At 35.9% G+C, this 72089-nt stretch overlaps 3 protein-coding genes across 3 annotated transcripts; 1 reads left to right on the top strand and 2 right to left on the bottom strand.

Moving 5' to 3' along the window:
* Positions 1–1982: 1982 nt before the first annotated feature.
* LOC117314790 (beta-1,3-galactosyltransferase brn-like) lies at positions 1983–9880 on the bottom strand. The gene is made up of 2 exons (XM_033868894.1): positions 9778–9880; positions 1983–4501 (listed from the first exon to the last, which is right to left on the bottom strand). Exon 2 carries the CDS (start codon positions 4363–4365, stop codon positions 3073–3075), a length of 1293 nt encoding a protein of 430 aa, XP_033724785.1. The 5' UTR covers positions 4366–4501; positions 9778–9880; the 3' UTR covers positions 1983–3072.
* Positions 9881–17013: 7133 nt separating this feature from the next.
* LOC117344896 (ATPase family AAA domain-containing protein 3-B-like) lies at positions 17014–32926 on the top strand. The gene is given in 16 exon segments (XM_033907767.1): positions 17014–17296; positions 19120–19196; positions 19785–19946; positions 20654–20723; positions 21306–21471; positions 22191–22260; positions 22704–22859; positions 23416–23472; positions 24034–24159; positions 25106–25230; positions 27342–27393; positions 28059–28129; positions 28360–28381; positions 28383–28528; positions 29140–29248; positions 29606–32926. Coding segments are annotated over 16 exon segments (1842 nt in total). The 5' UTR covers positions 17014–17070; the 3' UTR covers positions 29813–32926.
* Positions 32927–33947: 1021 nt separating this feature from the next.
* On the bottom strand, positions 33948–64277 carry LOC117344895 (alpha-1D adrenergic receptor-like). Its single transcript, XM_033907766.1, has 2 exons — positions 62918–64277; positions 33948–36946 (listed from the first exon to the last, which is right to left on the bottom strand). The coding sequence occupies exons 1-2, from the start codon at positions 63363–63365 to the stop codon at positions 36039–36041; spliced, it is 1356 nt and encodes a 451-aa protein (XP_033763657.1). The 5' UTR covers positions 63366–64277; the 3' UTR covers positions 33948–36038.
* Positions 64278–72089: the final 7812 nt, after the last annotated feature.

The raw sequence follows: 72089 nt of genomic DNA, 5'->3' as shown, positions 1-72089 counted from the left end.
CATTCTCGCGTTTTCGCTCTTTCGCATTCTTGCGTTTTCGCCCCATCGCCGTCGCGTTTTCGCATTCTTGCGTTTTCGACCTAAGGTCGAGAGTACGAGAATGCGAGATTTGAAACTTGGCCTTAACGACCCACCATACAATACGTATTGTGCAGGAACTGGTATTAATTATCTTACTTGTTGACGAAAACAACAAAATCTAGTGCTAATCAATTAAAACATAAGTCAAAAATATCTACAAGAGAAAGTGTTCCTTAATGAGAATAAAAAATGATTGATATCCTATAAGAAATAGCAGATAACTCAATACCCTAATATATTTACACTTGCAAAGTTTTGTCACTATATAACAATATCAGACCGATTTGTTTACCTTTCTTGCATGGAAACATTGACCTTTGAACTTGCGTATGAAAATATGACAGGGTACGGGAACTACTTTCGCCAAGCACATGGCTTTGTTTACATTTACAATGTAAACAATAATTTTAATTTTAGACTGACTAGATGGATATGTTTTATGTTACAACAATAGTATATGGTACATTATAATGTGGATTTATTGTATCTCTGGTCGGCCTATTGTCAATGAGTTCATACATTAGGAATGTATGACCTATTTCCCAATGAACTCGTTAGTGGCAGTTCATCAATAAACTGCGTCAACAATATAAAGATAATTTAAATAATAAATTCCTTTTGAATTCTAAAATAAACTGGAGTTCTCTCCCTTTACTTTAACTAGTGGATACCAATGCAGAATAATACATGTAACTATATTTTTTTATTGTAATATTTTGGAATGAAAATTAAATAGGCTTAGTCTGATGTCTAGTCCATTGATATATTTAAAGTCAATAACAGTTTATTGAAGTAATAATAATTGTAGGTAGAAACTGGTTAAATCTGATTTCTAAACAATTAACAATTAAATGTTACAATTATAATGACATTAATTTGTTTAATAAAATTCAAATTAAAAACCAGTTTGTTCAGACTTCCTTTTCCAACGTACGTAAAAATAGAGAGATTTGGCATCAGAAACTATACGAAATCCCCTCGGTCCCCAATACACCAAAAAAAAAACAAACAAAAAAACAAAACAAAAATTAAAAAAAAAAAAAAAAAAACAACAACAACAACAAAAAAAAAAAAAAAAGCAAAAAACAAAAAAACAAAAACAAAACAAAACAAAAAAATTGTGAAACTGTCGAAACGCAATGCCATTAAGAAAAGCACTGCATGATATTATAACAATGAATGATAGTTGTAAGTAAAAAGGACTTTAAAGTAACACAACTATTTGATGATTATGAAGGTGGTAGGGCGAGGACGACGAAAATCTATTGATAGGAAAAGTGACCATAATTTTGCTATCAAGTAAATGGAACCTGAAATCATGCAACAGATGATGGTTGTGAATACGTGAATGAAAGTTCAGAATAATCAGGCCGTTAATGAATTCAGCTCATCATGGAGGACTTCCAAAACATATTTATAGAGACGACAGCATTGAAGTTTTAGAACAATGGGATAAGTAGTAAAGGCGATAAAGCGAGGACGTCGAAAATCAACTTAGTGATAGTGGCCTCTTTTTGACCCCAGGTGCTTGAAACGCAAGCTCGTACAAATGATGGTTATGTGTAAATATGTAAAGTTTCAGAACAATTTGATCATTGATGAAGTTGGTATTGCGGGGACGCGAGTAATAATAACGAAACATATTTCAATCATTTCACGGTGTCGAAAATGACACTAGCAGAATTTTTGTCACTAATGAAACTTTGGAAGGATTGAGAAACATTATTTGATGCAGCAAAAATGGATTTTATGTAACATGAAACACAAAGTCCTCAACGATTCTGTTATTTTTTCAGCAGGCTGTATCTCTGGCTTATTTACTTATGGGATGTCAGAATGATTTATGTCATTCTCAAACTGAATATGATTGTTAATTTAATCAACAGAAATAAAGCGCTGTCCACAATAATATAAAACCTTTTTATTCACGTCACATATTCGAATCGCCGACGAATAAGCAGGTATGATGTTCCTGAGTTAAAAGCACAAAGTAAACATTTCTGAAATAAATCTTTTCGTGTGCACCTGTCTGAGTAACCTTCGCTCATTACATCTAATAGAGTTACTTTCCTTAAGCACTTAGTTTCGTCATCCCATCATGTCAAGGCGCTTTTTGTTTTATATAAAATGCAGCCCCTGGTCACATGATTATACTCAATAATAGGACTAAGGCCCTCTGACAGAATAACCAATATTTTTGTTGATAGAAAAAACATATATATATATATTCTATTAAATCACTCGTGTGTGACGGCCTGCTTTTGTCACGTGTTGCTCGTTACAATTTTCATTCTAAAAACACGCCAGTAAATAATCGGAGATCAAGCCGCAAGTAAACCTCGAGAGCTTCTCGAAGTCTCGTCTTTTGTTTCATCTGTATTAATGAAAGAAAGAATGATATGGTGACGAAGACGAGTGAACTCGACCTCATTCGTAGTGGCAGCGTCATAGAATGAGCAGTACTTGTGTTGGTGTATTGATGTAAAAGGTTTCCGTTAATGAGATAAAATATCAAGACATTCTTTCCACTTGTTGAAGTTTTCATGTCGCAAGCGCCATTTTTCAACAAGACAATGAAATGGTTATGGCAAGGCCTACCAGCGGGTAATTAAATCAAAACATAATGTCCCCATTTGTATTAATCCAAACGCTCGTCCATGGGGATATCATGGGGGAAATGATTCGACGCCTCGAATGTCTCCAGTCAAAGTGTTGTATTTTGGACAATATCCGCATTTACCAGTAGAATACTCAACATAGCGCTATACATGGGTTATCCTACCTGTGCGGTAATGCAGGCTAAATGAGGATATACTACCAAGGTGATATTATAAATGTCACCATGATTCCTGGAAGGTGATATTTTAAATTCATTTCTACTAAAGGTTTTGACCGATATTTAAGACAATAAACACCACTTAATTGTATCTGGTTTTGCACGTTAATAGAATCCACTGGTCATTGCACATTCCACAAATATTACTGTCTAATTTAATGAGGGTTGTTATGTGCATTGGAAGCCATGAAACGTTTCTTCCTGATGTTCCGTCTGTATTTACTTTTGTGTTTTATGTAGTGGAGTGAAGAAAACGTGACGTATTTAGTCTTTGGCCGGGGTTTCGTGAGAAAATCCATTGCCTGTTTGAAGGAACTCTTCAGCTTGAAGTTGTGGTATGCAAAGCGCGAAGGGTCATCCAATAGGCGACGAGTTAACATATCGAACTTGTCTACATGTTGCGGTGCTATCCCTAACTTTTTTGCCACTATTCCGAGGTAACAGTCATCTATACCTATATACCGGATATACGGAAACGAAAACACGAATCGCCTTGCGATATCCGATGATAACATAAAGGCACCTCCGGACAAGTATGGTGGCCAGTGCTTAAATGGGTAATCTTCGCGACTAACATACCACTTTTTTGTAATTTCCCGGACAACTGGTGCGTTCACATTGATGTACCCCACCATATAGGAGGAATTTGGGGGCAGTTCCTTGATATATTGTAATAGATTACGTAGGACCAGGTAGTGGTCGTCATCAATAAATAGCAAATGATTTGCTTGGTCACAATACTCAACAGCCCAGTTAAATGTCATAATAGTTTTATATGTGTTATTCATGTAAGCATCCAAGAATGACTCCTGTACAATATCGCCGTAATCATAGGCTTCCTGGTCAACAAGGCTCTGTTTGCTGGCATTGTATCCGAGCATGAAGACTACATTGATGTTCCTATATCTAGTAACGTTTCCCCAGGTAGAACGAATAGCGTTACGCAAATGGATGTTCACCACAGCAGACTTGACCAAAATAATCAATGAAATATTGTTTTCTGGTTGCAATTTGCACCTTTGTAAATGTAAATAACTGAAATTATGTGGGTTTATCGCCTCCACTGGATGACTCAATCTCCCAGTAGTCCTGAATTCATTATACATACTTTGGAGGTCGATATCCAACGGGTAAGAGAAATTGGAATATGGTAAATATGGCACGGTACTCTTTTTGTTGGATTGGTTTGGCGATAAATCTTTATGGCTGGGCTCCGGTACTTTTTCTCTAGTTTTCTCAATTACAACTGGTACATTTAGGTCGGGAGTAACAGTGGTAAGAATCTCTTTGAATGATACAGTTTCGTCCACCACCACTTTTTGCACGCGTATCGATTGCAATGAATCAATTCGCTTCACACTTGCGTCTTTCAGTATAGTGCGTATACACCAAAGTTCGAACACGATAAAAGCAGAGAAGAGATACTGTAGTTTGAAACATCTTTTCATGGTTGGTTGTCTTACTGTTGGTGATATATAAATACAGCTGATCACCTTAGGTATCCAGGATGAGGTTAGCAGCCACTATCCACGTTTACTACACCGCCTGGTATGTTCTTTGGGTTGGTCTTCTTTGTAAGTCTTCCTATGAAACACGCAATAAATAAATATATAATAAACTCGTTGCATAAAAGGTTGGGTAAAAATAATACTTAAAAAACGCAAGCATGCTTTAGAACATAATTCATAGGAGGTAAGATGGGGTGGAGGAGGGAAAGTTGAAAAAAAATTTCTCCGCCAGTGAACATAAACAAAGAAGTCACGTGATCCTGTCGACGGCCGAACTAAAGTACGGCAAGGATAAGACGTCAAATCCGGAAAATAGAAATTCCGGGACAAAACTATAATGAACAAAAAACAGATAGTATAATAAAAATATATACCACCGGTGCGTAAAATATATATCACAGGTGCGGTAAAATACATATCACAGGTGAGGGAAAATACATACCACAGGTGCGTAAAATATATATAACAGGTGAGGGAAAATACATACCACAGGTGAGGGAAAATTCATACCACAGGTGAGGTAAAATATATATCACAGGTGAGGTAAAATGTATATCACAGGTGAGGTAAAATGTATATCACAGGTGAAGTAAATATATATCACAGGTGAAGTAAATATATATCACAGGTGAGGTAAATATATCACAGGTGATCATGAAGTAAACTATATATCACAGGTGAGGTAAAATGTATATCACATGTGAGATAAAGTATATATCACAGGTGAGGTAAAATATATATCACAGGTGATCATGGGGTAAAATACATACCACAGGTAAGGTAAAATACATACCACAGGTGAGGTAAAATGTATATCACAGGTGAGGGAAAATACATATCACAGGTGAGGTAAAATGTATATCACAGTTGAGGTAAATATATCACAGGTGATCATGAAGTAAACTATATATCACAGGTGAGGTAAATATATACCACAGGTGAGGTAAAACATATATCGCAGGTGAGATAAAGTATATATCACAGGTGAGGTAAAATATATATCACAGGTGATCATGGGGTAAAATATATACCACAGGTAAGGTAAAATATATATCACAGGTGGGGTAAATTATATATCAAAGGTGAGGTAAAATACATATCACAGGTGAGGTAAAATATATATCACAGGTGAGGTAGAATGTATATCACAGGTGAGGTAGAATGTATATTACAGGTGAAGTAAATATATCCCACAGGTGCATAGCTGACACTGCACTGCATGATCTACCTTTAAATGTATGAGTTACGAAGGTCATTTAAATGTATTTATGACTGACGTCATTTAAATGTATTAGTGACGGACGTCATTTAAATGTATTAGTGACGGACGTCATTTAAATGTATTTATGACTGACGTCATTTAAATGTATTTATGACTGACGTCATTTTAAATGTATTAGTGACGGACGTCATTTAAATGTATAAGTGACGGACGTCATTTAAATGTATAAGTGACGGACGTCATTTAAATGTATTAGTGACGGACGTCATTTAAATGTATTAGTGACGGACGTCATTTAAATATATTAGTGACGGACGTCATTTAAATGTATTAGTGACGAATGTCATTTAAATGTATTAGTGACGAATGTCATTTAAATGTATTAGTGACGAATGTCATTTAAATCTATTAGTGACTGACGTCATTTAAATGTATTAGTGACGAATGTCATTTAAATGTATTAGTGACGAGTGTCATTTAAATGTATTAGTGACGAATGTCATTTAAATGTATTAGTGACGCACGTCATTTAAATGTATAAGTGACGGACTTCATTCAAAATTTTAGAGACGGAAGTAATTCAAATGTATAAGTGACGGACGTCATTTATATGTGTCAGTGACGGACGTCATTTAAATGTATTAGCAACGGACGTCATTTAAATGTATTAGTGACGAATGTCATTTAAACGTGTCAGTGACGGAAGTCATTCAAATATATTAGTGACTGACGTAATTTAAATGTATTAGTGACGGACGTCATTTATATGTGTCAGGGACGGACGTCATTTAAATGTGTTAGTGACGGACGTCATATAAATGTATTAGCGACGCACGTCATTTAAATGTATTAGTGACGGACTTCATTCAAAATTTTAGTGACGAATGTCATTTAAATGTGTCAGTGACGGAAGTCATTCAAATATATTAGTGACTGACGTAATTCAAATGTATTAGTGACTGACGTCATTTAAATGTATTAGTGACGGACGTCATTTAAATGTATAAGTGACGGAAGTCATTTAAATGTATCAGTGACGAATGTCATTTAAATGTATCAGTGACGCAAGTTATTTAAAGATATTAGTGACGGACGTCACTTAAATGTATAACTGACGCACGTCCTTTAAATGTATTAGTGACGCACGTCATTTAAATGTATTAGTAAGGGACGTCATTTAAATAAATGAGTGATGGAAGTCATTTGAATGTTTTAGTGACGGACGTCATTTAAATATATAAGTGACGGACGTCATTCAAATGTATGAGTGACGGACGTCATTTAAATGTATGAGTGACGGACTTCATTTAAATGTATTAGAGACGGACGTCAATTAAATGTATTAGTGATGGACGTCATTTAAATGTGTCAGTGACGGAGATCATTTAAAAGTATTAGTGACGGACGTCATTAAAATGTATTAGTGACGGATGTCATTTAAATGTATTAGTGACAGACGTCATGTAAATGTATTAGTGACGGACTTCATTTAAATGTATCAGTGACTTTCGTCATTTAAATGTATCAGTGACGAATGTCATTTAAATGTATCAGTGACGCAGGTTATTTAAAGACGTCATTTATTCCCCGAAAACTCGAAATTCAAAAAACCTTCAGTGTCGTCTTTTCGTCTTTTCGCCCCGAAACAACGAAATTTAACAAACCTTAGCTCTCGTCTTTTCGTCTTTTCGCTCCGAAAACACGAAATTTAACAAACCTTAATTCTCGTCTTTTCGGGGCGAAAAGACGAGAATTAAGGTTTGTTAAATTTCGTGTTTTCGGGACGAAAAGACGAGAATTAAGGTTTGTTAAATTTCGTGTTTTCGGGACGAAATTGAGGTTGCTAATTAGCGTGCAGTAATTTCGTCTTTTTGCGTATGACTTGTCGTCTTTTCGGGGCGAAAAGACGACAGAACGAGAAATTAGATATTTCATTTTCGTCTTTTAAGACGAAATAACGAAATGGCACAAATTAGCCATCGTAAGAAAACGCTCAAATTGCTTTGATCAGTCCTTTCGAAATGGCGCCGTCAAGTTGACGTGGAATAACGTCACAAAGAGATGACGTCGTTATGATTCCCACATTCTTTGACACTTTTAATTTCTCGATGTTTTTAATTTTATTTTAAAATTATGAAATGCAATGAAAAGAAAATTGAATGGTTTCCTGTTAAATATATCATATATGTCACTCGTATGACAGAATGCTTCGCACTCGTGAAAATATCGATATTTTGTCATACTCGTGAAATATATACTACATGTACATTATAATAATTATGTATTAAACGGAAACCATTCATTAGCCTCTATATATTAGTGACGGACGTCATTTATATGTACATGTATTAGTAACGGACGTCATTTATATGTACATGTATTAGTGACGGACGTCATTTATATGTACATGTATTAGTGACGGACGTCATTTATATGTACATGTATTAGTGAAGGACGTCATTTATATGTACATGTATTAGTGACGGACGTCATTTATATGTACATGTATTAGTGACGGACGTCATTTATATGTACATGTATTAGTGAAGGACGTCATTTATATGTACATGTATTAGTGACGGACGTCATTTATATATATTAGTGACGGACGTCACTTAAATGACTTGCCAACTCTAATGTGATTCCTAACAGATTGTTTGATCCGTTGTTATATCGTCCGACCACAAACATTTTTTCGGACTCTATCCAGCATGGTTTAGAGTGATATGTGATTAAGATCACTGTTACCATTGAACCATCTAATAAGATAAACGGGCTTGTTGAAAGTGGTTTTCCTAATTTTTGACCATGATTGATGATGATGTAATATTATAACTAAGAAATATGACGATAGTGTGCGATTTTCAGCGACCACAAATCCTTCCCCTGTTAGATTTGTCCTTATCCTGCTTTTTAACATATAGGTTATGGAACCAGCGTCCAAAATAATCAAATCCTTTATGCTAGATTTTATTTTTTTCGTCCCTTGATGATAGAAAATCTCTATAAACCAAAAGCGCTGTTGAGTACAGTTAATTAATTTTCGAACACATATCGTTGGTATTCTCATTTCGATATGCTGCGTTGCACTTTCTGGTTTTCAAATAATAAAAAAAATAGATTAGGTCGATGGTATATCTTATAACTTTCGAGCACAGTACATATATAAAAACCTTTATTAGTTTACCAGTTTTAAGGTTTTTCAGTCAAGAAGGATTTCCTAGCTTTCTCTATACAAATGGATAGTTCTTCTTAAACATTTGACATGTACGTTATATTTCATTGCAATATTAATACCTGTGCTACCTGTTACAAAATCATCTTTTATGTATTATTAAGGTGACATGTGCGATCAAAATAACGGCATAATAACCGCTGTATGGTCTGGCCATCCTTAACCATCGTCGCTATTATTTAGTTAAATTGTAACATCGCAGACATAGTGGAGTAGCCTTGTTTCTGTTATATAAGAAGGTCTCTTGTACTATATCTATATTGGTATCCACTATATTACACTAAGATTATATTCACACTGCCCATTGCGTGGCACGTTGTGAAGTGATAGGGCTGGGAGCTTTTTAAGATCCTTATTTAGATTACATTGAGATTAATTTACGCCGAAGGTGAAATATACGTGGTGTTATCGTACACAAATAATGTCTATAAATATACATGATAATTGTTGGACTTGTCCATCTACCCAGGTTCATAACTATCACAGCCAAATTAAGATATTTTTTAAAGGGCCCTCGGTGTTTTCATATCATTGTATTCCCCAGCAGTGCCTTGTGTGAAATGATAGAAATCATAGCTATTCATCACTACGTGTATATCACAACAACCAACGCACAATATATATAATATTTTATATGTACATTTCTCAAGTAGCTCATGGATTTAACAGACAAACTATTATCACAACTGATTTAGAATAATGAAGTGTGTGTTTAAGAAAAATCAGTTCCGTTCACAAATTGAAATAAAGCAGCGGTGAAAGTTTTGTGAATTTGTAGGTAGAAAGGAAGCTCGCCAAAACATACTTAATGACAAAAAGAATCAAAGAGTTATACTCATAGCATATATATATATATATATACATACATGTATATATCATTTCTGGTAAAACTTACCTTTATCTAATTATTGAATTTCCTTCACATCTGTCACTTGTAATACAGTTGTGTATAATAACTAATTTCAAGTCAAAGGTCCTCCAAAGGTTTGATCTTGTGTCACTAGTGAACAACAGGTTATGTACACTAACCAAGTGTGACGAAGCTAGTAGGCGTAGTTCCTATTATGGACACGGACACTTCCGGTAGAACTCACTTCAGGCTTCGACTGTTGACAATGACAATGGCAATATTGTATTGTCATAAACATATAAAGTGTAGAGAATGATATACATGCAAAATTGTACAGGACATATGCTACAATACATCGATACATTTGTTAAGCAAGAGATGATCTTAAATATTGTTGAGTCGTATACTTATTTCTTTAATTAATTTCACAAGTGATTTCAATCCATCGTCTACTAAAAAGTAAAAATGTATTAAATTTGAATGTACTTGGTCTTTCATAATAGTATCTAGATATATATTTTTTCTGTTTAATGCTATTTGTTGTTCGTTACAATTGAATAAATAATGGAACTCGTCTCCTATTTCATTCAGGTTACACAGACTACAGATTCTATTTTCTCTTGGGATGTTATTCCATCTTCCGTATTCTATTGGTAATTTAATGTTACAAGTTCGAAATTTACAATAGGAATTAGCTCGCGTAGGAGGGAGGTCAAGTAGATAACTATTTTTCTAAAATTAAATCATGTTTATAAATTTTGCAATTGGTCCCTTTCGGAGAATTAAAAACATCATTTTTCCAATTACAAATGAACATGTTTTTTAGGGTATGAAAAACAATATTTTTTAAGCAACGTATACTAGTAAATTCATGTTTTTCAAAACATCTAATAAATCACATTCTTCAAATATATTGATATAGTTTGACCATTGTGTATTATAATGTCTTAATATTTGGAAAAAAATTGTTACTCAATTTATTATAATTAATTTTTCTTTGTTTTCATGGTAAATACTCAAATGTGATTGGTCGAAAAATTCTTTTCATTCTTCTATGAAAGAAATTCCGAGAATGGCGCGAAAAATGTGACGTCACAATACGACAATTGACGTTGCGTATTGATTTGAGAAAAAGAATCCCATATAAACCAGTACAATTGTACATAAAACATGTTTTAAATTAGAAAATCATTTTCAAAAATTAATTATAAGCGTTGATGTCATTTTGTTTTAGTTTCATCGGGGTATGAAACAAATTTTGTTTGCAAACTTCTGTAAGAATCCGCTACGCGGATTCATACAGTTTGCAAACAAAATTTGTTTCATACCCCGATGAAACTAAAAAAAATGACACCAATGCTAAAATGAGTTGAATCTATCATTTTGGCCCAAAATCCAATCATACGAACTTTTATATGTATACTGAATGGAAACCTTCCCAGTTCTCCATATATCATAAAGTTTGGTGTGGATGTTTTCAATTTGAGGATGTGTTTACAGAATTTCATATGTACTCGTTCTAAGAGTTTCGTGTCACAAAACCCCCAAACCTCACAACCATATAATATAATCGGTTTGATTGCTTTATCAGAAATATTCATTTTACAATCGATGGACAGATTATGAACTGCTGAACAACTCTTTGAGTGTATTGAAAGCTTTACTATGGTGGCATGGATCTGCCATCACATAACGAGATAATTTTGTCAACATAGCGAGATAAATATACCTTATAGCGAGATAATAAAACGACATAGCGAGATAAAACAACCGACATAGCGAGATAATTTAATGCGTTTACGAAGTCGCTATCTCGACATCTCGCCGCATTAGATGCTACTACTGACATGGACTTTTTTTCTTGTCAACGTCACTTGACCCCCATTCGGAAGTTCTAACATGCTTAGTTTACCTGTTTGTTGTAGGTATTGGGCCGTTCAGCTTCCCTGTCCAAGCCTCGTGTGCACTGGCGCGCTGAACTTCCGAATGGGGGTCACGTGACGTTGACAAGAAAAAATCCATGTCAGTAGTAGTATCTAATACGGCGAGATGTCGAGATAGCGACTTCGTAAACGCATTAAATTATCTCGCTATGTCGGTTGTTTTATCTCGCTATGTCGGTTGTTTTATCTCGCTATGTCGTTTTATTATCTCGCTACATGGTATATTTATCTCGCTATGTTGACAAAATTATCTCGTTATGTGATGGCAGATCCATGCGACAATACTTTATTTCATCATTCATCCATAGAGTAATGTTGATCCAGTGAACAACCAGATGATACAAAAAGTATGATAAAAATTATGTTACATATCTTATATACTTTATGAGATATCTTTATAATGAATGATATATCGTATATACTTTTCTTTATAAGATATCTCATATATTATATAAGATATATCTTATAAGATGTCTTAAGAAAATTAATTGAAATATCTTATGAAGTTTAGAAGTTTTATACTACACCACACAACTCATTGAAGATATAAGATATCGTATAAAGAAAAGTTCATGAGATAGCGTATACATGAGATAGCGTGTGGTTGTTAACGACTAACCAGTAACCAGTAGTTTACTTCCATTGTACATGTTGGTTATGGCTTTATGATATTATTCACCTACAGTATTCCGTATCACTGGGGACCGCGGCGGCCGAGTGGTTAAGGTGTCTCTGCTCTGTTTTCGAAAGTAGGTCCTGATAATGCTAGCTCACTTAATTATGAAAGCCTTATTATTCTGGGTTTTAGCAGAGACCTATCCCTAGTATATAATTATGAAAGCCTTATTATTCTGGGTTTTAGTAAGAAATGGAAATATGTGATTTTGTTAACTGCATTTATAAGCGTAGGAATATGATGATGCTCAGTGAAGGAAATGTTCCAAAGTTGTGATTTTTTTTTTAATTTACCGTGAAAAAAAATCATTACTTATATTTCTACATATTATCGCAATCAGGATAACATGAAGCTTTTTAAGAAATATTTTGTAAACGATAATAGAATGGTGTCTGTCGATTTTGATGGTGTTATTGTCAGTTTTTGAGTTTGTAATACGTGTATATGTCACCTGCCTTTATTCATGTTGAAAGCTTAATATATCTGTGATATTTTAATTATGTCTTTCGTATTACGCATTTTCTCTTTGTTTGAACTGTGAGGAACCTGAGGCCCTTTTTCTGGGATATCAAAATTGTATTTTTAAGATAAAAAATGGTGTCTCGACACTTTATCACTAGCCCTCCATCTATGGGTTGCGAGTTCGAAACCTACGTGGGGCAGTTGCCAGGTACTGACCGTAGGTCGGTGGTTTTTCTCCGGGTACTCCGGCTTTCCTCCTCCTCCAAAGCCTGACACGTCCTTAAATGACTCTGACTGTTGATAGGACGTTAAACAAAACAGACCAAATTAAACTTATCACTATTTATGTACTAATTTGTTCGAGAGTAATGCAAGGTCCGCACCTACTGCCATATTACGCTTCAATCAATTTAAAATTACATTAGTTGGATGTTCTATCATTATATCAGTTGTATATTATTTAATTATATAAGTTGTATATTATTTAATTACATTAGTTATATATTATTTAATTATATTAGTTGTATGCTATTTACTTACATTAGCTGTATGTTATATAATTACATATTTGAATGTTCTTGAATTACATTAATTGAATGTTCTATAATTACATCAATTGTATGTTATATAATTACACTAGATGTATTTTATATTATTACATTATTTGAATGTTCTTGAATTACATTAATTGAATGTTCTTGAATTACATTAATTGTATGTTATATAATTACAATAGATGTATGTTATATTATTACATTATTTGAATGTTCTTGAATTACATTAATTGTATGTTATATAATTACAATAGTTGTGTGTTCTATTATTACATTGATTGCATACTATATTGAATGTTCTATAATTACATTAATTATATGTTATATAATTACATTATTTGAATGTTCTATAATTACATTAATTGTATGTTATATAATTGCATCAATTGTATGTTATATAATTACAATAAATGTATGTTATATAATTACATTGCATGAATGTTCTATAATTATACAATTGTATATTAATTGTATGTTCTATTATTACAATTTATTATATTATATGATTATATTAATTGAATAGCTGCATTAATTGTGTGTTTGATTACTTAAATTGTATATTCTGTAATTGCATAAATTGAATGTTCTATGATTACGTTAATTGTATGCTCTATTATTACATTATTTGTTTGTTCTATAATTACATTAATTGAATGTTCTATAATTACACTAATTGTATGTTCTATGATTACATTAATTGCATACTATATTGAATGTTCTATAATTACATCAATTGTATGTTCTATAATTACAATAGATGTTTTAGTTTAAACATATTTTATTGACATATAATAATGACAAAGGGATTAGTCAGCAAGTTTTTCCAACTTATAGACGACTTCTCCCATAATAATAACAAAATAATTAACAATAACATAGTCACATGATGGCATATACAAATATTCAGAAATTCGATAAAGAAACGAAAATATAATGAGAGAGAGAGAGAGGGGGGGGGGGGGGGGCAGGAAGGAGGAGGAGATAGGTACATTTAAAGTTAAATGACTGCATCGGGAAAGATCATGACATATAAATGTTTGGAATGAATTCAAATATACTTAATCGATTAGAAGTAAAAACATTTTTATATTATATGGATAAATGGAGCATTTTGGATAAAGTTTTTTTTATTATAGGAAAATAGTATGAAAAGAAGGGGGGGGGGGGGGGGGGGATAGGAAGTGATGATTAGTCGAATCTTCCCGACCTACTCAAGAAGTTTTGCACAACTTTGGCGATTTTTATATTGTCAGTTGAGGAGATATTCGTGTCACCATTGCAAAGTATATTTACATTAACAGGACCGTACCAGGTTAAATCAGCAATAAGAGTTCCTCTTAAGTTGTTGTACAGGGGACAGTTAAGGAAAAAATGATGGGAATCTTCACAGGGATGTCCACATTGACAAGCCGGTGAATCAACGAGATTGGCTCTAAAAAGATCATAGCTTAGTGCACTTGCTCGATTTCTTATTCTGTTGTGTAGAATATTTAGTTTTCGAGGACCATAACTGATAAAATGCTTGTCATATATATTGTTTACTGTCATAGATTTTTTTAGATTAGATTTGAAGGAACTTAAAGTAGGCGAGTTTCTGATAGTGTTATGTAAGTCATTCCAAAGTTTTGAAGTAGAAGGAAAGAAGGAGTTTTTTGATAGTTGTAGACGAAAGTGTTGTTCCCTAAATAAATCTGCATTTCGTAAATTATAAGGAGCTATGTTGCCAATATACATTGGTAGTAGGTCGATAAGAAAAGTAGGTGCCAGATTATTTACTATAGAATAGAATAAGGAAAGTTTCCGAGCATCTCTTCTCTTCGAAAGTGGTAACCAACCGGTTTCCAGATATAAGAACTCTTTTTTTGTGAATATGGGCAGCCCTGTGACTATTCAATAGATGTGTGTTATATAATTATATTGCATAAATGTTCTATAATTACATTAATTGAATGTTTTATGATTACATTAATTGAATGTTCTATGATTACACTAATTGTATGTTATGTAATTACATTATTTGTTTGTTCTATAATTACATTAATTGTATGTTATATAATTACAATTATTGTTTGTTCTTTGGTTATATGAATTGTATGTTCCATGATAACATTAATTGTATGTTATTTTATTACATTTCATTAGTTACATGCTCTCTTATCAAGTAAGATGAATGTTATATAACTAAAATAAGTGCATGCATGTTCTATAATAACTTTAGTTGTATGTTATAAATTACATTAGTTGCATGTTCTATTATTACTTTGCTTTCGTTTTCTACATTGTATAATTATGTATACATTAATGGTATGTTCTATAATTACGTATACATTAATGGTATGTTCTATAATTACTTTGTATAATTACGTATACATTAATGGTATGTTCTATAATTACGTATACATTAATGGTATGTTCTATAATTACATTGTATAATTACGTATACATTAATGGTATGTTCTATAATTACGTATACATTAATGGTATGTTCTATAATTACATTGTATAATTACGTATACATTAATGGTATGTTCTATAATTACGTATACATTAATGGTATGTTCTATAATTACTTTGTATAATTACGTATACATTAATGGTATGTTCTATAATTACTTTGTATAATTACGTATACATCAATGGTATGTTCTATAATTACATTGTATAATTACGTATACATTAATGGTATGTTCTATAATTACGTATACATTAATATGGTATGTTCTATAATTACGTATACATTAATATGGTATGTTCTATAATTTCTTTGTTCGTACGTTCTATGTTATAATGACCCATATTCATTGAGCAACGTTAATCCAATATTTTAACAAATACTATAAGACATCATAATTGTTATAAAAGATGCCTTACAAAAGATATCTAACATGTTTATGAGATATCTTATGCATGCATGTCTTTTAAAAAATATTGTATGATATAACCAGAGACCTATATACAGTAGTATATAGGTGTCTGTATATAGGTCTCTGATAAAACATTTCTTATAAAACATACCAGATATAATAAATTCAAATTTCATTTCCCGCTCTCCAATAATTATATTTACACTGACTCCTCGGTGCCTACTGCCTGGACAACACGATTTGAAGGCTCGAGAATTGCCAAAGAATGATCAGTGCATTTCATATAGTTCATATAGAATACATATCATATACCGGGCTGCTAAGAATTAACTGTTAGCAGAGACCTATATACTATAGGTCTCTGCTGTTAGACGACATTTTCAGTGTTTAAAATGAGATCATGTATTTTAATTTGCATGTATTGCCCTCTTATTATCTTAGTTCGAAGTACAAATTAAGTTTTGAATTCCACGAGCTTTTCATGTTTGACTTTGCATCTTTTAGCACATATTACCTATATCCACGTACCATTGTACGTAAGAGCAAAGTCCTAAGTTACAAGAGTTAGCTCCCGTTGAACCGTAACTTATTCTTTCTAACGCATAATGTATCTATATTTCGTTGCAAATATCTGTGATGTTTCGATAATTATTACATGAATTGTGTATAACAACACGCCGTTGTTTGTTTTCTTTTAAGAGTTTTAACGTGTCATCGGTTGGTTGCTTAAAATACCATTGCAGCTTTTAGCTCAAAACCGGAAGTGATTATGCGCAGAACCGGGTAAAAACTACACGTGTGTTTGACATCAAGGTTGCAGAGCCGAGGTTGAAAACAAAATGTCGTGGTTGTTTGGCACAGGGAAACCGACTACGCCAGGGACGGGTGGCATGCCCCCAGCCAACCTAGGCGCAGGCGGCATGCCCCCGGATAAACCAGGAGCTGGTGGCGCCACCCCAATCGGACAGTCACCTCATGGGACAGGAGGAAAGATGGAGAAATACTCCTTCGATTCGACTGCCCTAGAAAGGGCAGCAAAGGCTGCAAAAGAACTGGAAAAATCGGGTGAGGGTGCACAGGAGAGTTTGACATAAATATGACTATTGCCTAAACCTAAATAAAGTTAAAAAGTAGTTTGTGCATTGAAAAATTTATACCATTGATTTTTTGCAAAATCTGAATATTTATATTTAGAAATAAACTTTCTGATGCAATATTTTCAAGTTAATTCAAATTTGTGCTAGCTTAACCCACAACCCACCAATTTGTGATCGAATATATTGACTTACTCGGTAGTCAGAACACTATCAACATATATGATAAGTTCTTGGGAAGTACAAGTGAAGTTTTAGTGTACATGTTGTTCCCATTAGTTTCCCTAATCAAATCTCAACAGAGACACTAACCACAACTATATTTGATTGACTTTGGCATTAGTGTGAAAGAATAAGGTCATTTATGCTGATGTCGCACTGATAAGAACTATAGATTAGGCCACGCAAACTAAGATTTTGGTGCAAACACAATTAAGTCAGGCATGACATAACACCTACATTGTACCTTACATACATGGATAAATCAGATATTTATATACCCTAAAACACCCATTTTGTCCAAAATCAGTCTTCCATTCCTTCTGTACAGACCCTTACTTTACGCTCTAAAAAGGTAGACAGCTATATACATGATGACATTTTTTTTCATTACAGTATATCTCCTTTCTACTCTTGTCCATTCTCGCTGGACAAGAGCAGCCAAAATGCAATTTTGCCTATGACTTTATTATGTAGTACACAAAGCAATCACTTCCAGATTTCTCGAAAAAAATCCTTTCATTTACTTTCACATCAGTTGGCTTCTTTCCTGCTGTAAACAAAAATTCAATCTTTCAAACAAAGGCCAACAACCAATAAAAATGATCTGACAAATATTAATGATTGACAATGATTTACTCACATGAGAAAGTTACGATTGTTGAGACATTGTATACTGACCCATAGATCTAACAAGACATTTGTACAGACATCCATCTTTGATTGGCCATTGGTCCGCTAATAGTAAGAAAGGAGTCAAAAGCTGCTATGGAACGTCTGGAATTTTTATATATCGTAAATCACTTTTCTGAATATCACTTACCATGCAATCTATGAAGCTAGATGTGCAGTTAAAAGCATTTGATTCTTTATCCTGTTACTGTTAGACTAATAAAACAATTTGGGTCCTATATATATGATGGAAATTAGTGCACAAAAACAATTTCATATCATTAAAATATAGTTGCACTAAACCACTTAATTCCCACTTTGGCATCTCTAGAGAGTGGCCAACGTTAACCCTGTATATTATTGACAATATAAAAAATGTTTATTATTCGTCCAAATACATTTACAGTACTTTGTCCTGTTTCTGTCCCACTCCACTTTCTGCTGATCAAAAATTCCTTTAGAGATTACTACATCATTGTGTAGAGTATGCAAATCAAAGCACTAGATACTGTAGGAAAATTATTAAACAAATCATGATTTTTACTAGTGATTCAATTTTCAACGACATCTGTATCTTTAGAATTGGATCAGTATGGTTTATTTTTATAAAGATTTTCATTAAACCCACTATATTACAGAACCCTTTGGAAATGATTTAACATTACAACCATGACAAAAGTCTTTTTTGCAAAACCTTTAGCTATTCAAATATATACTTTTTTATTTTACAACAATTTAACACATTACATGTAGTTACAAGGTTTATCAAATTTAGATAATATATTAATCATCACTTTTGTTGCCTTGGTACATGCACCACCGGTACCAAAGCTGTGGAATAATTAATATGGGATGCAATTTTAAAAGGTGGTTATGTTACCATTGTTTCGTTTCTTTTATCAGCACATGCCAAAGATGCATTACAATTATCCAAGATGCAGGAAGAAACAAAACAAATAGAACAACAAAGGAAAATGAAGGTAATGTAAAAATCATATGCTCCAGTTAACTTCTAAATAATGAGGTTGAAATAAATGTAGTGGTTCAGATTTTAAGCAAGAAACAAAAATTCCAATGGAGAAAATTAAATTCAAAAGAAATCTGAATTCCTATAGGCATTGGCTGCTGTTAAGTTTTAGTTGAAAAAAAAATCACTTCAGTACAGAATCTTGCAGGTTTAATTTGAATTCTATTTCTGAGTTCAATGTTTTTTTTGACAGTATACAATGTTTTCTATTAAAATACGTGTTGGACTATGATGCTATTGATTATATTAAAACAGCTTTAAATATTGAAAATATTTCATACAGTTATCTAAAAAAAATGCATGTGTTTGATGTATAGTACTAGTATTGTGCAGTACAATATAAAGAGTTGTCAATTTATTTGTGTCAAATCCTAGTTAATTAAAACATAAAATGTCAGTTGTAGTTCGTTGCCAATTCAATAGAGTTAAACCTACATTTTTCATTTCTGTGGTGCTCACTTGACAGCAAAGAACTGGTTTTATTAATTCTTTATGTATGGCTTAGAACTGAAATAGTTACACAATGTACTTCATATTGCAGGAATCTGAAGCTTACAGGGAACAGTTAAAGATTGAATTTGCACGTACATCAGAAGAGGAGAAGAGGAAGTCGATGGCAGAACAAAGCAAATATCATAAATCTAAAGCGGAATATGAAGACAGATTGGCACGGCAACGCTACTCCGACCAGCTGGCCCAACAGGTTTGTCAATCAAACATTCTCAATAGAAATTATTTACTTGACAGTTGAAACAATACTGTTAATAGGGAAACAAATTAACCTGCTACTAACAATTTCTTTCAAGCTTTTTGAGAGGTTTTGTTGACCACTGTCCATCTTGTTTACTGGTCGATGCTAAGTGGTATGGTTACATCACTTTAGGGAGTGAATATCATTTTTAGTATCTTCATCCTTTATTTTAAAGAACTTTTTTTTGCTACATGTTGTCATTAGTCAAGCAGGTAATCGTTAGTGTCGAACCCTGGAAAAATAGGTTAATTGGGTAAGATTTTTTTCAGAAGTAACTGCAAATTTTGGAAATTTGGCTTCAATATGAAATATTAGTTCAATTGGGAATTGGGCCGATTATAGCGGCCCCAAGAAACCTATGGAAAAAGCCCCGATTTATAAGTTCAACAAAATTCTGGTAAAGAATCAAAACTTGTATAAGAATACCTCTGAAGGGATTTAGCTTCAGGGTATCAAGGTCATGTCTTTCACTAATAAAACCATTTCAAACTAAGAACACTGGTTTTCATAGAAGTGTAGGAGTCTGTTTCATACAGTATAATTTATGTTTCCATTTATAAAATTGCAGAATTAAGCGTTGTTAATGAGGTGACTATCTATAAATTGTCAATATTAAATTATTAAGTGTAAAGTGTAACAGATATTTCATTGTTTGACAGGCAAGACAAGAAGAAGACATGCGAGCAAAGAATGAGGCGTCAATAGCTAAACAAGAACAATTGAAAAAATGTAAGAGGACATATTCCCTCACCATACAATAACAATTATGACAAGTCCCATATTCATAGATCAATGAATATTCTGGTAAAGACAGTGTTTTATAGAATGTTACTGGTAAGGCTTATGTTGAGGTGTAACTTCTTGTAACTTTCTCCTAAAAGTAAGATAGAATTTCTAATGAGACTCATATTGACTGTAAAGTTTACACTGGCAGTGCATATCAGAATTTTATGTTTTGATCAAGGCCTCTGATTGATTGAAATTTCAATATTGTCTGATTTTTTTTTAGAAATTTGGTATAAATAAGTATAACACTACGAAAACACATGTGATAATATTACTTTATTTACAACTGTAAGGGTCATTTGGGGGAAATCTGTAATGGTTCCCATTAATAGGTATTAATTGTTTTAACTGTTCTCACAATGTACCGATTCTGCTGAATCATGTTTGCTCTGACAGCAGTTTCTTTATATTATTTTCTACAACCAGTATTTATCATTGTGCTATACTTCTGTATTTGTGTGACAATAAATACCTGGTAACTTTACTGTAGTTTTAAGAGATGCATCAACCATGGTTTTCTTTTAGCCACAATGGATTATGAATATGATCTGCGACGCAAAAATGACATGGCACGTGTAGAGGCCGAAATAAAAGGGAAAGCTAAAGCAGATCGACAGAACCATGACCTCATCAAGGAACAATTACGAATCAAAGGCCAGGAACATCGACAGACTGTACTAGAATCTATTAAGTAAGTCATTCCCAATATACCATATTGTCAACGGCAGACTCAGGGATTTTAGAATAGAACAGAATTGTAGTGTACCCGAATTCATGACCTCAAAAAATAACCAAGGGCAAAAAACTACATGTGTAACATGTTCCTACTTCAGAAAGTACAATATGTAAATGAAATTGATATTTTATGGGTCAAATTTTACTGCTGTTCCATTAAAATCAAACACACAAAACAGAAAACTGTCACAGATTGGTTAAGACGTTTACAGTAATTGTCCTGTACTAATGATAATATAATGCTGATGTTTGGCATTAAAATTCTTTTGGGTGCAAAATTTGCATTCATTTTTTTTTAATTTTTATTTGGTGGGGGTTCAATCATCAAAGTTGTGCATTGTACAGTTAAGAATTCAAATTTCCTTTGTTTGTATTCCCTTTGGGGTGGGGACTTTGGTAGAAAATCATCATCCACATGACTGTATTGTCAAAATTTGAATTATTATTGTTTGGTCAAATTTTCACCTCTTGTTTTGGCCTTCATTTTAGTGTTTGACTTCATTTCAGGGATAGTGGAAGCGTTGGCATTCATGTTTCTCAAACACATTCCTAATTAACATTATGTAAAAACAGTGCACATCAGAATAAACCACAGTACTAAAATCTTAATGATTATTAGTATTACGACACAGATCAATGGATTTAGTGTAATTATGTTTCTGTTGTTATTTGTAGAACTGCTGGCTCTGTGTTGGGAGCTGGTTTCCAGGCCTTCATCTCTGACTGGGATAAAGTCACAGCTATGGTAAATCTATATCAAATTCAACAAAAACATTGAAATAAGTAATTCATTAAATGGTATTTATTCAGTTCTTTTTTTTTTGTATCCATGTTGAGGCCAAAGTGCGAAAAAATAACAAGAAAGCTTTGAATTAGTGGCTTTTACCAAATAATGACTTTAAGTTTCTTTAGGACACTCATCAAACATATGACGATGTTGGTCATTGACATGTTAGTTTGTCATGTAATATTGTCATTTCTGAATCTTGATTATTGCAACAAACTTTAAATCAGAAAGCAGATTGGAAACAATGTTAGTGTACAGGCATTTTGGCTAAATCATCAAGGACGAAAGAAACAGAGAAGATATAATTGGTTTGTTTGACCTTCCATGATAAGCTTTTTAATCAAAATATGAGTATATATTATTATGTTAAATTGTTATTATACTGAATGGCTTTACTTCAGGCTGCCGGTTTGACGATGGTGGCTGCCGGTGTCTACTCCGCTAAGCATGGTATTGGAGTAACAGCCCGCTTTGTCGAGGCCAGGCTTGGAAAGCCCTCATTGGTCAGGGAAACATCACGACTCACAGTTACAGAAGCCTTGCGTCACCCAATAAAGGTATTTAAATAAGATCTGTAACAGTTATCTCCCTTGAATCAGAAAGTCTCATGTGAAAGCCAGCTTTCTCAGCTTCTGTATCCTTTTGTTCCTTCTTCTGAACCAGAAAGTTGGTTAAGAGGAAAGATTTATATGCATATAGTGTATATGTTCACTTCATTGGAAAATTATCAAAAAAAATGGGTAGAAATATGATGAACTTTCCTTTGTGTTTGTAAGAATTAATAAATTTATCATTTTCACTGCCTCTTTGGCAAAATTTGCTGCCATTCAACCATTATTTCTTGATGGGAATTTTTTTATTCAAAGGGGAAATAATCCTTGGTGAAAATACCCTACTTGGGTTATAGAATAGGGTCTAGAAGTAACCCAGATTATTGGCTTCTAATTCTGAAAAAAACCTGAAAAGTTCAGAATACAAAGTTGAAAGAAGTGTTTTTAAGGAATTTAAAACACATTTCTGTTGTGGATTACATTCAAGGTACTGTATACATGTAGTTCAATTGAGATTAGATAATGAGAAAATTATGTTTGACATTTACTTTTTATATTACAGACAGCCAAGCGTGTGTATGCCAAACCAGATGATGCCCTCAAAGGCATTATCCTAAAGGTATGTTATCCGCTCCAAATCACAAAATGATTGTTTTAATTATATATATGTTGCATAATTTGCCCTTATAATTACACGTGTTAATGCCTCATGTATAGTTTTAAACTTTTAACTGAATATTCAAAACTTGGAGGACTTGTTGATGGAATCGGTGAAAGAAGCATTTGTGATACAGAACTCCTTGCTACCAATTATTATTAACTTTATTAATATTTAAGAAATAATTAACGATGATTCGTGTATTGTTGCAGGATATACAACGAGGACGAGGATATTTTGCAATTTTAATTAATAACTCAGGCCTGCGGCCTTCGTTATTAATTTAATTGCAAAATATCCTCGTCCTCGTTGTATATCCTGCAACAATACACGAGTCAAAGTTGATTATTTCTATTCTACCATGTACTGTTTAGTTCTGAGATCGACCTCTTTCTAACAGAAAAACAGCAAAGAAACCCCGGGAAAACAATCAAAACTGGCGTTGCATAGCAAACATGGTAGAATATGATATACTGATATAAAATGTATTAAAGATTAACATTTTGATTTTTGGGTTTTCAGCCAGAACTTGAAGAGAGACTACGAGATATTGCCATAGCTACCAAACACACAAAGCAAAATAAGGGATTTTATAGGAATCTTCTAATGCATGGTCCTCCTGGTACAGGAAAAACTATGTTTGCAAAGGTATGGCTGAGTAAAGATGATTGGTTCTGATATGAGCTTTAGACGTATTTCCTGATTCATTGAGTAAATGACTGTGTACATTATCTGTTTCAATATAAAAGACCTTAGATGAATCTCTGATTTCCTAAAATTTGATGTATTAATTCCCTTTATCTCATGTAGTGCATTGTTAGTTATGACACTGATTGAAGGAAAAAAGATTGGCCAGTACTATGAGTAGGTGGCCTTGATCTCTGATTCTGGTGTCTAATGTCTATAATTGTTATTTCGCAGACAATTCTTGATTTCATATGTTTCTATCCATGAACAAGTTCACTTTGATCCCAAGTTTTATAGTTTTTATTTGCCATATTTCCTTTGTCATTTGGTAGATCATTAAGTCAAACAAAACATTCTTTTCAGAACCTAGACTGACCCTTGCCTCTAGAATATTTGAATTGTAGATAGAATAATAATAATCAATAATAATAATGAATAGAATTTGTTCTGATTGTAGAATTTCAAACTAGGAGAAAATAATGTAGTATTATAAATCAGCTGGACAATTCTTAACAAAATCTTAGGGGATAGTGGCCAGTCAAAACAGAACCTAATATTTTGTGCCTACCGTAAACTCTTTATGGAAAATTTGAAAGAAGCTTTTTTTGATCACTCTCCTATAGGTCTTGTATAAACTGTACCAATATAAGTAATGGGAAACTTGTCTATTTTTTTTGTCCTTTTTGATTACTTATGTATCAAAGTTCCTAACATTTTGACGACAGGTAAGATTTACCATCTGTCAAACCAATTTTCTGTCAAATATATAAACTGTATTCCACTAAAACCATGGTACAAGATCTGTCAAATTTACAATTTTATGTACTTGGTATAACCTAGGTATGAGACATAATCATGATTTGAAAAACTGTACGCTGTTTTAAATAACGACAAATCAATATTGTAGAGCCTTGCTAAGCACTCTGGGATGGATTATGCGATAATGACTGGAGGTGATGTGGCACCTATGGGAAAGGACGGAGTGACGGCCATGCACAAAACGTTTGACTGGGCCAGCACGAGTAAGAGAGGGTATGTTTATTGTGTTCACATGGTGTGGTCATTACTCTGTGTCATACCACCATCTTATATAATTTATACTGGTCAATACACATGCACTTCATCATAACTGACCAAACCGCTACAGTGAAACCTGACTTTACTGACCACGACCACTGACTTTACCGACCACTGACTTTACCGACCACTGACTTTACCGACCACTGATTTTACCGACCACTGACTTTACTGACCACTGAATTTACCGACCACACTGACTTTACCGACCACTGACTTTACCGACCACTGACTTTACAGACCACTGACTTTACCAACAACTGACTTTACCGACCACTGACTTTACCGACCACTGACTTTACCAACCACTGACTTTACCGACAACTGACTATCCCGACCACTGACTTTTCCGACCACTGACTTTACGGACCACTGCCTTAACCGACCACTGACTTTACCGACCACTGACTTTACCGACCACTGACTTTACCAACCTCTGCCTTACTAACATCCTGTAATATCCGACCATATTTACATAAACTGAGTCATGCTCAAATGTTATTACCAACACAATGACCCTGGCTGTAAATAGGATGTTAAACAAAATAAGCCAACCAACCAAATTATAACCCAACACTGACTTTACCAGCACATATCAAACACATTGTCGTAGTCCCACACTGTGTCAGTAAAGTAAAGTCACAGGGGCCTCGATATGTGCTTATGACCCAGAATAAAAATTAAAAGATTTTGACCAGTGTGGTTAACAAATTCTGGTTAAGTACATAAACATATTCTAAAGGAAATATTCACCAAAATATATGCAAATATATACCAAAACTTGATATAAAATCAGTGTGTGCAGAACTTTTCTTAAGATTACAAATCTATATACACCTTTACTATTTCTTTCCTTGTCTTAGCAAAATTTCTTGTTATTTTATCTGCCAGACAATTGGACACAATATGGCACTCACTGAAATCCTCAGATGTTTGTAATAGCATAGGCACTATCAGAGTAAATGATTTTCATTTGTAATTTCCTATTCATCTTCTGGGAATCTTGAAATAATCATTCTGAAGTACATACTGTTTGATCACTAGATGTAATTGATACAGTACCTCAGGTAGAGATGGAGTTTCATTGTGCCGTCCGGAAAGCCAGTGATCTGTGGCGCAGGGGTCGACATTAACTTTCTTCTGCACTTGTCCCTTTGGACAAGTAACATATATATTCACTTGTCCGAATGGAATTATCACCTGTCCCACTTGAAAATTTTCAATTAAGTTAAATGATGTTTTTCAATGTCTGTATGTCATGCAGTAAAATGATACCATTGCAATGACAACTATATTACTGATATTTATTGGTGTTTTGTCCAAGTTTCATAATATAATGAAGAAAAAAAATGCTACTGACTGCCTATTTTTCGATTTACAGAAACTAAACTAGTCTTATAAGAATAGAAATAAACTGACTAAAACATGAACATAATTGTAGAAATGCAATAGTGCATAAATATCTGAAATACTATATTTGCTAAATCCTGCAATAAATAGCGAGCCTGCATCTGTTGCCACTTTAGTCCTTCAAATCAACTTGCAATTTCCTTATACGCTTTTATTCATATACCTTTTTTTTAATTTGCATATTCAATTCAAAGACACCAATGAGACTGATTGAATATTTTTGAAAAACACAGAAAGTTTAGTTATCATCTGCATTGTGTTCCAAATTAAACTGTTTTCGTTATGAACAAGTCACTTCCAATGTACACTATCCATTTTTTCGTTTCTTTTTTATCATAAGTATAAGGTGAAGTCTTGTGAATGTTGATTTCAGAATATAAATAAACAACATGAAGAAAATATTTGTTACTTGTCCCGTCAGACAAGTGTTTTGATACTTTCACTTGTCCGACAGCAATTTAGTCTGGTACCGGACAAGCGGACAATTAGCCTTAATGTCGACCCCTGGTGGCGGCACCAGTTACAAATCAGAACTCTTTTCTCTATGTCACATTCATTGGCCAAATATTTACTGGGGATCTTGGCAGGTTATCGTGCTTCTATGTCCAGAAACAGGTTTCACACTTTGACCTAACAATCTTACATTCTGTTTTCAGGTTACTACTATTTGTAGATGAGGCAGATGCATTTTTACGAAAAAGAAGCAAGGTAAGTTCTCTCCAGTGAAGTAATAGTATTGATGTTTCTCTTTTTTTACTCTGCAGAGGATGCATTTGAACCAAAATAAATTGTCTTCGCCAATAGACATTACCAGATTCACACATGATTAAGGATATGTCATTGCTTCATAGAGAAGAGCATTGATTGAAAGTACAATTCAAATAACGTTTCTTGATTTATATAGCAAAAGAAATCTAAAATGCATATGTTCATTTAATTTTGAATTGGTTGTGTCGTTTATTAATTTCATCTCAAAATTACATGAATACCTGTGTTTGATCCTCCATATTCTGTCAATGTACTCATTGAATAGTCTATAGGGGTAATGTTATCATAGCATTTCGCGCTGGAAGCATTCTTCTAAATTATGATTGCACTAACTGTAGTCAATCTACATTGGTTTCTATAGCAATCATTGCTGGTACACTAAATCATCATTACGCTAATCTGTTTTAAACTGGAGGCACTTTAATTTTAGTGCTTGTAATCAAATACATAATACAGTAATTTATGGAAGTTATGCATCAAGTGGCTAGATTCTTCTGTCACAAAATTACTAGGGAAGCTTTGTAATTAAATTTCCAAGACAGTGACATCTCAATCCTTCTCTTTTGGCCACATTCTGTATATTTAACTGTTTTGTAATGTTGTAGGAGCATATAAGTGAAGATTTGCGGGCCACTCTCAACGCGTTTCTGTATAGAACAGGGGAACAGTCAACCAAGTGAGTATGCTTCTGTTTAGTATCTAAGGGGACGGTAAGTTTAAATATATAACATTTCACTGTAATAAAATGAGGTCAAATGCTGATTATTTTGCCATGTACTGGTGAAGTCAGAAACATGTTTCAGAGACACAAAAGTAATAACATTTTTGAGGAATAAGAAGACAAAAAAAGGCGTTACCATATTATTTTTTGGATATTTCCATAAACAGTACCATGTGATATTTCAGATTTATGTTAGTACTAGCAAGTAATCAACCCTGAGCAGTTTGATTGGGCCATAAATGACAGACTCGACGAAATGGTAGAATTTCTGTCTCCATCTCTGGGAGAAAGAGAGCGTCTGGTGCGACGCTATTTTGACCTGTACTGTCTAGTACCAGCCACAGAGAAAAGAGGGTAGGTACCTGTTTGTAGTCCACAAAATTTTAGGTTTCCTTATTCATAAGAAAGTTTGAAAAGCAAAGCAAATAAAAACAAATAGTAAACTTTGATAAATGACAGTCAAACCTGCCTTAGTGACCACCTGCATCAAGTGGCTCTCTGTCATTTGTGACAATGATTTCCCCTCCTAAAGCTATTTAATGTTACTTAACCTGGATTAAGAGACCACCTGTCATATGTGACTTTTTAAATTGCCTCCCTTGGAAGGTCACATATAAGGGCTATTTCATTAAAATATCTACCAGACCCCAGGAATCCAAAATAAATCACTTTTATACATGGTTGGATTACTTTCCTATAAGTTCTAGTAATTAATTCAATAACTTCTATTGTGGTACCCCTTAACATAACCTGGAGTCCTGGGGTGGGGTAGATATTTTACTGGAATAGCCCTAACAGGTTTGACTGTACATTACAGAAGTATAAGTGAACAGAGGTCTGTAGATATTGAAGATACCATTCACTTGATTCAGCATTTCCAAAAGTTAATTGTAAAATTGCAGCCTTGTTTGAAAGAGTTATAACAATTTGAAATGAATATGAATTGAACTTACTTGATTTTTCAGGAGATTGAGACTAGATGAATTTGACTATGGCGAGAAGTGTTTAGAAATAGCTAGAATGACCGAGGGTTTATCAGGAAGAGAAATATCAAAACTAGCTGTGGCATGGCAGGTAGGTCACACCTAGCTGTTGGTTGAAATTCAATTAATCCAGAATAATCTTCAGGTTTAAACTCTAAAATAATTTAATCCATTACCCCTATGTATACTGGCAGATAAAAGCTCATACAAACTTAAACATAAGATTTCCAAATTATCTGTTTACGTGTTGTACCTGTGAAAATAGCAGATTGTTGATATCACATACGTGTACTGAAATTAATTCATGTTCATATTATACAGAAGGCTTCTGTGAAACTATTACGATCTTCTGAGGTGTTTCTGTATTCCAGCAGATTGTTGCATGTAAACATCCCGGCTTTAACAGAATACAATTTTGTAAAATGTTGTTGTTTTGACATCTACACAGGCTACTGCCTATGCCTCAGAGACTGGGGTACTGACTGAAGCTATGATGGAGGATTGCGTCATGAACAGTGTCAGACAGCATGCCAAGAAAGTAGTCTGGCAAGAGGAAAGTGCTGCCACAGAAATGAGGGAGATTGGGAAATCATACTCCTCAGAGAAAGACGCTTCCACTGGTGTTTCCAGCATCAAGAAGGATCCGTCTAGTTAACACTGAGGAGCTTTAGGATGTTTTAATTAGTAGAAAAAAACAGTCAGGGACTCGGAAGCAAGACTCTTGAAGCAAGACTCTTGAAGCTTTCACTATGAGATGAGTGTGTGACTTGGATAAGGACGCAGTTGTGTGGTGTTGTAGTTATTTCTGTGTTTGACAAGTAATACTGCCAAGAAAATACTATTATTATTTCAGAAATATATTTTTTTCTGAAATTATGTTCCAAATGACATATTTGTGTTATATTTGATTTTATGTATGAAATAATCAGGACTACTTTAAATAGTTTGTAAATGTTTAATATGAGATATTTAATCCACAGTGTATTCCCCATTCAGGTTTACACTGAAATAGATATCATTTGTGATATATATAATTAACATTCGAGTTTATGGAAGGATAAAATGATTAATATGAAACTTACTTGAACAAAAGATTTTATCTAAATTTTAGTCAGATTTTTTCTTTTTTTCTTTTTTTTTTTTTTGGGAGAGAATATATCAATACAATATAATTCAGCGTGATTTTGTAAAAATCAATGTATATACAGTAGATGTAATTATCAAAATCCAACTGCCATTGCAAATACTTTGATATATATTTGTGTCCCTGTGTAAAGCGATTTCCATGAGGTGGAAGTTGTCACTTTGAAAATAAGTAGAATGAACTTGTCGCAGAGAGAATTTGTTTTAATGGAAAGAATGAGTTGATAACTTGGGTCCAGTATTGATGTAGGATAGATGGATTGTATGTAAGATAATAGTTTAAGTTGTGATATGTTAAATGTGTGTTCAAATGAATTTAGTGTGTGTTTTTATTGCAGAATTATTAGAAAGTACACCTTGACATGGTTAAGAGAAATACTTAACAGATTACAGTAAAACTTATGGTTTAAGAGGAAGTGTGTAAAATTATTTTTTTTCTTGCACTTCTTTCTGATTATCTTACGTTGAATTTCGAATATTCAACTGGCAATTGCAACGTATTTGTTAAATATGGTTTCGTTATATGGAATAGATGACAATTTTAAGCATCAATCAAACTACATTGTATTAAAGATATATGTATTTTTAGGTCACCTGACACCCCAAAGGGTCAGATGACCTATAGTCATCATGCTTCCCCCGCCGTCTCCCGCAGTGCGCCGTCCATGAACTTTTCACATTTCAAACTTCCTTTCAAATTCCAGTGGTAGGAATGAGCTGAAACTTGCCGAGAATGATGATCCTGAGGAGTTCTTGACCAAGAGCTGTTATTTTTCAAGTCAGTCCAAAATCAAGATGGCCGCCATGGTAGTCATATTGAAAAAAAAAAACACTTTTTAATTTTCTTCTCTAGTTCCACTGGTGCCATTGAGTTTGATATTGGCGTAGATGTTAAGGAAGGGGAGCCAACTAAGTGTTGTTATTTTTAAGCCTTGTAAAAACTTAAACATGGTAGCCACAGTGGCCATTTTGTGAACAATACCTATTTCAGACTTCTTCCAAACTTATACCAGTGGGATTCAACTTAGAATTGGCTACAATGATCATTAGATTGTAATTGTCCTGTCCAAGTGTTGTTGTTATTTTTCTGGTTGGTCCAAAATTCAAGATGACCACTATGGCCAACACTACCACTTTACTTGCTAGTGAGTATGTATACTACAATAGTACAAGGGTCTGTCAAATGACCGTTAGCTTTAACATTGAAGTGGGACTTTAATTAACATTTAAAATACAATCTATAATTAATGCATGCTAAAATAAGACAATAAGCATATCAATTCAACCCCTCAAACTGTTTAATGTGCGAAAATGAAATGATCCATTACACAATTGATGTTAGTGAATTATTATTTATTGTATTCATTTTAAAAATGAAACTGTTTCAAGATAACCGCAAAAAGTTATTGTTTAAAGTTAACAGCCAAAAGTAAGGGCATTTTCTCTGAGTTTGCTCTGAGTTTGTAGAAAACATGATGTTGTTTTCTTATGCAGTAAGAGCAATGCTACTGATCAAGGGACATAACTCATCAAATCATAAATCCAATCCCGGAACAATCCACAGGGGAGCTAGTACCGGTATTTGTATCTACTGTTTTGCGCTTAAGGTCTTAAAAATCACTTGTGTCTGTAATTAAAGATAATGTCGAAATAACAAAACAAACACCAATATAGACAGGTAGGTAGGTTGCATTCTTTATTTGCTATAAATATTGTACAGTGAATTGTCAAATTTGATTGTATCAGCAATGGTTTCTTGTGGCATATATAAAGAACGCCATCTATATCATCAAATTTGTTAACAGATCACACACAAGTTTGTATGCAGATTGTTGTTACATGTACATTGAATCGCTGGTGTCTGCAACATTACATCAAGAAATCTGTTATTGCATTCTTGTGTTCACAAAAAAGATAGTGAAAAATGTGTTTATTGGGAAACATTCTATTTAATTCCTGAAAATTTGATGAACAACCACAGAGGACAAAACAACAATCAGGACGGATAAGTAAAATATACAGCTGTAGCATTGTTGATGATGCTGAAAAATTGCCAGTCGGTAATTAATTTCAGCCAACATACAATGTACAATGTGTTGTGACACAAATTGTAATTATAGAGTTTTAACTGTTCATGTTGTAAATTACTTAAATGTATTACGCTGTGTGCTGTTGAACATTGAACTGTATGCAGTGCAACCTGGGGCTTAATGGAATCGGCTATGTGAATAACAAATTAAAAAAAAACTATTGTACTGTATGGTACAAAAAATTATGCTTCATTTGATGAAAATTTGTCAAAAACATTGAATACATTGCATGGTGACGTCACTTCTCACACCATACTTAACTGAGGGGGTATACAAATCTGGGTTATTATATATTGAGCTTTTTTTCTTGAACAATAAATGAAAGTAATTACGAATAAAAGCCTTTAACTGTATATTTAATGTAAGTTGATTACAGCTTTATATGAATTGATCTATGTACAAATGAATGTATGTGAAACATGTGAACATGAATGTTATAAATGTGAATGAGAAAAAAATGACTTTTGCTGTTATTTCTGAGTATTTCGAGGGAAATTTTGCATCAGTTGTATATACAGTTAAATTGATTTTATTAGCTTCATTGACAGATCTTTTTAATTATATATATATATACTGTAGTCTCGGATCTAACCCTACAGGGCTGTATACCACTACAATTTCCGGTAAAAGGAGGATCACACAATGTAAACACCTTATGTAATAACACATGTGTATAGAACCATTCTACAGTTCTGTAGACCTATATGTTATATGTAGCAAATTTACATTGGGGAATTTGAAGACTATTTAACACAATTTGATTACCTGTGCATGGGACATCTATTAACTACTGTAATTCTAATACAAAATAATGCTTATAAAGTCATACTACATGCAAACAAACTGGTGCGTCAGTTTTTAAATGTTATTTTTAAAACATATATCTTGAGGGACCTGTAAATGTTAATACAGGCCTTGGAAGTCTGAAAATAATATAAAATCACCAGGTCCGTCTTTATTTCATAAACGAACAACACCGTGCAACTGGTCCAACCGTTTGAACCACGAAAACGGCCTGGGTTTGTTTGATACTAATATCCACTGGATTCCTTGCATTGTAAAAATATATTTACATAAAGTTTCTTATAAAACAGTATTGAATGAATTGTTTAATCATGGCCCGACCAATACATTACAAACCAGTAACTACAACACGAACACAAAGCTACGTATAAATAGATTGTAAACTGGAGATACACATGATGGACAGTAGTGGGGTGTTTAGCTGTATCTTGTACATCGATCCAGGATCACAGGTGCCACTGATCATGAGCAATCATTTCCCAGTGGGTTTGATGGTAGACCAGCCAGCAGGGAAGTAAATAGTTACCGTCACCTGTGGTAGAGAAATTAGTCTAATTTGATCACTCTAAAGTCTTCTGTCTATGCAGAAAATCGTTGGTCATTTGCAGACTTGAAATTCATATTCTCAGTTCCACAAGGAACCTCCACACATTCACAATTAACGAGCAGTTTCCATTGAATGATTGTGCAATGATGTGAAACTGGTTTTAACATTCTGACGAGTCTTGATTTTTTTGGGGGAGGGGGAGGGGGGGGGGGGGGGGGGGGTCGTACAAAATCATAACCTTCAATATGACGAAAAGCATTAAGTACTAGCCCTGGTACTAGTGAACCAGAGATGTTTTATTTGTAAAAGAAGGTATTTCAAGTCTTTCTATATCAAAGTCTTCGAATAGATGCGAGTATTTAATTGCAATATACTGTACAAACAACAAAACGAAAGTGAAAAATTAAAGAGCAACTTTGACAATTATTCTTAATCTCGATAATTGCTACTTTCAACAGATCCGGGAGAGAGTTACAAATACATATGCTAAGCAATTAACTGAGAAAATGAAGGCTGGAAAAGATGGTCTTTCAACTTGAAAAAAGACTAGAATATGTTGAACTGATATTAACATATTAGATCTCCTATCAACTTCACACATTACCGCTCACACCTGTGTACACGTCATACTGCATATTTGCTAACTCTTACACGTGTTCATACACTACTTACCGTGGTTTATCTCCCCTGAATACTTATCACAATTCAGTGAATTCACACTTACCCGTCTTGCTACTACTGTACGTAGTTAACCTACTATAAAATTTTACACAGGGACTTGACACGAATTTAGATACTGTAATACAGATGTACATGTAAATTATATGGACTGCTGTTTGGGAATTAGTGACTAGTCCCCGTGAACTCTTACACATGTCCATACACTATGTGATTTACTCTCTGAATGTTTTTTTTTTTTCAATCATAAACCATATTTTTCTCCATTTCTCCAATACAATTGTTTAAAGATAAATTTGTAGGTGTATGGGAACGTTATCCAATTAACAGAGTTATTTCCCTTGATATACAGTAATTGCTGATGTGTGAACTCCTGTCTCCTAGACCTTACAATGATTCATGGCCGTTATCGCAGATTATGCTTTATAACTCACTTATTATAGAAGTATAGATCTCCGATTACATTATTTTTATCATTATATTTACATAACAGTCCACTAACTACTTGCTGCCTCCGATTAGTAACACCGGTCATACATGAATTGATATTCTTTGATTAAATTTAATTCTTTGTCCCCTTTTTTGTGGAATAGCAGGATTATCTCCCATTGAATAAATGCACAATCCCAGCTATCGATGGGGAGGAAGCAACACAACATGAAAAAAAAAAAAACAATGAAAAATATACCAACAACGATTGTCAATAGCAACGCTAATCGATGGGAATGTTAATTGCAGTAAGTCTTCAGATTCAAATTTCAATTTGGATATTTTAGAAAAGGGCCATTTTGTGTCTCATGATTTCAATGATTTCATGCTTTATCTTGCGATTCCCTGTCATTTCAGGTATCAAGGTTTCAATTAATAAGTTAATGTATATACTGTTGTCTTCCTTAATTATAACTGATTGCATTAAAAACTTTGCTTTTCTCACTGTCAACATATTTGTCAACACATACGGTACCCGAGTTGTCATTCCTTACGGTCATTTCCTCGTATTAGGGTAAAGAATGGCAATTCTGGGGAAGTATTGAGTTATCTCCCTTTGCTGATGCGCTGGTTTTGTTTGGTTTATTTTGATTAACGTTCTATTAACTGCCATGGCTTTTTAAGGACGTGCTATGGTTGAACACCTTTCTGTACGACATCGAATCATTATCAGTATATAAACTGGCATCAGTTTCATTTTTCTAATTGATATTAGACTTGTAATTTTTGCTCCTCTACGATACTCTGCGACACACTGTTCTTGTATTACAATGCATGATAGAGGAGCGGAAATGACAAGGCTAATGTTAATTAGATTTCGGTTTCAACAACGTTCCTTAACTTAAGGAAAATTCCTTAACTTTAAACATTTTCACCGGAAAACATTAAACAATTTAAGGGTGAAATCTTAGTCAAGGAACCTTCCTTAGATACTGTAATGCATTCCAATGGAAAATTTTAAGTTGAAGAATTTCCACAGATAAGATACGTTGATGAACCTGGCCGCTGATGCTGGATTAAATCATCCAGTAGTTCTTAAAACATCTTGTGTTCTCTTCCTTGGAAATCTAAACCTTTCCGGCGATAAATGCTTGACGTAAAATGTGCGTCTCCATATTAATTCTTTGCCGTCACTTTCTACACCAGCAAAATATTTTCCTAAAGCCGTCTCCAAACTTTTTGTTCATGACACCGTAAATGACAGGATTGCAAGCACTGTTGAAATACCCGATAAGCAGAGTGGTCATATGCAACCCCCTAGGGACGCCTGTCGGAACAAACATTGACAGCACCATACTTATACAGTATGGGAACCAGCAGCAGAAAAACGTCACAACAACTACAGCTAGTGCGGTGGCCAGACGAATCTCCTCAGCGCGAGCTTTTCCGTGCTTACTTTTTCGGTGAATTCGAAATATCTTGTGTTTTTTGACAGATTTTCCACTTGATTTCGTCACACTCACATCGTATTTATTATTACTAGTAGACATGGTTTCGTAAGTTAATTTAGACTCGTCTTCTGGCAGATAAACTGTGATTAATTCGGATGTATTTATTTTGTCTAAGGAAATACCTGTGCTGGAAATAGCTGAAGTGTTTGAACTTGCGACAGACGTTTTACTTTTTGTCAACTGGGCTTTTTCGTGCGAGGTGGATGTTGATTCTTCCTCCACCGGTATTTTTGGTACAACAAGGCTATTTGGAACATTTAAGTAATTATTTTTGGATTGTTCTGCTGGTTCCGTGTTACCCTCAGAGGATCTCTCTGGAATAGTTTGGCAGCTGGTTGGTCCATTAGATGACTTTGGAACTTGTGGTGCCAATTTTCTCTTGCTAGCTCTGACGGTGCGGAATATCAAGATGTTGCAGACCGTCATAACACCAAACGGAACCCCAAAACAGCAACTGATCATGAAGAAGGCGTACGACGGTTCCACGGTCCAATCGCAGAAGCAAAAAGACTGTACTTTTATGAAGTCATACGTTGACCATCCGAACAGTGGAGGGAGAGATATCGTCACAGAAAGAGTTACACAGGCTGAAACACAACAAAAGTGGATTTTATATTTATATAACAGTTTATGTATGATGCTATCCTAATGAGAAAAAAAGTATTAATAAAAATATTCGATTTCGGATTTAGAGCGATCGAGAGAGATTCGGGCTCCCCATTTTCTCACACAGGAACTCGGCATAAATGTAAAACCATGAGGTCATATTAGGGTATAGAGTACAATTTCACACATTAACAACCATAGCTAGACAGATGTAAAATCCTAATGTTTACTCAAGTTTTGCATTTAACAAATAAGAAAATGTTTGGTTGGTCTGGCAATGAATATATACACTGATGTAATAGAAATGTCATCGAAGTTATTCTAAAATATATAGATGGTTATACAATGTAAATTAGCAATATATAAATCGAATCTTTCTCAGCTGTCTTCAAATATTTACTCAATGACCTGTTTTACGCTTTACGCATGACTAAATAAACACACATCTCTAAACATGAAATAACAATAATAATAGAATAAAAAGTATCAAACGCCCTGCAGTTCGTTAGATGCAGGTCTCCGAATCGAAATCCTCAAACAGCCATCTCGGTTTCTCAAAACCTTTTGTATTTTAATTGCATTTGAAATGTGTAAAACTGGTATACATCAACAAATTCAGCCGTAGTATTCTCAGACTAACGGTATGACGTCAACATTTGTGAGTTATGTGATCTTGAGTCTCGTCATTGTAAGACACACTTTCGGGAAGGAAGCTAGTTAGCTGGTCGGGAGCTTGGCGTAATTTAAATGTCGTGACGGGGTCCGCTTAGTACTAATGGGCCATTAAATAATGGCCGATACACGGGCATCATGTAGATATTGGCACTGGTTGTTTGCAACCATATCCAATAATTATAAGACCACATCAGTTAAAAAAACTTGATACCTGTTCAAAGAAACTCACTCATAAATAAAAATTACATGACGCAAACAGAAATATAAAATATCATTTTCTTGATGATTCAGATTTCTATCAAAGATTATGCTATTTGTGGGTGCGAAACAATTGTTTCTATTTAATGGTCTCGTTGAACTTTAGACATATTTATATATTATTTGACAAATCACTTAAATGTTATTGATAATTCGACACTGTTATCATCATTCACTGTTTACTGATGGATGTTTATGTTGCCACACTGTAGATATATTTATTTTTCTCATTTATTTAAGCTCTTCGCACAGGGTAAGAGAGTGATGTATATAAACTAAATTTATCTTAATAAACTGTAACGAGTCATTAACTTGGCGGGGCCTTGATAGAGTCTTAAAAGTGCTTAAATGAAGGCTGTACTAATTAGGTAATGTTTGGATGTCACGTGATGGTCGCGAGGGAGCATCCAATCATGAAAGTTACTCATTTAGCAATCTATTGATAAAACCCCATTCAACAATGTCTTGGTAGGAAGTATTGAACAAAATCGCGCCAAACAAAACATCAAAGAGTAGGCACGATAAACGCAGCGATCGATATGGTTAGGGGTTTTTGATAAATATATGTATAATCTACTTCAATTAATTTCGTATTAATACATTTACGAAAATCGCAAAATACTTGACATTGTTCGTGAACTGATATATATTATCTACCGAGTCTATATTTTTTATGTAGGGTACCAGGAATGAATAAATTTTCGATAATTCTTTGTCGGTAATTATTGTTACAAATACGATATGTATTGTTTGGAGTGGAATGGCATGTTTTCAATACAGGAGAAATGGGGTCCCCTTACAATCAAATTCGATTATCTAGATGCTAGTTGTAGTAGTCTCAAGAGCCCACCACTGTGTACGACAGGATTTAATACATGTATATCATAAACAGAATTGTGTTGTTTGCTGTCAAATGATCTTATATCATCATGAATATGGTATGTCACAAATTATTACTTAAATGTAAAACGTACACAGATGTATAACTGAACTTTTCACAATAAAAATTACACAATTTTAAAACGCATTTTTAGCATTATTCTATCCTAAATTGGTTCTCGAATTGAGATATCAAGTGAGGGTTAAAAAGAACCCATGTCAATTAATTATTCCCCATCTTCAGCAAAAGAAAACAAGTTAGAAAACAAAATAACACAGACGAAAAAAAACATTCTAAAAAACAAAACAATCTTTAGAAACAAACAGCATAGCGAAAAAGTTAGAAAATAAAACAATCTAGAAAACAAACATAATTTAGAAAAACAAAGAAAGCTGAAAACAAAAGAATCTTTAGAAGCAAAACAAGATAGAAAAAAAAGTTAGAAAACAAAACAAGACAAAACAAAAACATATACATGTAGAAAATAATAACGAACCATAAAACAAAAACAAGCCAGAAAACAAAACAAGCTAGTAAACAAAACAAGCTAGTAAACAAAAATAAGCTAAAAAAAATAATTACGAACAAGAAGGCAAAATCTAAAAAAAACAAAAAACAAGCTAGAACATAAAACCAAAAGAAGCTAGAAAACAAAGCAAGTAAAGTAAGAAGAAAAAAACATGCTACAAAAAACACAACATACAGAACAAACTATCAACTATCAAACATAAACAAAATCAACAAATAACAAAGTAAACACAATTCGAGATGATATTATGTACATTTTAATCATGAGAAAACATCTTCATTCAGGAACTGTACCAAACACACGCAGATAGATATCACTTACAAAATACTGTACACAACTTATCAACGGTACCCCACCACAATGATTAATATCCCTAGTTCAGCTCCATAACTTCATCATACGCGGTTTGTAAATAATTGTGACCCCACTGCCACGCTTTCCACTACAGTACAACGACAGTAGTCGAAGACTTTGAAGATCTTTATGCATTTGACGATCACACATTTCCGACTCTAAGTAGGACGTTCTAGCATGACAGACTCCATGTTAATGGTCATGTAATGTCACCGGGTTACTGTTCGCCATCACAGTTTGGCAGCAGACCAATCAGACCTTACTGTATGTGTTAAAGGAGTGCGTACTCTGTTGTAAGAACTTTGGTTCGCTCTATTTGATTTTCTATCTAATAATGTTTTCAGCTCAGAGATCTACATTTAGCTAGACATGTATTTAAAATGACAGGAGCAAAGTGAGTTTTTAGGAAATCCCGGTGCATAGTTTCTTCCTGTTGGAGCTTTTAAAAAAGAAACGAATGGCAAACATAATGGTACGAGGATCTCTGAACAAAGTATCACTGATATCATTGGAATCACCGAAGTATATCCCAAAAACTATACGTATCTACTAAGCAAAGCTGAACTTGATATAGCAGGTTTCGACCTTTTCCTAAACGAAAATTCACCAAGTAGACACAGAGGTGTCGGTTTGTACATAAAAAAACAGATCACTGTGGAGTAGAAGTTAACATGGGAACGGCATTCAAAGAAAGTATATGGGTAAAAATAAAGTTGTTGGGTAACGGCTGTCTCCTGGCTGGATGTATATATAAGAGCCTGAACTCAACAGAAAACAATATTGAAGAACTTCGTAAACAAGGTATCGTCCACAAAATGTTATAGTCACTTACTCATCATGGGTGACTTCAATCTACCGAAATAGATTGGAATTCCTGGTCATCAACCAACGATAAAGAAAGTGATAATTTCATCGAATGTTTAAGGGATAACTTTCTATATCAACACACCACAAATTTCACAAAGAGTAGGAAAGGGAATGAACCTAGTATTTTAGATCTTTAAATAACAAATGAAGAAGAAATGATCAGAGACATACACTACAACAGTCCGATTGGCAGCAGTGACCATCTTGTTTTAAATTTCAAGTTCTACTGTGAACAATCTCCCACATTGAACGAAACTCTGCGTTTAAAATATGAAAAGGGTGAATACTAAAAGATGAAAGATGATATTCCAAGAGAATGGCATGGAATCCTTCAAGGAAATGTAGAGGAAATGTATCAAACCTTCACCTCAATTATTGAGACTAGTACCAATAAATACATACCTAAAGCGAAACCGAAAAAATCTGAAACATCTAGAAAAGGAGAACTACCCTTGAGTGAAAATATAAGGAAATTAATCAACAAGAAGCATCGAACATGGCAACGATATAAGGAAACGAAAGATGAAGATAAGAGACTATTGTAAAGCTCGAAATAAGTTAAAATGGGAAATACGGAAAGCAAGAAGAGAAATGGGAAAAAAGGATAGCAGAGGATATAAAATGCCACCCGAAACGGTTTTGGAAGTATGTCAACTCGAAAAGAAAAGTAAAATCAGGAATATCAGATTTAAAAGGTCTTAATGGGGATAACAATCAAATGGCAGTTACGGATGGCGACAAAGCAGAAGTTTTAGCAAAATTCTTCAGCAGCGTGTTTACACAAGAACCACAAGGAGATCTACCAGAATTTAAGCCTAGAAATATAACCTTCCCTTTTGAGGCCATTATCGTTAATTCTCAACTCGTAGAAAAAACTACTTTCAAATTTAAATGAAAATAAGTCTCAAGGCCCAGACAATATGAATCCAAGAGTGATGAAGGGATTACGAAAAAATATAAGCGAACCCGTGGCCGATCTATTCAACAAATCTCTATCAGATGGAAAGCTACCGCAAACATGGAAAGAAGCGAATATCACGGCAATCTTTAAAAAGGGAGCAAAGTCTGATCCTGGAAACTATAGACCAGTGAGTTTAACTAGTATAATTGTGAAGGCACTCGAAAAGCTGGTAAGGGATAGTATTGTTAAACATATGGACAAAAATAATTTATTAATCTCTGAACAGTTCGGCTTTATATCAGGCAGATCAACCCAACTCCAGCTACTTACAGTACTCGAGGAATGGACAGATATAATAGACAAAGGCGGTCAACTCGATGTTATATATATGGATTTCATGAAGGCCTTTGACAAAGTACCACATCAATGTTTATTAAAGAAATTAACAGGTACGGAATTAGTCAAAAGATTGTTAAATGGATTGATGACTTCCTTAGTAATCGTTGCCAACGTGTAATTGTCAAAGGCAAATCATCGAAAACTTACCCAGTAATCAGCGGTATTCCCCAAGGTAGTGTACTAGGTCCAATACCGTTTTTAATATATATAAATGATCTTCCTGACATTACAGCTTCCCAGTCGCCATTATTTGCAGATGACACTAAACTATACAGGCAGATAAACAGCAATGATGTTCAAATACTTCAAAATGATCTGGACAAACTTCAAATTTGGTCAAATACATGGCTACTGAAATTTCACCCAAAGAAGTTGAAAGTTCTCTCAATTAAATCTTCTGAGAAAAGACAATACTACATGTCAGGACCGGGTGAAGAAAAAATTCAACTAGAAAACGTTACGTGTGAGAAGGATATTGGTGTCATGATCGACGAAGATCTGAACTTTAAATAACACATACAATTAAGTGTCAACAAAGCAAATAGCATAGTTGGATTGATACGGAGATCATTTGTGTATTTAGATGAATCAATGTTTACAATACTATTTAAAGCACTAGTAAGGCCCCATCTTGAATATGCTGCGAGCGTCTTGAACCCTTTCAGAATTAACGATATTGATCTGATTGAAAATGTGCAGAGGAGGGCAACTAAACTCATCCCAGGACTTAAAACGCTATCGTATTCGGAACGTTTGGAAAGATTAAATCTTACAACACTTTCACATCGGAGAACTAGAGGAGATGTCATCAATGTTTTTAAAATAATGAACAATATATATGATAGTCGAGTAACGAAAAACTTTTTCCAAATGGATAATAACAACAGAACTAGAGGTCACTCCCAGAAAATTTTCAAAAAACGATGTCGACGGGATGCAAGGAAACACTTCTTTAGCTATCGAATTGTTGATCTCTGGAACAGTCTTCCCCAACATGTCATAAATGCAGAAACTGTTTATCAGTTTGAAATCCTGTTGGACAATTATTGGAAAAATAACCGGTTTATATATAAAGAACAATAATCTCCAAATGCTACATGTACATTGCACCGGACTGATATTATTTAATTATTATTTCTTTGTAATTTACTGGATATGGATATAGAGGCTTTCAGCCTGCGTCCATAATGTTTCCTAATAAATCCTAATAAATGATATTATGCAAACAGTTTTTAACACCTTCAAGCACGAATTGGATATTAAAACACTATTTGGTTAGAATAGATATAAAACTGCATCACACAGCAGCTGTTTATTCTTCGTGGACACTTCATGGATGTTGCTAGGGGCCATAATAATGTACATGTAAATCGATAACATATTGAACAAACTAAATAGGCATTATATTCAAAAGTGCAGGAGAGAAGAGGTACAGAACAATCAATATATTTCATAGTTTTGTGCATTTAATAACTTTAAAAGAAAGTATGGCTATACACTTAAGCATTTAGATATGCCAAGCACGGTTTCGGACAAAACTCTTACAATCTCATTATTTGACCTCGATTACTGTCACTACGTCTGTATAATCAATGAGTAATTAATCTGTTCATATTTACACCAAAGTGTTAAATTCAAGATAAGAATGCAGGAATACAGAAACGTTTATAGCCCAAATCATTTTGTGTTCACGTGTCTTTGGTTTTGCATCATTTACATGTATATTTAATTAGATAATTCTTAAGGGAAAATGATGTTTGCTAATACATTTCAGAAATGCACTTTTTGTTTATAACAATTAACAAAAAAAGTTTATATATACTCTTTGCACAATGACTACTCACTAGGCATGACAAATAAGCAATACACCAATATTTTCAATAATTCGAAATAAACATTGATTAATGATGATTGTTTGTATTGTACTGGTGATCGAACTGTCAAGATATAGCATTGTGAGACAGTAACAAGATTCTAAAAGTCAAGCTCTTCCGGCGGAAATTCCTGACCGGTAACTTGACCGGAAGTGTGTCCTTGAGTTAACAATATGTATGATACACGTGATCTATTGCACTCGCACTTATTATTCATCAAACATATACGGAAGTTCAGACATCTGAGGAATAAAGCACTTAATTAGAAGGGATTTCAAAACAGTCAAATCAAAATATTAGGTTTTTTAAAGTAATTTTTGACGGTAACTTGTTGTTTGAATACCTGTATTTTGTGTATATATATAAGAACAACATGGGATTTAAAATTGTTTTCTATATAGTATATTACAAATCACTATTAAAACAGTTTAGTCTGCCAGAATCGTTCCATAAGAGCAACAAGTAGCTATCTTGTTTTGATAGTTTTGAGAAAATGATGGACAGTTTGAATCATTATGGCAATTATTTGAAAAATTGGCACATGTCATAATTAAACCTGTCAATCCTGTTTATTTGTGAGATTGACCCTTGCTGCACCACTGTTTTGAAGTAAGTTTAAAACAACAAGGTAGAACATTGTTGCATTATTGAAGTCACAATTATTCACTGATAGAATGACTAAACCTACCTTTATTTAAGGAATTGGGTATAGGTTTGTGATAGATATTATTTTCATCTCCTACGTAAATATTAGAATATACATGTAGCTGGTGCCTTCCTTCATATAATTATTTTCGTAGCAACAGAATATGTGCTTTCGGAAACAATTACATTGTACTTATTTTATGAAGGAACTATGACTGTTACGCACTTTGTCATCTTTAAGTTGTTGTTTTATTGCCCAGTGTATTTATTCCCAGTTGACTGTTTTATCCTGTCTCAAACTCTGTGTCCTGTCCTTTATCGGATTCGTACCAGTTGTGAATGATATAATGGAACCTCAATTGAATTTCAAACGAGTTTTCAAGATGGAGTTAGCCGCTCGCCTCAAGCATGATAACTGATTATTTTCCAACTTTACAACGTATTGGACGTAAGATCAGTACCTGATTACATCCGTGCAAACATTTACTTATATGATTATAAAACTGCACAGCAAATGGGGAATCTCTGTCGTTTTTAACTAAAGTTCTTTTCGTGACAAATGAAGAATCACAGTACCGCCATTTGGATCCAAGTGGTACATTTGAAAAAAAAAACATAGATCACGTTTCATTATGAATACAGCATATTCGCACCGGTATAACTGGTACGAACCCGATACAGGAACGCACGTCATTTTATATACTTGTAACATGTAACATGTAGTGCCGGGTATGGCACCTTCCTCCACAAACTGATACTGAGATAGCACCTTGTTATTCTGATCATGTTCTACTTTCTGGAGATAGAACCTGTCCATAATTAACCAAATTGTTTTTAAATGGTTACATATTTTTACACAAGAAAGAGGCATACTTGAATAATAAACAATGAATCTTATTTCTGCCAAAATATCGAGATGGCTCCTTGTTGCTCTATTGGGACGAATTAAGTAAGGTAAAGATATTTACGTTAAGAAGCGAGATAGATATTTCAAAATATAGCCGAGTGTAGCTGGGTGTAAAGGATGGGATTAACGTGAAAGTGATTAACGGTGTAGATAGGGGTTTACTATAGATCAGACAGATCCGGTTTTGGTGGTAGGATTTAAACAGTATGTGTCGCGTCTCCGAATTAGATATTCATACATTGAATGGCTGGTGTGTAAAAATAAAATCATATATTGGGGTGTCTGCTATTGTAAACTATATCGTGGCATCTAGGGCCCTTCAGGTAGGGCGGAAGGATTGTACATGCTGTCTCATTGCATGATCTTATCTTTCTCCTATTTCTAAACAACTTTCTTCTTCCTAATGTCTTCCTTGACACTGCCCCACTTATGACCTTCTGTTGAGCGTTCGCCAGTGGGAGGAAGGCTTTGAGATACGTCCCTTGATCAAAATAGCAGTTACTACCCCTGCTTAACGCAACAAATATTGGGGTGAGTGGATCGTCCGTTGTCGCATAATGTGACAGGGTGAGATGTACTACAGGGTGTCTTCGGTAGTATGCTTCAGTGAGGTAGCACTTTAAAGTCGGCATCAGTGCCGTGCTCAAACGACAAAATACGATCATACCGCAGCCTCCTAATCACACAAACACACTCACACACGCATGCATATCGCACACAGCGGAATCCGTTCCTAAACGGCCCTAGCTGTTGTTAGGACGTTACACAATTCTACACCACACCGAATCAAAATTTGCTATCTAATTATTTGATTTTCCCGCTCCATAGCATATTTTAGATTTCCCTTTACTTTTACGTACATCCCCTGGCTCTAGGTATACATGTATCTACATAAAAGTTCGGTTTGCATTTAGCATTGTTTGTACCGACATTTCTTCAAGTAAACTTCTACAAATCATATTGTCTCTCTGCAAGGGTAACATATATGTGTAATAATTTATCTGACATAATAGGTATTTCAACAGTATTCCCCTTTTTGACGATGTAATTACAACCCTCATTATCGTCAATTGTTGTCGCAAACGTAATATAGTAGATTTGATTTGAACTCAACAAAGCAAACTCGGAGCGAAACGTGTAATATACCAGTTAAAATATTTCACTACAATAAATCATTTTAGGTAACTACGATATCTAACTCCTGTCCGCTTTGCGATGTCACACCAGCTGTTGAGTTTTGATATTTTTATCACAAGCACAAGAAGAGCGCCGTGTATATCACTGTTTTGTTGCAATTGGTTCCAACACAGTAATTCAACAAGCTGATAACAAGAACTATAACAGTCCACCATAGCCATCTGATAGGTGATCACCATGGTCACTGGTCCACCCGTTCAGAGATACTACACCAATGTCTTTCCTTGAGGGTTATTCTAATAATGAACAATTCTCGCTTTTATCGATTTCCGGAGTGTATTCATTGATACGGCCCAGCGACAAATTTGATCAATTAAAGGGATTATAATTGATTTGTTTCCATATTTGCTCAATTCGTCTGCCAATAAGATAAAAAAAAAACAACAGTAAAATCGGTCCTTATATTTAAGCTTACCTTTTCGGTAATATCGACAAATTGTGTTTAACCTAAGAGAATGAAAATGGGGCCATGTGCAAATAAACTTGAGTACAGTACGACTGTGAACGTTAATTATCACAGTTTCTATATTACCTGTATTAGATAATCGACAAAATGGAATATAGCAAAGTGATGATACAGTGACGAAATCGATAAAACTCACCGGGCATAAATAACTCTTTGTGTTATATGAAGTTGAACTTCATAGTAATATTTAATATGCCTAGTAATTCCTGTGTCACTACTCATTTCATGAGTGTCGTTGATGAAACGGAAAACGTTCATCCTTCTGAAAAATCTTTTTCATTTTTTTTCTAAGTCAAACTTCCGTTTTATTATTGGCCGATCAATATTCTGTCTTTTCTACGATTTTTTTACCTGTATTTTACACAATAACCGAATTAGGCATGTTTTATCGAATCAATATGTTAGAATTAATGTATACCCACGTGATAAAGCATATTTGATGGATATATGGAATAGAATCAAAGTAGAATAATTAAGAAACTATGAAATGTAATACTTAAATAATTCACCAATTGATGATGATCTGGACAAAATGACCCAATGAATCAATAATTCAACTTCCAATGTAAATGTTCTAAAACACGCTAATTTCTAGCTTAGCATGTGATTGAACTCTCGTTAGTTATCGATTAAAGAATTAACTAGTTGGACTCACTGTGGACTACACTATCATGACATTTGAAATCACAAACGCAAGACACCGTTATTTGATAGCCAATCAATAACAATCATTTTCGTGACCACGTGCTTCCATGTCATAAAGAATTGATCACTATAACGACTTGTAAAGAGAAGCGTATCACTGTCAAGGTACAGATTAACAGGCGTACCCCCAATTGGTCACGGAATGAATTAATTGATTAAATAGCCATGGTGTTACAGTTAGTTAGTATCTAAGTGTATTTATCGGCTGTTGCCGTTACATGTAACGTTTTATATGGAGTTAACAATTACAAGAAAGCCTATATAACTCCCAAAAATACACATTTACAATCGTTCAATTAATTTGTAAACAAGTTCACCTCCCAGATCGTTTTACTTCATAGTTTTGGAGCCATCTGTAATTTATTTCTTATAAAATCGCACTACTTCCGGCTAATAAACCTAAACAAATAGGGACAGATCACGCGGCCTTGTCGTATAAATACATTGCACTTACTTCTGTAAGATAGTTCAAGGTGATACACAACATTTCTGCTGTTTACATGCTTATCTGCAGATAGGGCATAGCGTGCTGTTCATTACGCATGACTCGATAGTTGATTACATTTGAGTTATTTTTTTTTCTTTATATTCAACTATTCCCATCCTTATTTCCCCACTAACACTCATGTTTGGCCTTAACTGGACATTCGTCACTTTGGAGCAAGATAAATCAAGGCCATTAAGATGGCGCCACCACTGCTTAGCACTGAAAGAGATGCACAACAAATCATAATGGAACAATTTCAGAGAATTATAATAAAATTAAGCGTCTCTCGTGTTGTCATTCCCTTGTTGTGGTGAATACAGTTTAAACAATAACAACCAATTAACGTATATTTCATTTGTGTAGACACACCATACATGGGCTGTGTCACTTCTGGTGTTTTCATTCTGTTTCGCTGCTGTTGTACGTTTTGTTATCTTTGTAGGAGTTATTTTTGCTGTCTTTCTACTTGGATGTTTGTGTCTGCTGACTTCGTGTATAACTTGAAATATGTACTGTCATCTGATACTGATCATGCGACCCTTCACGCGCTAAGTATATTGTTTATAAACTTAAAAGAATATCGCGTTACCTGTATGTATTTATGTAGACCCGTACTTCATACGTACTTAATGTATCAACATAACTTTGTATGTTATTGTAACATAAATAGCTGGAAAACGTGATGACAACTGATTACATCATGTGTGTGTATATCCTTACATCCAAATGTACTAGACATCTCAGTGTGACTGAAGGATCTACCCTAACACCTTTTGACGACTTATTAAAGAATGTACTTTAACACATTCTAATGGAGGTATTGAAATATCTACTTCCTGATGAAGGTATTGGATGATCTACTTTAACACCTTCTGATGGGGGTATGGAAAGATATACCCTAACACGCATTGAAGGATCTACCATCTGATAGATGCATTGAATGATTTCGAATGATCTTTCTAACATCTTCTGATGTAGGTATTCTGATGGATCTACCATCTGATGGCGGCATTGAATTATCCACCATAACACCTTCTGATGTAGGTATGGTGTAGACTTTGAATGACATTGAAGGATATTCTTTAACACCTTATGATGGGGGTATGAGAGGATCCACTTTAACACCTTGTGATGGGGGTATTTGGAAGAATCTTCCTTTTTGATCGGGATATTAAAGGATCTACTTTAACACGTTCTGATGAAGGTATTGAATGATCTACCATAACACCTTCCGATGGAGGTTTTTTGATGGATCTACCGTCCGATGGAGACATTAAATGATCTATTTAAACACCTTATAATGGAGATATTTGCAAACAAGAACAAGAAATATGATATTAAAGATAGCCATGCGTCCACCCACGTGTGTTGATGCAGCAGAGCATATGCTGCTGTAAAAAAAAAACAAAATCAATGTCTAACCATATGATGGCACTTTCATTCCTCAGTAAACGGAAGTCACCTTGTTATTGTCCAAAATTAGTCAGCAACATGGAAGTGACTTTTCGGTTAAGTACAGAATGAAACCTTTTGATCTTAAGAGCTCGGATATGGGAAGATTTCTAGATTGACCTCAGCTCATGGATCCATAAAATGTTTAATGTCGCTCTTAACATTTTAAAAGATATCTTGTTTTGTCGACCTCGACATCAGACATCCTAGGGCACCAATGCACCTGTGTTTTTAGATGATTTGTACTCATCTGCCGTTATCCCTGTATGTACTAGTTATCTTGCTGATTATCATCAGATGTAAGTAAAGTCACACAAGTGAGTAAATAAGTCATTTAAACATAGCCTAGTAGTAGAGACAGTACATTCCATACAATTAATACAAAACAATCATACAGCTCTTTTGTCCTTCGAGAATTTAAGTAATGCTATTCTCTAAACGTGAGTAAATCAAGAAGGGAATTCGGGAACTCAAAGTGGACAAATGTTGAATTAGAAAATAAAATGGGTATTGACCCCTTACTATAATCAATCGGTAAGCTGTGGCCATGGAATAATTTCAAATGATAACAATTTATAATAATTTGTTGTAAAGTGATACTTCGTACACGTATCGATGCCCTGTGTGCAAAATATCACTTTACAAGAAATTAATTATGCACCAGTATTACATGTACATATACATGTATACCCTAAAAAAATTACACATATTTGCTCAACTTCAACATTTCATGACAGTCAACATCTGGGACAGCCTTAGATAGAGAAAATGAAGGATGAACAGGGCGTACAGACGTCAACAGGAGTTTAACATCCGGGCATTGTTGTCTACGACCTAAACAGATGGTAATTCTCAGGTGTATCTGTCATTTTCTATATTATAATATCAGGTTAAACATGTGTATCATGTTAGAAAAATGTAAAATAAAACATATTTCCCTATAGTTCAAATAAACGCACAAATGAACCTAATATTTGACGTGGCGTCAACTGGTCTTTATTCTATAACTTAAAATTCCATTAAAAATAATATCAGGATTATACTCTTCCCATCCCTTAAACAATGATTACCTGATGTCTTACACATTATATTGCCGCTATGAGCAGAGGCGCTGTGCCTAGAGGAGAAATGAATATACCTTTGAAATACTAGTCCTTCACGATCCAATGAAAGGCTATAATCTTAAAGTTACAAAAAACTAAAAACTAAAAAAAAAAAAAAAAAAAACTTGATTAAATGTCTCTAATCTCCATCTTTTGCTAAAGGATCCAGTCGGGACGTTAATCTATGTTAATTCCCTGGTGACGGATGCTCAGTGAAGTTTAAGTAAATGTTTTTAGTTACCTATGGTATAAATGTGGGATCCGATACCAATGGAGAAAATCTGAAATAAAAGATCACTTAGATAATGAGGCTTATGGATCGTCACTTTCTAGATGGATAGGTTGACTTTTTTCAGTGAAACACATTAGGATATACACAGTAAATCTGACAGGGAGGGTAGGTGTATTTAGGACTTATATTTAAGGGATCTCTCGTCTATAAAGTCGATCGTAAATGATAAGTAGAGAATGTGAAGTCGTAAAGTGTTGACAGATAAACAAATTAACAATACATGGCATCAAGAGATGCTTGATAATGTTAAAACAAACAAAAAACGCATTACGGTCAAATATTTTGGTTAATTGATTGTCGTGGTTTTATCGATTTCGCGTTCTAATTATTGTTTGGTCATTATGTTGAAATTACTGTTTTTGTTCGATATTAAGCGCGCGTAACATTTTAGTTAACGTATCGGTATCCTATTTTATTGTTTTGGCACCAGCAAAAAATGATAACAATAATGTAGAATTTCTAATAAAAAGAGTATACAAATAAGGACTTTCATAGCTATCATTAGTTCTCATGTAAGGGGGTAGTCAGACCTCTGAGCTCCGTGTTTATTGTGTAGAATTTTGAATATTAATCAATAGCCCCAGAAGCCCTCTCTTATTAATCTAATTAAATGTATCAGTCACTATTGGTCAACCGACAGATTCTCGTTTTCATTGCTTGATTGCCATCAAACATATTGGCTTATAGATTACATATTTTTATAGGAATATTGATCGGGGGAAGAAATGAACTACGTCATGCACTACTCGAGTTACGGAAATTGCAGAAGACAAAATCGGCCAAGCTTGCTATTGACGTAGAGAACTTATAACTATCAACACAAATGTCGTGAAATCTCTTCTTCTTTGTTTGTTTGTTTGTTTTTGTTTTTGTTTTGTTAACGTTTGAGTTTAGGTTCTATTAAAGTTCTCATGTTACTTGCCTTTAAAATTACTTCAAAACATATTGACTATTACAAACACAGTACAGATGTGCGATTATGAACGCAGAATCTGTCGCCTTTATACTTCGAATTGCATTGTACTTGCATATCGTAGGCTAGCTATTGGCATGCTTGATTAGAATAACTCAACCCTTTTTGTCCTTTATGTACATCAAATGACGGTCAATGAACGATGCTATTTTACATATTATACTTTAATCGATACATAAACAATCTAACTTTCACTTTAATGCTCCATTTGCAAAGAGCTGGAGATATTTCTAAAGATGACTTGTGAATTATCTTGATGTGAAGCAAAACGCTCTGTAATATATCTAATATGCACAGTGGCCATTAAATGGTCGAGGTCGATTAGTAGAAAGCAAAACCATTACTTATACCACCTTAAATAGGTTGACTACATTTTGAGGTACTCTATGGGTGATTTTAAAGCAGCATTATCAAGTCCAAATATTTGAAGGCCTGATAAGATAAACAATTCCACCTTAGGGTATAGCATCCCCGGAAAGGATTACTGATTTCAATACTAGCAAACCGGTCTTTGCATAACAACGAACACACCTGCCGTTTGGGCGGAAGCAGAAGAGGAGGAGAAAATAGGTCGAGATTGACAACGTGTACAAAGGAATAGAAAACATCTAAGGGATAGAGAAGGAAGCAAATTAACATTCAAAGGAAACAAATTCATAACATTGAAATGTGCTTAATATTCATATAAAATGACAAAGTTTTGTTTCTATCTCATTTCCAGCATTAACATTTAGGAGAGCTTGTGATTGCATGTCTTTACTACAAGTGAAGTTATAAATATTTCTTCAATATAAACACTTTTTACTAACCTAAACTTACCTTTCTAGAATATTCAATTTATCTTGTATCTTATACATGTAGGCTACTGTGGTTTATCAAAGATCTCTTTTCTGTGCAATTTTGTCTGTAATTTTTCACATATTTCATAAAATTAATGAAATGGCAGTACATCATTTTACTTCATATAATTTTGAAGGATTCGTAAAAGGAAAAAAACGATTTTGTAAATTCAAAAATCTTCAAATAACATCCCTTCTATACCAGCAATCCTATTTTTTAGCTTAAATAACGCACCCAGATGATTATTTATGTATTCACAATTGTTAGAAAAAAATGCTGTTAAATATAATTTGCTTATAAGGATACAATTGCTTAAGTAGGCCCCATGTATACTTTGTGAATCTGTGAGAAACAAATCAATATTACTAATAATACAATAACTGATGGAGTGTGCTATCGTTAAGAGCATTTGCCACAACATGTTTACGACATTCTACGTTCAAACCTTTACAACAATAAAATCAAGCAGTGAAAACTTGTAATATTAATTGTTAAATCTTGTATTTCTATATAATAGATGAAGTCGTATATAATATTGTTATCGAAATTCCAACATCAATACAATATTACCTAGGGTACTAACGATTTTCTCTCGTTATTACCCCCTCAGGTTCGCACTTATAAGTCGTCGCCTCTAGTATGACCACAATAGCTAGTGGATGTCATTTAGTCTATTCATCAGTCAATTAACTATTACACAAAGTGACCTTCGGATTAAATTCCCTTTTACATCGAGTAGCCGGAAGTGACGTCACGGACCCTAAGCGGCCCGCGGTAATTGATTTCTGTTGTAGAGTTAGACAACAATCAATTAACGTGGGGCTGATGGGTATTGACTAGAACAGATAATTCATGGAAAATTAATGTCAAATTTGATGTCGTGGAGATTATAGAATCTTACAGTGCACTGATCGATATATCGAGCTTTGTGGATTGAGCGGGAGAACCTATACTTATCGCATTTAACTGATCGTTATTGAATTATAGATGATGTCGTTATTATCAGCGATAGATAAAGTATTATAGGAAATTATTACTATGGTTTAAAAATTTTAGAAAGTAAAAAAAACAAACTTGTTTGTAAACACCTTTGAGTGTCTGAAAATGTATACATACACATTGTATGTTATGACTACTTATGATTAATGAATATAATAATGTTTTACCTAGAGTAGATTAACTCCTTGTAACCTCTCTATCAGAAGGTCCAGTATATAGGTATCTACCGGATAGCTACAACTTAGTTGTTCTTATTTCGTTCTTTTTGCTTCTTTCTGGTAAAGACTATATTCAGATATCTACATTTTCTTCAATTGCATTTATTCGATCATGAATAACGAAGCAATACCTTCTGATATTACATTTGTGAATTAATTCTGATATTCAAGGGTATGACATTTAGAGGGATGTATGGCTATATAATCACAACCCTTATATTCCCCTTACAGAAACACCTCCTTCCCTCTACAGACAATATTCAAGCATATATACTTCCTAACATTACATTCGCAAAATCTGTAGGATAGTCCAGCATATATTCATAAGAAGGATTACAAAATTACAATCCTCGGACAGGATACCCCAATATTCAGTCCTATATTCTATCTCACATAACATTTGTGAATTATCTGTAGGACAGTCAAAAATAGTTCCGAGAAGGACTACATATTCACAATCCTCGGGCAGGATACCCCAATATTATCAGTAGGCTGGTCCAAAGCCTTTCCTCAGAAAATAAAGCCCGTTTCAACAAAATGTTCACGAAATAATTTATCTATAATGAGGAAACATACAAGATGAATCCGGAAAACATTTGTGAAACGGGAGACATCTCTGCTAATGGTTGGTTAACTATTCTGTTAAGGTGGTAAATATACATGGAAATGGTGATGAATATTCATAAAGAATGGGAATCAATTATTTGAAGGATGGGGGACATTACTATGAACATTCTTGGAATTTGTTTAGTGAATTGAGGAGACCATTTTAAGGACGTTGAGGGGTTTTTTTTGTTGTTTTTTTTTGTGAAAACGAGTATTTCTATAATGGATGAGGTGCATTCTTTTTAAAGTGAAACATGTATGTAATATGAGAGGGATATTACTGTGAATGGTGCTATATTTTCTATTATAGATAGTTTTATTTAGGTGTTTGGAGCGGGAAATTACGTGAAGGGTGTTATATATTTCTATCAAAGAGGATTGGGTCAAAGGTTTGTGAAGGGAGAAAACAATAGGTGAAGGGTGGGAGATATGAATGCGAAAGATCATGGTAAATAGGATCGAGAGAAAATCTTGTGAAGAAATGGAAATATTTATTGTGGGGGTGGTATAGACGTCTTTGAAATGAAGATATGATACTTTTGAGCTAAGGGAGGGAAATGTTTTTTTTTATAAAAGGCTGATGAATTATTTCTGAAGACGGGGAAATATCTGTGAATGGTGAAGACGTGACTGTTCAGCAAACATTTGACGTCTTGGAGACTATTCAGTTAAGGGCTGACGAAATGTGTACATGTACAAGATGATAATGGTACGGATGTTGGGACATATTATCATCTGGGGCATTGCTCTGTCACATGGGTGAGAGAAGTGTGTTTGTTTGTGGAAAGAAGGAAGTGTGTACGTAGAGGGAAGGAGGTATGTCTCTAGAGAGAAGGAGGTATGTCTGTAGAGGGAAGGAGGTATGTCTGTAGAGGGAAGGAGGTGTGTCTGTAGAGAGAAGGAGGTGTGTCTGTAAGGGGAATGAGGTGTCTGTAGAGGGAAAGAGGTATGTCTGTAGAGAGAAGGAGGTATGTCTGTAGAGGGAAGGAGGTATGTCTGTAGAGTGAAGGATGTATGTCTGTAGAGGGAAGGAAGTATGTCTGTAGAGGGAAGGAAGTATGTCTGTAGAGGGAAGGAGGTATGTCTGTAGAGGGAAGGAGGTGTGTCTGTAAGGGGAAGGAGGTGTGTCTGTAGAGGGAAGGAGGTATGTCTGTAGAGGGAAGGAGGTATGTCTGTAGAGGGAAGGAGGTATGTCTGTAGAGGGAAGGAGGTATGTCTGCAGAGTGAAGAATGTATGTCTGTAGAGGGAAGGAAGTATGTCTGTAGAGGGAAGGAAGTATGTCTGTAGAGGGAAGGAGGTATGTCTGTAGAGGGAAGGAGGTGTGTCTGTAAGGGGAAGGAGGTGTGTCTGTAGAGGGAAGGAGGTATGTCTGTAGAGGGAAGGAGGTATGTCTGTAGAGGAATGGAGGTGTGTCTGTAGAGGGAAGGAGGTATGTCTGTGGAGGGAAGGAGGTTTGTCTGTAGAGGGAAGGAGGTATGTCTGTAAGGGGAAGGATGTATGTCTGTAGAGGAATGGAGGTGTGTCTGTAGAGGGAAGGAGGTATGTCTGTAGAGGGAAGGAGGTATGTCTGTAGAGGGAAGGAGGTATGTCTGTAGAGGGAAGGAGGTGTGTCTGTAGAGGGAAGGAGGTATGTCTGTAGAGGGAAGGAGGTATGTCTGTAGAGGGAAGGAGGTGTGTCTGTAGAGGGAAGAAGGTATGTCTGTAGAGGGAAGGAGGTGTGTCTGTAGAGGGAAGGAGGTATGTCTGTAGAGGGGAGGAGGTATGTCTGTAGAGGGAAGAAGGTGTGTCTGTAGAGGGAAGGAGGTGTGTCTGTAGAGGAAAGGATGTATGTCTGTAGAGGAAAGGAGGTATGTATGTAGAGGGGAAGGAGGTGTGTCTATAGAGGGAAGGAGGTATGTCTGTAGAGGGAAGGAGGTATGTCTGTAGAGGGAAGGTGGTGTGTCTGTAGAGGGCAGGAGGTGTGTCTGTAGAGGGAAGGAGGTATGTCTGTAGAGGGAAGGAGGTGTGTCTATAGAGGGAAGGAGGTATGTCTGTAGAGGGAAGGAGGTGTGTCTGTAAGGGGAAGGAGGTGTGTCTGTAGAGGGAAGGAGGTATGTCTGTAGAGGGAAGGAGGTATCTCTGTAAAGGGAAGGAGGTGTGTCTGTAGAGGGAAGGAGGTATGTCTGTAGAGGGAAGGAAGTATGTCTGTAGAGGGAAGGAAGTATGTCTGTAGAGGGAAGGAGGTATGTCTGTAGAGGGAAGGATGTATGTCTGTAGAGGGGAAGGAGGTGTGTCTGTAGAGGGAAGGAGGTATGTCTGTAAGGGAAGGATGTATGTCTGTAGAGGGAAGGAGGTGTGTCTGTAGAGGGAAGGAGGTATGTCTGTAGAGGGAAGGAGATATGTCTGTAGAGGGGAAGGAGGTGTGTCTGTAGAGGGAAGGAGGTATGTCTGTAGAGGGAAGGAAGTATGTCTGTAGAGGGAAGGAAGTATGTCTGTAGAGGGAAGGAGGTATGTCTGTAGAGGGAAGGAGGTATGTCTGTAGAGGGAAGGATGTATGTCTGTAGAGGGAAGGAGGTGTGTCTGTAGAGGGAAGGAGGTATGTCTGTAGAGGGAAGGAGGTGTGTCTGTAGAGGGAAGGAGGTATGTCTGTAGAGGGAAGGAGGTATGTCTGTAGAGGGAAGGATGTATGTCTGTAGAGGGAAGGAGGTGTGTCTGTAGAGGAATGGAGGTGTGTCTGTAGAGGGAAGGAGGTATGTCTGTAGAGGGAAGGAGGTATGTCTGTAGAGGGAAGGAGGTGTGTCTGTACAGGGAAGGAGGTATCTCTGTAGAGGGAAGGAGGTGTGTCTGTAGAGGGATGGAGGTATGTCTGTAAGGGGAAGGAGGTATGTCTGTAAGGGGAAGGAGGTGTGTCTGTAGAGGGAAGGAGGTATGTCTGTAGAGGGAAGGAGGTATGTCTGTAGAGGGAAGGATGTATGTCTGTAGAGGGAAGGAGGTGTGTCTGTAGAGGAATGGAGGTGTGTCTGTAGAGGGAAGGAGGTATGTCTGTAGAGGGAAGGAGGTATGTCTGTAGAGGGAAGGAGGTGTGTCTGTACAGGGAAGGAGGTATCTCTGTAGAGGGAAGGAGGTGTGTCTGTAGAGGGATGGAGGTATGTCTGTAAGGGGAAGGAGGTATGTCTGTAAGGGGAAGGAGGTATGTCTGTAGAGGAAACGAAGTATGTCTGTAGAGGGAAGGAGGTATGTCTGTAGAGGGAAGGAGGTGTGTCTGTAGAGGGAAGGTGGTGTGTCTGTAGAGGGAAGGAGGTATGTCTGTAGAGGGAAGGAGGTATGTCTGTAGAGGGGAAGGAGGTATGTCTGTAGAGGGAAGGAGGTATGTCTGTAGAGGGAAGGAGGTATGTCTGTAGAGGGAAGGAGGTATGTCTGTAGAGGGAAGGAGGTATGTCTGTAGAGGGAAGGAGGTATGTCTGTAGAGGGAAGGAGGTATGTCTGTGTAGGGAAGGAGGTATGTCTGTAGAGGGAAGGAGGTATGTCTGTAGAGGGAAGGTGGTATGTCTGTAGAGGGAAGGAGGTATGTCTGTAGAGTGAAGGAGGTATGTCTGTAGAGGGAAGGTGGTGTGTCTGTAGAGGGAAGGAGGTATGTCTGTGTAGGGAAGGAGGTATGTCTGTAGAGGGAAGGAGGTATGTCTGTAGAGGGAAGGTGGTATGTCTGTAGAGGGAAGGAGGTATGTCTGTAGAGTGAAGGAGGTGTGTCTGTAGAGGGAAGGAGGTATGTCTGTAGAGGGAAGGAGGTGTGTCTGTAGAGGGAAGGAGGTGTGTCTGTAGAGGGAAGGAGGTGTGTCTGTAGAGGGAAGGATGTATGTCTGTAGAGGAAAGGAGGTATGTCTGTAGAGGGAAGGAGGTATGTCTGTAGAGGGAAGGAGGTGTGTCTGTAAGGGGAAGGAGGTGTGTCTGTAGAGGGAAGGAGGTATGTCTGTAGAGGGAAGGAGGTATGTCTGTAGAGGGAAGGAGGTATGTCTGTAAGGGGAAGGAGGTATGTCTGTAGAGGGACATGTGTGTCTGTAGAGGGACAGGTATGTCTGTAGAGGGACAGGTATGTCTGTAGAGTGACAGGTATGTCTGTAGAGTGACAGGTATGTCTGTAGAGGGACAGGTATGTCTGTAGAGTGACAGGTATGTCTGTAGAGGGACAGGTATGTCTGTAGAGGGACATGTGTGTCTGTAGAGGGACATGTGTGTCTGTAGAGGGACAGGTATGTCTGTAGAGGGACAGGTATGTCTGTAGAGGGACATGTATGTCTGTAGAGGGACAGGTATGTCTGTAGAGGGACAGGTGTGTCTCTAGAGGGACACGTGTGTCTGTAGAGGGACACGTGTGTCTGTATAGGGACATGTGTGTCTGTAGAGGGACAGGTATGACTGTAGAGGGACATGTGTGTCTGTAGAGGGACAGGTATGTCTGTAGAGGGACAGGTGTGTCTCTAGAGGGACACGTGTGTCTGTAGAGGGACACGTGTGTCTGTATACGGACATGTGTGTCTGTAGAGGGACAGGTATGTCTGTAGAGGGACAGGTGTGTCTGTAGAGGGACAGGTGTGTGTCTGTAGAGGGACAGGTGTGTCTGTAGAGGGACAGGTATGTCTGTAGAGGGACAGGTATGTCTGTAGAGGGACATGTGTGTCTGTAGAGGGACAGGTATGTCTGTAGAGGGACAGGTATGTCTGTAGAGGGACAGGTATGTCTGTAGAGGGACATGTGTGTCTGTAGAGTGACAGGTGTGTCTGTAGAGGGACAGGTATGTCTGTAGAGTGACAGGTATGTCTGTAGAGTGACAGGTATGTCTGTAGAGGGACAGGTGTGTCTGTAGAGGGACAGGTATGTCTGTAGAGGGACAGGTATGACTGTAGAGGGACATGTGTGTCTGTAGAGGGACAGGTATGTCTGTAGAGGGACAGGTATGTCTGTAGAGGGACATGTGTGTCTGTAGAGTGACAGGTGTGTCTGTAGAGGGACAGGTATGTCTGTAGAGTGACAGGTATGTCTGTAGAGTGACAGGTATGTCTGTAGAGGGACAGGTGTGTCTGTAGAGGGACAGGTATGTCTGTAGAGGGACAGGTATGACTGTAGAGGGACATGTGTGTCTGTAGAGGGACAGGTATGTCTGTAGAGGGACAGGTATGTCTGTAGAGGGACAGGTATGTCTGTAGAGGGACAGGTATGTCTGTAGAGGGACAGGTATGTCTGTAGAGGGACAGGTATGTCTGTAGAGGGACAGGTATGTCTGTAGAGTGACAGGTGTGTCTGTAGAGGGACAGGTGTGTCTGTAGAGGGACAGGTATGTTTATAGAGGGACAGGTATGTCTGTAGAGGGACAGGTGTGTCTGTAGAGGGACAGGTATGTCTGTAGAGGGACAGGTGTGTCTGTAGAGGGACAGGTGTGTCTGTAGAGGGACAGGTGTGTCTGTAGAGTGACAGGTGTGTCTGTAGAGTGACAGGTATGTCTGTAGAGGGACATGTGTGTCTGTAGAGTGACAGGTGTGTCTGTAGAGGGACAGGTATGTCTGTAGAGTGACAGGTATGTCTGTAGAGGGACAGGTGTGTCTGTAGAGGGACAGGTATGTCTGTAGAGGGACAGGTATGTCTGTAGAGGGACAGGTATGTCTGTAGAGGGACATGTGTGTTTGTAGAGGGACAGGTATGTCTGTAGAGGGAAGGAGATATGTCTGTAGAGGGACAGGTGTGTCTGTAGAGGGACAGGTGTGTCTGTATAGGGACATGTGTGTCTGTAGAGGGACAGGTATGACTGTAGAGGGACATGTGTGTCTGTAGAGGGACAGGTATGTCTGTAGAGGGACAGGTGTGTCTCTAGAGGGACACGTGTGTCTGTAGAGGGACACGTGTGTCTGTATACGGACATGTGTGTCTGTAGAGGGACAGGTATGTCTGTAGAGGGACAGGTGTGTCTGTAGAGGGACAGGTGTGTGTCTGTAGAGGGACAGGTGTGTCTGTAGAGGGACAGGTATGTCTGTAGAGGGACAGGTATGACTGTAGAGGGACATGTGTGTCTGTAGAGGGACAGGTATGTCTGTAGAGGGACAGGTATGTCTGTAGAGGGACAGGTATGTCTGTAGAGGGACATGTGTGTCTGTAGAGTGACAGGTGTGTCTGTAGAGGGACAGGTATGTCTGTAGAGTGACAGGTATGTCTGTAGAGTGACAGGTATGTCTGTAGAGGGACAGGTGTGTCTGTAGAGGGACAGGTATGTCTGTAGAGGGACAGGTATGACTGTAGAGGGACATGTGTGTCTGTAGAGGGACAGGTATGTCTGTAGAGGGACAGGTATGTCTGTAGAGGGACATGTGTGTCTGTAGAGTGACAGGTGTGTCTGTAGAGGGACAGGTATGTCTGTAGAGTGACAGGTATGTCTGTAGAGTGACAGGTATGTCTGTAGAGGGACAGGTGTGTCTGTAGAGGGACAGGTATGTCTGTAGAGGGACAGGTATGACTGTAGAGGGACATGTGTGTCTGTAGAGGGACAGGTATGTCTGTAGAGGGACAGGTATGTCTGTAGAGGGACAGGTATGTCTGTAGAGGGACAGGTATGTCTGTAGAGGGACAGGTATGTCTGTAGAGGGACAGGTATGTCTGTAGAGGGACAGGTATGTCTGTAGAGTGACAGGTGTGTCTGTAGAGGGACAGGTGTGTCTGTAGAGGGACAGGTATGTTTATAGAGGGACAGGTATGTCTGTAGAGGGACAGGTGTGTCTGTAGAGGGACAGGTATGTCTGTAGAGGGACAGGTGTGTCTGTAGAGGGACAGGTGTGTCTGTAGAGGGACAGGTGTGTCTGTAGAGTGACAGGTGTGTCTGTAGAGTGACAGGTATGTCTGTAGAGGGACATGTGTGTCTGTAGAGTGACAGGTGTGTCTGTAGAGGGACAGGTATGTCTGTAGAGTGACAGGTATGTCTGTAGAGGGACAGGTGTGTCTGTAGAGGGACAGGTATGTCTGTAGAGGGACAGGTATGTCTGTAGAGGGACAGGTATGTCTGTAGAGGGACATGTGTGTTTGTAGAGGGACAGGTATGTCTGTAGAGGGAAGGAGATATGTCTGTAGAGGGACAGGTGTGTCTGTAGAGGGACAGGTGTGTGTCTGTAGAGGGACAGGTGTGTCTGTAGAGGGACAGGTATGTCTGTAGAGGGACAGGTATGTCTGTAGAGTGACAGGTGTGTCTGTAGAGGGACAGGTATGTCTGTAGAGGGACAGGTGTGTCTGTAGAGGGACAGGTATGTCTGTGGTACATGTATTATAGTACATTGTATCTGTATAATCTTTCCTGTAAACGTTTTACTGTAATCTCCTCGACGGTTGTTCGTTAAGTGATTGTCGACATTGATTGATATTTCTCTCGTTAAAAAAGGTAGACACGATTTAAGATGTCTGTTTATGCTATATGCTACCTCTTCTGATCTTAAGTCATTCGTAACAAATTTCATTAAAAGCAACTGACAGGTTGGCTGGTCACGAACAAACAACTGCATGAAATTCAAGCAAAGCCAATCGCCGAGAGGAAGATGTTTTCCCACGTTTGCGCATTGACCATACATTTATCGCATACGTGTTATGCTTTAAGAAACGAATATCTTGTGTCGTATCTGTGATCAACATACTTAGCTTCCAACAAAATCGCGAACAAACTTTATTTTTATCACTGTTTATAAGATACAATCTTCATTTACATGTAATAGACATTTGCCAACAAAATCGCGAACAAATTTTATTTTTATCACTGTTTATAAGATACAATCTTCATTTACATGTAATAGGCATTTGCCATATTGTGTTTTCAACAAGTTCAATTTGCTATTCGCGACAGTTTAGGTTGCTTACCTCTAAACTTCTCTGTTGTTTTTCAGTCTTAAGTTTCTCTAATTACAGGTGAATCGTAAATCAATGCTGATTTGTTGTAGCTTGCTAAGGTGACTTCAATTTGATGTACTTTTTAATATGTCATAAAATTGTATGTACATTCCAAATTCTTCACCAATTATTGCGTATTTTGAAATATATTGTCATTTCATTATTGGTTTATATCTTCAGACATTAATTTGTGGGTACGTTTCTATTTGTCAATTTATTTTTAGCTTTCAAATTCGTCATCATTGTTTCTGCATCTTCAAATATGTCTGCCTCATCAATTCTTGTTTAAGTTACCAACAAATCATTATTCTTTGTGTACATATTTCACATATATCAATTCACCTGTACCATTAAAACCTGACATAGCATGGAGCAATCTTTTATCTATTTTGCCAAAAGTGAATTCACTTAGTTACATCAACTAAACCACTCACCTGTTATCATTAATGCTGTATTACGTTTTGTGTAGATTTTCCGAAAGTATATCGGCTTACACACCATGACGTAACGATTGATACTGATGTTGCAGAGTGACAAAACACTAGTTACTAACGTCAGCATGTTCAGAAATCCAAACATTACACAAGCGCCCTCCGATAAGGGCCAGTCTCCCCCTAAAAACAGGGTAAACACTGTCACAGGCATGTTTAAAACGGACACCAACCAATCTGCTGTGGTTAAACCGAGGATGAAGTAGTTGGTCATTGTCCGGAGTTCTTTTGACCGACATATGATGACCCATATGCATGTATTTCCACCTATAGCCAAAAGACATATTATAGATAATATCACTCCTTCTATATAGAGTTCCACCGAAGAGAATTCGTTTGTTGAAGCGTCCACGGATGCTGTATTGTTACTCTGGGTAACGTTGGGGTCCATTACTGTTGAGGCTACTGCCGCTGTAGTATATTCTAGGGATCCTGCTCTCCGATAAAATGACGTCGGCGATCCACACTTGAAAACAATTCAACTGTGTGTCATTGTATTAGACACCATCCTTGATTTAATTGTCGTTTTCCCGGTTAAAAGTGTCCGTACATATACAACCACCTTCTGATGAGTCTGTATGACTGCGTCAGTTTTTGTTCCACGATAAAAGCGTTTCCTTTAAAACAAGCTTTTTGTCCTTTCTCTATCAGTTTACTGTTTAGTCTGTGGTGATGAAACCGAGGGTTACATATTTCACTCTAGACTTGGACTTCTTGACCTATTATGCAAATTTTCCCATGGTATGCCGTAGCAGCCGTGATGTAGCAATTTTTTTCACGGCTTATTACCTATCGATAACTGATATATCTACATGTATATACACATGTTATTAGTGAAAGTCTATATGAAGGACGTATATTTAAACCGTACTATTGATCATTGTCAATTTCCGTCAATCAATGCTAAACTAAAGATTTCTCTTAATTACTCTCAAGTTTAGTCCATCATCAACGTGAAGGTCCTTAATCCATTCGAGCGGTACTTATTTATCTTTTGCACAGTGTCAAAAACGACAAGCGGTTATACATTCGCACAGAAACAAACAAACCCGTCAGGTGTAGGAAGTAAACGAGCTGTTAATGTAAGAAAGTCCTGGATGGTGATGTGGTTAAAAACCGGTTTTTTAGTGATAACATGTCTCTTGGCCCATTTGCCTCGTCAAGCGTCACTCCACTGTCCCAGTACTATGTCCGCCATAGCGATATCAACACTCCCCTAGAAGTTTATCAATATAATTATTGCGTGTCGCGCTGTCAAGTTCACATTTCATTTCCTAGCGTACTACCTCTCGTATGGTAGATTGTATACATCACTGTACTCTCGGTCAGACAGTCAGGACTTATCTATATTACTACTTCAGGGTATACGTAACAGGTTATTCCGACTCTCACGGATATCCTACTGGTCCAATAACGTCAGATTCAGATCCAAACCTTTATTAATCGTACGCCCCGGGGCTAATAACTTATAGTTTACATATATTATAATGTAAAGGCGATGGGTAGTCAGGAGATCGGCTTACAAAGGATACATCGTGTAAATATTATATATAATGTATCATAATATGAAGACGATGGGTAGTCAGGAGATCGCCCCAAAAAAGATACATCGTGTTAAAATATATATTACGTTTTAAGGTCTTAAGTAGTTGCTGCAATGCTTGTTAGGCGTCTGTTATCTATACATGAATAGAAGTGTATTACGTAAACAAAGGACCGTACAGCTGAAAAATATGTTTACTGCTGAATACAAATAAAGGTGTCGCTACTACTTGTCACGAGATATACAAAAACTTCTTGAAAAAAATAGAGAAAGACATTTCTATAAGGATTCTGTTACAACGCCACGTAAGTTTTATACGTGACATTTGATGACTAGTACGGTATGTACACTGTCACCTTCACCAAACAAATGACCAGGGGAAAATGTGTACCGCAAGGTGTAATCTCGAAAATCTGTGTCGATTTCGGCTATGTTTTTCTCTTACAATACTAAGCTATAGTTTTGTACTTGGACCGAAATGACTCGATTGTGCTGCTCTTTGCCTTATACCTGATTATATATGTGCGAGAGTATATGTGCCCCCTCATCTCGATTTAATACTGGCCCACTGTAGCGTATCCATTTGTCACATTGTTTTATTGTGTGGTGTGGTCTGTAACAGTTTATTGATCTGGGACTCTGACTGATTTCTTTCTGATCAGGAAAATTTCTTTCCTGACAGGGATTCCGCATCTTTTCGATTTTTATAAAGGCGGAGTCAAAACATATTACTCTCTCTCTAATATATATATGTGTAGACGGTTTCTGCGAAGTTTTCCTTGAGTGTTTTATACTTTGGATGTACTAGGATGTCTTGTGTGGCTTTGTGGCTGAGATTATACCATGGCCTACATTCTATGGGTCTTGTGGCTATCCCTTCTTGCTCCAGATTGGCTCCCCATAGCAGTACCGAAGCTTTGCAGGTAAATGTTGCATCGAAATATGTTAGCACAAAACTCCCAACAAGTATGTATTCTTCTGCCAAGATCTGTCGATTCTACTTAAATAGTGAATTTGTCTGAAGGTGACAGTGTACATACCGCACTAGTCTTTGAAATGTCACGTAAAAACATCAGTTGGTTGTATGACAAAATCCTTACATATACCATACTTTCTAACCCGAAAAAAATATTTAGAAATATATAGAAAGTCAATTAATAACTTTCAGGATTAACTGCATTTAGACACAAATTTGTACGCTCCATAACAATAGGACCAACTTAGACAGACTTTCGAGATAACGCCCTTGGGCATTGTTTTAAATATTGTGTCAGTTTCTGATGATCCGGGTATAATACAGGTCGCCATCCATTATACACGCTTGAATTGTCATACAAACTGGATAGACTTTGGGCTTCAGATGTGTTTTCGAGAAAAATCGCAATAACTCTTAAAACTAAAGTCGTCATAAAAGTCGCACTTTCAGCATTTTTATTTTCATCCTAAATTATAAGCTAAATATAGCAAATCGTTCCGGGTACACTAGCTTATTATGACGAACAACCTACTTAAAAGTTGTCTTCGCAACTTTTATATATCACACTAGCGACTTAAATGAAGCTTCTATATCATGATATCGTTTTCATTATATCAGTTAGGTTGTAATGTGACTTAATTTATGTAAATTTGGTGATAACCGAATTTCCATATCGCGATAACGAGAAAAAAGAACTCGCAAGTTAGATAGTTCAAACCAGAAATAATCTCGTAAATACGAGAAATAAACTCGTTATTACGAGAAATAATCTCGTATATACGAGATTTTTTATTTATTTTTTAATGATACCAACTAAGTTTATTTTTTTCATTGGTCCTAATCGGCTTCCGTAGTAAGTTACATGTACGCATCAAAAAAGTCCAAAGCTGTACACAGGGCGATAAACCCAGCAATCAAACAATTAATACGTGTATATGTAGGGAATCATTTTTACAGATCAATGACAGTGACATTTTCTTTTAAGACACAATGGGTGATCGGGTGGCACAGTGGTTAAACACTTGCCTTTCACCTAGGCGGCCGAGGTTCGATTCACCGATCGGACGTGAAAAGGTGTCCGACCACGTGGGTTTTCCCCGGATACTCCGGTTTCCTCCCACAGTAAGACCACGCGCCCAATTCCATCCGGGCCAACAAGAATGATTAATATTAAGTATTGTACCTCATTTTCACTGCGTATACGGTAGTATGCCCGCACTTGGCAACGAACATTTCCTATGGTTAGCACGTTAGCGCTTCATAGAAAATGTCCGTTGCCAACTGCGGACATACTACCGTATACGCAGTGTGATCGGGGAATTGGGGTAGAGCTCAATAAAATACAATCAACGAGGCTTCTCATGAATCTTGGTAAAGGGTCATTCAAATTGAGGAATTGTGCATAGGATTCAAATTGTGACAGAAATTTTGAAGCGTTCTCGTGGGGATAACCCGAAAATGTATCACAAACCACTTTACTGCCATAGCAGTGTTCACATCAATACCGTGACAAAAATCATTGGGTGGGGTAAGGTTTACATGTAAATCAACATTGTTCATAGGCGTATCAGATGACACAAATTTATATTTCTCCAATGTATTGTCTATAGCCAACCTGTTGAATGACTCCTCCAATTGTTCCGCAACTGGCGTCCGCGGACTGTTTATTACGATTGGTCCGGGTGATGACTGAAAATGAAACTGTTCGATAAATTGTGGTGTCAATATATCATGGTCTCCGTTTTCTCGCTCATCCGTCATGGCTACCCATCATGGTACTCCTATACGTATATGAGGTCTTATTCCACCTGATTACATTGGTGGATATTGCGACCTCATATCCCCTCAGCGTGTTTTTCTTGTAGCTGCCAGCGCCCTGATTCTGGGGCGCGACGAAAAAGTGTCATAAACCATCTAAAACGATAATTCATGTTAACAAATATGTGTAAGCTTACTTGTTGATGAAGTATCAATCCATTTATGCACAAACTGTTGATGGACACCTCTTAAATATAATTATATCCACAATAATTCACTTGCAACCTACTGTGTTAAATATTGGGTCACTAAAACAACTTTGCTGTTCCGGTTATTATAAAATACGGAATGCAAATAAAACGGAAAACGTAGCGTAATATTTTCACAGCGTTTCGTTTGTTTCGTATATTTCAACTCCATATTTGGATTAACCGGAAATAACCTCGAGAGGTCACAATCAAAACAAGTATGGCGGTATATACAAATGGGACCTACGCTTAAACGACAACAGAGGCTAATAATCACTGATCTTGGATATAGATATGGACACACGTTGTGTGACTTTGTGTATTTATGATAGATAAATAGAATAAGGTAGGTCAGATCATATGAAATGTGAGTAAAGATAACTTTTAAACGACTTTAATTAGGTGGGTCACAGCAACAGGTTTTATGTGCGGTGGTGATTAGAGGTTACATGACAGCCTGTCAAAAGTTTCCTGTCGTGTAAACCTCTAATATTATTGGAGTACCCATCATGGCTGACCACGTGGGGAATTTTTTTTTTTCCTACGGTCGATTGTCATTTCCACTAAAAGGTCACTGCCAGGCGATAATGTTTATACAGTCCTGTTCCACATACACTTCCGGACTTCGGATTCTCCACCATGTGATCGGGGAATTGGGGTAGAGCTCAATAAAACACAATCAACGAGGCTTCTCATGAATGTCTCCCGTTTTATTCTTCTTCTCTCTCCAAAAGGTGTTTTTTCTTACAAAAGAGGATTAACAAGGGGAATAACTCATGTACAAATGGAGTTGAATTATCTCCCTTTGACTGTATCTCCTCACACCATATACATAACAGCAGTCAAAATAAGGTACAATCCTTATATATCTACATCAAGCAAATCGTTTAAATGCAGAACGAAGAAAATGAAATTCATGGTGTGTTTCGACGTTGGTAACTACGGCAGTTGTGATTGCAAAGATAATATAGTTCGCGTGCATATACGTAAAGACAACAATATTGTTAACAAAATTTAAAGAAACTCACCATTTTTGTTTCATACCTTTTACGTTTTTAATTAATTGATATATCTATATCTCTCCCTTCTTCAGCTTTAACTCTGACTGCGAATAAATTAGCAAAAAAGGTCCAGCGGATTAAGAAGTGCGGGAATCTGTCACATAATTATGACATCGTCTTTTTTTATGACGTTACCGGAACTAGACGGCGCCATTTTGAGAGGACTGATCAACACAATTTTAGCGTTTCGTCCTGTTACCCGAGGATCTCTAAACAAAAACCAAACGTCAAGTGAGTATTTTGTCAAAAACTAAATTGAATATTGCAGAAATGGGTACACATTTAACTTCTTCACGAGGTAAGCTAACAACAAATGGCTGAAGCGTACAGTTCCTAGGGAACATTTGACCACGTCACTACTCTTTGTCAATACACGTTGTGGCTGACAACCATTATTAATCTGAGATGGAAATTGTAGAATTGTGGAAAGGTTGATATAACAACCTGTTTCGTAATTGTTGTGAAATAAATCAAGTTTACAAGTTACAATGCTTGGTGTGTTATCGTGCTCAATCTACTACTTCTTCTCTTTTCTAACTGTCAGAATAACCCGAACCTTCTTGACAGCCATCTTGTAAAAGAAATAATTATTTTCAAGTTGCACACTACGATTCCCTCAAACTTTAGTAGATTGTTTATAAACCCAAGTCGACATTCAATGTATTAATATTATATATCATGACGATACGGCATGGCGGCTAAGATAGACAATAAACCGTCTCCACGTGACCTTCCACGTTTGATGACGCCAGGAATGGGCTTTGAGATGATGCTGAATACGTGCTGTTATGTTGTCGGGTCACTAAATAAATCCATATGGCCCTGTATTCTCAGTCATTCAAAAATCAATCAAAATCTTCTCAAGTTCTAAAAACGGAAATGCTTAAAGCAAAATCGCAATGTTTAGAGACTCGCGCTACACAATAAAACAATAAGGCATTATAATTATATAATTTGAAATGAAATATATAAGTCAGAATTACGTCATCAGAGTATAGTCGTTACACGCGACCAAACCCGCCGATAGTGACACTTTTTAGTACTTACACAAATTATAGAGCCCGCTAGTGTACTCAGCTTACAGTAGGTTGTCAGTTCATTATCTGCTGAAGAATTCGTTACCGATTCTTTAATAAAGAATTATAATTATATAGTTTCGTTGCTATTTTTTCTTTCATTTTACTTACAATGTAATCATCATGATAAGGGTGATCATTTCAGTTTCCCAGTTCTTAATTTTCCATTTCCTGATAGTGACATCCTGCTTTCCCTACCTACGGTGTTCAAATGTCCATGACAATAATGTTGATTGGATATGTAATCGGTATATTTTTTTCCGTTATCCTGATTTCCGTGAAAGATGCCAACTGCAGACGGATAGTTGTTTGGAGAGATGTTTATGTCTTTGTAGATTGATGGTGACTACGTGGAGGTTTTATGGTCAGTGTCATGCTCTCATTTGGAAAAATATCCTTATATGATATGAAGCCAGATATGTTCAATGCTTGTTGACATGTGTAGGGGTTCCATTGTCACGAACCTTGTTCTCATTTTGAGTTTTATCGATCTTTAATATTCGAATTTTTAGTTATTATTGAAAATGACGTTTAGCATTAATATAACACGTTCTCTAATCTCGTCGTGCTCTTGATCATCGTTGAATATTTGTCATTTTTTCTATGGAGAAGTTGCTTTAGTTGTTTTACCTTTAAATTGAATGGTGTTACGGTAATGGTCATATGAAAAGTAATAAGAGTTACCTCCCCTATCTCGATAGTTTATGAGGAAGACGATTAAACTGCACCTAACATTTCTGGTATAAATTCTTCAATTGTCACAAATTTACAACTTACCGTCTGTACGCCAAGAGTATTTTCATGTGATATCCCTATCGATCTGTCCTACTAGTAAGATATATCGTCAGAGAGGCCCCATACCGTTTCCCTCCTTGTCAAACTACTTAAATAGCTGTAACTGTACAGTTATATTAAACAAAGCTGATTTTAATGAACTATGCGGCTATTGCACCTCCTAATCCAGATTATCACACTCGATTTAGTCTGATTTCCCCAGTCGTCTCAAAGCTTGACCAAAGTATCAGTATCACTGACCAGTCGTACAAACAGCTGTATGATTCCATGGCATCAATGACCAGTCGTACATGTAGAAGGTCGAAAGGGCTGTATATGAGGTCTTAAAAGGACGAAACAGCCGTATGATGTCCCTAGCATCACTGACGAGTCTTAAAAGGACGAAACAGCAGTATGATGTCCCTAGCATCACTGACGAGTCTTAAAAGGACGAAACAGCAGTATGATGTCCCTAGCATCATTGGCGAGTCCAATAAGGACAGAACAGCTTTATGATATCCCTAGCATCACTGACGAGTCTTAAAAGGACGAAACAGCCGTATGATATCCCTAGCATCACTGACGAGTCTTAAAAGGACGAAACAGCTGTATGATGTCCCTAACATCACTGACGAGTCATAGAAAGACGAAACAGCTGTATTATGTCCCTAGCATCACTAACGAAACGTACATGCAGAAGAACCAAACAACTGTATGATACAGTAAAAATGCATTCTTTGGCTATATCTAACTCCCAATTCCCATTGAGAGATGCTGATCTTTCATGTCTTTTGTACATTTTTCTTATTTCAAAATGAGGTGATTTTTGTGTACGTTTTAATGATAAACAATCCCACTTCGACATGGAAATGATATCTCTGTTTCTTCTTCAAACTCTGATTATCAATTGATTTCCAGTGAGTGCATATCAATATTGAACTTCTTTATGCTTCCAGTTTAAAACATGCATTCTTCTATGTTCGGAAAAAAACGTGATTAACTTCATGGAACATATTAAGTAACGTTTTGACAATGATTATCATAACTGTATAAAACAAATAACCCATTTCAACGCCACATTCATACCTTGCTGGTCTTAGTGGAATTGGACCTGTGCAAGGGAAGCAACTCTTCTTTAATCTTTTTGTTTGACTCGAACTTGAACGGGATATTGATGGTAAAAGTAAGTTGAAGTGTACTATAATTGTATTACTGTTAACAATATCGTAGTATCACAGAAAAAAAAACAAAAACAAAAAAAAAAAAAAAATCAAAAAAGAAAAAAACCCATATATATATATATAATAAACAATTGATCGAAATGGAATCACATACGTGTATTTTACATTTTCCGAGAAATCCGAAATCAACAAATGGAAAGATGTATTTGGAATTTTATAATCTAGGAACAAGGATTCCTCCTGGAGACACGTTAAAAGGTTTTGTTTATTATTATTATTTTATTACTGCTTTATTTTATTTTAATTTTAATTTTTTATTTATTTTTTTTCATTTTTGACCAAACTTATATATATCACTGGTGTTACCGATACAGAACATATGCTGTAAACGAAATCATAATAATCAATCAATAAGAGAGGAAAACAATACTTAGGATACCATTGGAAACAAATACGTGGTACGAGGTACAAGGTACGTGGACTATAAAACGAAGTGTT

This window comes from Pecten maximus, chromosome 16, assembly GCF_902652985.1.
Source record: "Pecten maximus chromosome 16, xPecMax1.1, whole genome shotgun sequence".
NCBI lineage: Eukaryota > Metazoa > Mollusca > Bivalvia > Pectinida > Pectinidae > Pecten > Pecten maximus.
The sequence above is the reverse complement of the archived record's forward strand: the minus strand, read 5'-3'. Positions and strand labels throughout refer to the sequence as shown.

Bases quoted from the DNA above. Each gene is read 5' to 3' on its own strand.
- LOC117314790 (XM_033868894.1), bottom strand. From the start codon at position 4,365: ATGAAAAGATGTTTCAAACTACAGTATCTCTTCTCTGCTTTTATCGTG.
- LOC117344895 (XM_033907766.1), bottom strand. From the start codon at position 63,365: ATGGACCCCAACGTTACCCAGAGTAACAATACAGCATCCGTGGACGCT. The intron at 36,947-62,917 runs GTGAGTGGTTTA...GTTGTGTTTCAG, and splicing joins TACAGCATTAATGATAACAG to CCTGTGTAACTCTTTCTGTG.